The sequence below is a fragment of the Carettochelys insculpta genome, chromosome 2 (genome assembly GCF_033958435.1).
Source record: "Carettochelys insculpta isolate YL-2023 chromosome 2, ASM3395843v1, whole genome shotgun sequence".
In the NCBI taxonomy this organism is placed as follows: domain Eukaryota; kingdom Metazoa; phylum Chordata; order Testudines; family Carettochelyidae; genus Carettochelys; species Carettochelys insculpta.
In genome coordinates this window covers 56886115-56957461 of record NC_134138.1, presented here as the reverse complement: position 1 = coordinate 56957461, position 71347 = coordinate 56886115, and the positions used below count along the sequence as shown (strand labels likewise).

Here is a 71347-nt window from a genome sequence, read left to right as displayed (position 1 = left end):
TACTTACTTGAATATCCTATCAGGAAAGGATATTACTGAAAGTGACAATGCTAGTGAGCAAGAACTTCTACTAAATAAACTAAAGGATAAAACAAGTGACAATAATTCCTATGCATTAATTTGACATAAACACCAGTTTAATAAAGAACCATCCAGATGACAGGAAGGCCAAAAGTCTTACCGATAGGGGTTTTCATTTTGGTTTGCTATGTGGTGAATAAAAAAAGGGCAGGACAGCATCCACAAACTCCAATATTTTTCATAGCTCGGACAATGAAAATATTCACGGGGGGGAGGGGAAATCTATTTCCTGAAGGTTCCCTCCATTTACCTGATACATCCAGCAGCACTCCACCTGCTTCAGTAATGATAATCCCAGCTCCTGCCATATCCCAACAATGAATGCCCATCTCATAATATGCATCAGCTCCACCAGTTGCCACAAGGCACATGTTTACTGCTGCTGTACCAACAGCTCTAACCCTGAAACAGATGCAGATATGTTAACTGAACATAGTTTATAGGAACGTTAACATGTTTAAACTAACCATACAGTGTACACTGGCCTGAGCGAATAAAGCAAAGAAAGGAACTAAGGCTAATGCGAAGGAATGTTGCTGTGAGAATTAAGACAGTCTACATCCATTGTTTTGTCTTCTGCTTAGGTTTTACTCTAATTGTAAATAAATGTGCATGCATGTATTCAGTCCCTGATTTCAGTGGATGAGAGAAAGTAATACAGTGAATTCAAGAGAAATCATTTGCAAAGGTGAAAGCATCAGGTGGGCTAAAATAATTCAAGATAAAAATAACCACTTTTGAATAATGCATACAAATTCTCACTCTGCTGTGAGAATGCTAATAATTTAACTTGTTATCCAACTTGGAAAAGTTACTTAACTTTTCATTTCACAACTGAATCAAAGTTTTCTTGACTGTTGCAAAAACTTAAACGTGAGTCTCACAAAAAAACCCCAAATAACTACACAGTATAAATCAACTCTGAAGAGGATATTTTCAATATTCTTTTGTTTCGTATTCATATTACTCTCATCAGCAATATTGCCCTAGAACAAATTACATGATTATCTATTAATGAACTTGTCAGACATGACATAATTTCCTACGTCAGACAGTTATCAAAAGCTAGACTGAATTGTTATGTAAAACATGGCAGTGCGCAGGTTACAGCAAGAGCCACTATAATCACCTGTGAAGTATCAGAGGGGTAGTGATTTACAACCCATCCTGGACAATGACCCCAACTTTCACAGGCCTTGGGAGGCAGGCCAGTCCTTGCCCCCAGACAACCTGCCAACCTGAAGCAAATTCTCACCAGCAACTATAGACCACACCACAGCAACTCTAACTCAGGAACCTACCCATGCAACAAACCTCAGTGCCAGCTCTGCCCACATATCTACATCAGCAACACCATCACAGGACCTAACCAGGTCAGTCACACCATCACAGGTTCATTCAGCTGCACATCTACCAATGTAATATATGCCATCATGTGCCAGCAGTGCCCCTCTGCTATATACATTGGACAAACTGGACAGTCCCTACAGAAAAGAATAAATGCACGCAAGTTGGATATCAGAAATGGCAATGTACAAAAGCCTGTAGGAGAGCACTTCAATCTCCCAGGACACACAGTAACAGATTTAGAAGTAGCTATCCTACAGCAAAAAAATTTTAAAACCAGACTCCAAAGAGAAACTGCTGAGCTGCATTTCATCTACAAATTTGACACCCTGAGCTCAGGATTAAACAAAGATTGTGAACGGCTAGCTAAATATAAAAGCAGTTTCTCCTCTCTTGGTGTTCACACCTCCAGATCAACTGCTGGTAGTAGGCCTCACCTTCCCTGACTGAGCTAACCTCGTTATCTCCAGCCTTGCTCTGGCCTGCCTATTTATACCTGCCTCTGCAAATTTCCACTACCTGCATCTGATGAAGTGGGTCTTTGCCCATGAAAGCTTATGCTCATACACTTCTGTTAGTCTATAAGGTGCCATAGGACCCATAATCACCTGTGATGATTTTCTAAGGGCACGTAGCCGACAGCTTTCAAATTCAAACTGAACCAACAATACTATTGTGCTTTGAGCAAAGGCAGTCTAACTATTCATTTCACAAAACAAAAAAGCAGCACCTTAAAGACTAACAAAATAATTTATTAGGTGATGAGCTTTCAGGGCAGATCCACTTCTTCAGATATTGAGATAGTGCTGTACTGGAAATAGTGCTGAAAAGGAACTGGCACAATGATTATAAAACTGAAAAAAATTGAAATGAAAACGGACAAATAGGTACATACGACAGAATGGGTGTGTGTGCGAAAATTACTTACTGTAGGTGTCTTTTAAGTGACTTGCATGAGATCATTATGAATATAGTGATCCCATTAGCCTGACTGGAGGGATCAGCCTCCCCACCCAAAATACAGAAGTCAAAGTGCACTCACCTTTCTCTCTTATCATGATAAATATCAATGTTCTGTAACCTTGTCTCTTACGTACAGGTTCTTAGTAAAAGACACATGGTAATTTAAATCAAACTATCATCTGATTAAAAAATACAGCAGAGGAAGCTGCATTTGACAGTTTCCTTCATGAAAATCACGTTGTTTGGTGCAAACTTAGAGGACTAAGTGTAATTAAAAAAATACCTTACCCATGAACAGGAATGCTGAGAAGCCTTTCCAGGTTAGAAAGAATTATTTTTAAAGTCTCTGGTTCACGGTTCGATCCCATTTCCGTTACCAAAAGTGATTTTGTAATATCTGGGAAGAGAAAAATGTGACTTTTTCCCCCCAACTGTTTGACTTACATATAGACAGTAAACATTTGCATATATCATGCACTTTCACTGATTTCTCATTGTAACAATGATTCATCAAACATGTTCACTTTATATTCAATATAGCACAAATGTAACTACAGTAAACCCTCGATTTTACGGACCCCAATTTGGCAGACTTCAGGAACAATGGACATCTGCCAGTGCCCCCACCTCCTCCCTGTTGTTCCCAAAGCCCACTTAATCGGGCTCAGTAAAATCCTAAAGCCCCACCTCTAACTCCCCTTCCTGCCAAAAAGTAAGGGACTTATCGTGTCTGCTACAGCTGAACCCTCCATGGCAGCCTGGACTGCTGCTGGAGCCACCACATGCTCCTCACACCAGGAGTGGGACACGTATGCAGGCAGACAGCACTCACATACACACCTGACCCCTGGTGGGAAGAGCGCATGCTGGGATCCCCCCAGCTGAGAGCCATCAGGAAAGTTCCATCTGCGTGCTGGTGAGGTTGGCAGCTCCAGCCACAGCAGACTCTGATGGCTCTTCCAGCAGTGATGGCTCCTTTCGTGAGTTGCGGGCATTTTTTTGGGATGGTGGGGGATTTAGCGGAGGTGGAGACTGAGGTTGGGGAAGCCTGCATAGGTGGGTGGGCAGTAAACCCCCCAATGGACTTTCGACTGTAACAGACACCCATCTCCCCCATTAGTTCATTAAATGGAGGGTTTACAGTACTTTTAGCTGGCTACTCCAAGGAAGAAAAACTTTGCACAAAAGCACTGTCCAGTCTTGCTTTGGGCATGTGTTCACTAGCTTTACTCGTATTCAAATCTTTAAGGTCTTAATGCAACGAAGTATTTAAACATAGATTTAACTACATGTAGGTTGAAAAAATAGATGAACAGTGGGACAACTGAAGTTAGGTCTACATTCAAAGCCTTTACAGGTTCAGGGCTGAAATAAGATTTACTTTTAGTAGATTTATCACTGTCTTTAAAACAGACTAGTTTTACAAACACAGGCGATAAATCCCAAAATTTATTTTTATTTTGTCACATTCACAAGCATCTTACATGCATCAAAAAAATCAAACATAGGATCCTTCCTCAAAGTACACACACTTTATGGGTGAAATAAGTATACATTTGTGCAAAGATGCACATGGGAATAGCTAGGATGACCATACTTCTCTATGTGAAAAACAAGACACCTGCTAAATTGCTTGGAATTAAGAGAGTTCAATAAGAATCCATGAGAACTATGCAGCACAAACTTTCAAAATAACATTAAGTTGACTGAGCACCCATTTAAAAGTTATACTGCATTATTATAATGAAAATAGGTAAAAATTAAAAATACATACCTACAATTGAGTGGTTATTGCTCTATAAAAGTGTCTGCCTTGTCCTAATTTTGCTGTTCTTCACAGTGTGGGCTGTAGTGTGAGAGAGGGATGCAGGAGGCTGGGGTATGTGAGTGAACAACTGGAAATCAGGGCTGGGTATGCGTGCAGGAGGGCAGGATTCAAGATAGGAGGCTGGAAGTGGGGAGGAGCCCTGGGACTGGGTTCTGGAACAATGTACACCATTTGATACTTTTGCATTTTTCCATTTAATTTTACTGGAGTCAGTGGATTTATAACAGACAAACTCTTAAATTTCAAAGTGAAACAACATATTATTCCATACCTGATACCTTTCAATACCTCATTGTATTCAATACAGCACAGCATACTTTCTAATAGCCATACACACTATACTAAACCCAATGCCCAACCCTTCCAGCCTGCCACCAGTCTGTATACAAACAGATCTGTACTCTCATATCCCACACTGTAAATAGGATTTCCAGAGCTTCTCATTTATAAGCCCCACCCACTGAGAAGTACAGCACCGAAAGTCTTGGAAATCCTCACCCCTCGCCCCGATGCTGCTTCCCACCGTCTCCCACTAAAATCCCTCATCATGGGTTTCTCTCTTCCCAACAGTGACTTGATCACCCATCTAACCACTAGGCAAAGCTGCCCCTCTCCACTCCACCTATGCCCAGGCCACATGCTTCCTTCCTGTTTGTTTCCTAGTTGGTGCCTTTGAGCCACCCCTGCCAAGAAATGGGTCTGCCCCACAAAAGCTCATAATCTAATACATACTATTGTTAGTCTTTAAGGTGCTACAGGACGGCTGTTTGTGTTTTGTGAAGATACAGACTAACAAAGCTACCTCTCTCAGATGCTTCCCACACTCTCTAGACCAGGCCTAGCAATCTCCCTCATTCCCCAGGGCAAGGCCAGATTAAGATAAGGGCTGCAGCCCAATGACTCAAATACCCTTCCCCAAGCAAACGCTAAAAGATGCTTGATGGAAGTTACCGATCTGGAAAATCAACTCGAACTGAAAAGTCAAATAAACAGGATCGATGGTAAAGCTCTTCCAGCTTTTAATTTACCACGCACCAAATAGTAAAGTAACAGGATATTTTTAAAAATAATTATCGATCAGTTTCAGATATCTACAAACCTCAAAGAACTCTATTGTAAAATAATTCTCTCTTCTAAACCATTAACACCTATGCAAAGTGAAGCAGCCAAACTTCCTACCCCGACCCTATTTTCCCATTACCTCACTTATTTCCACTGGAGGGAGTGGGGCTGTAGCTCTTGTCCTTGAGGAACAAGCAGAAAGAATGGAAAGAGGGTTGCCTTCCCAAAGGGAGGTTCCAGCTGCCACACCTTCCTGAGCAATTTAAAAGCGTGGGCTTCCAAGCCCTTTTAAACTGTCAGGGGTACCGAGCACTTACCCTTTTGCCCCCATTGGTTAGTGGACCAGGCTGAGCACACTCCAAACCCTTAGACCCCAGCCTGGAGCTCCCTCCTGCTGCACCCCAAACCCTTTATTCCAGGCTCTAATTCAGAGCTTGCCCTCCTAGACGGAGTGCCTCACCCATCTCACACCCAGCCTGGAGGACCCCCTCCCATATTCTCAACCCATGATTTTTGTGCTCATCTTAGGGGGCCCCAAAAAATCCAACAGCCCTGGCCTCCAGAAGTCCTAATTCAGCCCACCTACGTGATTCACCTTCCTTGTCCTCTTCTTCCTGTCTTTGCTCCCTTCTGAGTCCTGTACCCGATTCTTCATGGGACTCCTCCAAATCCATGATACCCCAACTAGCCCCAGCCTAGGCCCAGCTGCCCTCTACTCCAGAGACTTGCCTGTTTTCGCTGTCTGTGGGCTACCAAGCTAAGTGCAACCCCCTAGCAGCTGTCCCCACTTTCCCACGTGGTTGCCCTCACTCCTCTTCCCTGCCATAGGGGCCTGCCCTTCCCATCCCAATCCTACTACCTGCCCTCAGTGTGTGTGGCGGGGGGAGGGGTAAGGGAGATAACTATTTGAGACATTGCTCAGACTGCCTGAGAAAGAGAGAAGGCTGAGCACACAGCAGCCAGACAGCCTGGCTTTGCCCCTCCTCCACTCCCCATGCCCGACTACCCCAGGGGCTGCTGCTAACAGTTTGTTTAAAAAAAGTAAGAAGTCCTGTGGCACCTTACAGACTAAGACATATTTTGGAGCATAGGCTTCCGTGGGCAAAGACCTGCTTCATCAGATGCATGAGGCCGGGTCTTTGCCCATGAAAGCTTATGCTCCAAAATATGTTAGTCTGTAAGGTGCCACAGGACTTCTCATTGTTTTTGAAGATACAGACTAACACAGCTACCTCTCTGATAGCTTGTTTAAACAATCTGGTTAAAGAGCCTACCTGCCTCCTGCAGCCAGCTCTGTAAAAAGACAGCCCCTGCTACTTAAGGAAATGTCTCTTTAAAATTCAGGTCTCTCCTTTGCAACATGTGTGACAATTAACCTCTTTTTTTAAGCAGGGACTCTCTCAAGCAAAAAGGTCAGTCCTGGCTAAGATGAGATGGACAGATGGAATAACTAAGAGCAACGGCAACATTATACATCAATGCTTTCTGATAACCATATTTTTTAAAAGATGATGTAACAATTTCCTAAAGTAAGCTTCTCAGTACAATTCACCTTCTTGTCCTGATACATGAAGCTTCTGACCATTGCAAAATGCACCTTTTCCTTTCCTGCCAGTGTACATTTTGTCTTCCACACAACTATACACAACTCCAAATTCAATCTGCAAAGGAGAAAAGTTTATTTTCCATGAGTGTGGAAATGACAGTTTGACATAAGGAGAGCTTTGGTTAATATGTTCAGCATTTAATTTTATTTCTCTGTTGGATACTAAGTGAAAAAACAAATATACCTTTTTGTTGACTACAAAGCCAATTGAAACTGCCACAAATGGAAACCTTCAAAAAACAAAATATTTTATTAATTTTAGTGGCTATTACGCTTCCATCCAGTTTTAAAATTCTAGTTGTACTTCACTGGGTTATAACAGAGAAAATATGGAGGATATACTCTACCAATAGTGTTCTTCTGGAATTTCAGTTATTACCTTTTGCCACTAAACAGGCAGAGTGATGCCAGGTATAATGACAAAGGGTTTGCTTGTTAATACTGCATCTTTTGCTTTTGAACTTTCAGGTTGGTATTCACAGCAAAATGAGTCTTTTTTTTTTAGTTCTATTACAATTATATTTACATAACACTAGTCTTTCAAGACATAGCAACTGTAAGTTACAGCTGGCAATCTGAGAGCATTATAGCACCGACAGAAGGGATACTGTATTAATGTTTACCTAGGCTGTTTCTAATCAAATACAAGCAAATAATGCAAAATCTATAATGCGTTCATTGCAGCTCAACGGCAAACAACACACACAATTACTTGAATGGTTCCGAGGTGGGTGGGTGCGTGTAAAACATGAATTCTCGTCTAACGGTTACCCTATTTCAGTAGAAGTCATGGACAAAGGAAACAAATGTACCTGTGCACGAAATTCGTAGTTCCATCAATAGGGTCAATAATCCACGTTGGATTATCGGTCAAAGTACTGCATTCTCCAGCTGCAACTGATTCTTCTCCAATGAAACTAAAAGTAGCCAAAATATTTAAAATGTGAATAATCTAAGAGAATGGAATTTACAATACGGTGATTTGGCAGAGGGTAATGTTTATCATTCTTAGAAAAGAACAGATGGAACCTGAAAATTAAGTAGCAATTAATGTGAAATATAGCTGAAAACAGCTGAACTGCAATTGGCATCTGAGGAAGCTAGCAATGATGGGCTACCTGTTGAGAAGTGATATTTGTGGTACTAGAGCTAAAGAGGCACAATGGTAGAGACAATAATAATGTTTCTGTCCTTTATTATTAGTTTACAAAATTTAGCCTTCTTTTGGACATACCACTGAAGTTTGTCTCATTAGACTATTATAGTTGTCTGGTTTACCATTTTTCCAATATCAAGAGGTCACAGTACCATATCAGGATATAAGAAACTATGAAAAAAAACAGGAAATTCAGGCAAAATTGTTTTATACAAACTGTACTAAACATTAACAATAACTCAGTTGGGGGCCTGCCTTAGAGGAGAAACATCAATTAAAAATATATATAAAATAATTCAAGAAACTTTAAAAACTGGGAATGCTGAGGGATAAAATGAAAAACTCTGATGAGAATATGTACAACACCTGGTCATGTAGGATCAGAAGACCTTTTCCTGTGCCCAAAGTGTACTATGATCACGTACTACGAGTTACAAGTAGCAAATTAGAAGTATTTTGACAGAATTTACAGTATGTGCCACTTAAATATTTAACATCCAATGTTACAGAGTTTTTCATTAACTTCTTGATAATCTCATATTAAATTTCACTGAATAAAAACAGAGGGTCTCCATACTTTGTTCCATCGGCCACCATTTCCTCTTTTCCCATCAAGAGTAATTAAAATATCAGTAGAAGCTGTACCTGTGAGAAGGATATTTTTCCTTTACAGAAGATATAATCATTTTTTCCACTTTTTGGTCAGTGACTGTCACTAGGTCTGCTGGCGAGCTTTTAACCATAATGGATATTTCTTCCTTCAATGCTTCCCGGACTACCTATAAAAATATAAGCGTTTATTAAAAAAAACTTCAGGAAAATAATAGTTATACTAGCTTCCAGGGAAGTGCAAGTCATGGTAATTCTTTTTCTGATTGTTATAATCTGATTCAACAAAAATGTACACGTGCTTAACTTTATGTACTTCAAGGAATCTCATTTAAGAACGGAACACGGGTCAACTCCATTTTGTTGGAACCAGTTTTAAAATTTCTCAGTCTCACAGTATTTTAACACTAACAAAATTCTATAAAGTTGAGATGAACATTAAATGCTAGGACTTGGTAAGTTATTTCCAGGCCAGTCGACGTACATGTGACTGAATCTCTGCCTCAGAGCCAAGAAAATCTTAGTGGGGACTATAAATGAAATGAGGTGAACCTTTGTTAAACAGAGTCTTTACTGAGACAGCTGAAAGGACTTCAGTATTTACTCTGATTCTGAATATGCCTCAACTTGATCTGTATGCATAATTAAGAAGCTACTGCATAGAAGCTGAGGCAGGAAGTGGAGACCTGAACATCCACCCTATCTGTAGGGTCCCCAGAGAGCTGCTGACAATTTTTCTTGCTCTCCTGACTAGTTTGACCACAGACAGGGCAGAGAAGCAAACCACCTAAAGTGAAGGAGGAGGAGCTGCTGCCTCTCAAGGGAGAGAGCCTCAGCTAACTGGTGGTGGTGATGGGTGGAAAGGGAGAAGGAAAGGATGAGAGGCAGCAAATTGTCTGCCCAACAGCTAGAGAGGCACCAGAGTGGAAGCACGATTCCCCTGAGAAAAGATATAGGTCTGGAAAAACCACTCAGCAAACATGCAACCTGAAGGCACGCACGTTGTACAGACAGAAAAGCAGTTCTACAAGGAACAAATGAGATGCTGCCTATTACCAAATTTAAGGAACCAAAAACTATGCGCAGCCAGGAGAGGAAAAACCACAAAGTCATTGCTAAGTACCAGAATGAGGAGTTGCAAAATTTTTTCCCCCCTTAATTAGCCCAGTCAAAGAACATGATGCACCGCTATTTTGAAGTCACTGCCATTCTGCTTTAGAATGCTAATTTATGCTTGCGTTTGGGCAAAGCTAAAAGTAAAATTCTCCTAAAAGACATGCAAGTTTCTCTAGAAAAAACACAGTTTACATACCTCGCCAGCCTTTCTTGCTAAAGCAACTGCATATTCCATGCACTCTTGCCAAGGGTCAGCCATTTTATCCTAAGTACAGTACCTATTTGATAGATATATGAAGTATTGGTGTTAACATGTTGACACTTTTACAAGTCCTCAAACTGTTGACCAACAGCCTGCTACTCTTCCCCTATTTCTGATTTCAGTACCCTCTCTCTGCTGGAATTTATGCTTAAAGATACTTGACAATGAAAGACTGTCATGTCCTTCGCAGTACAGAAATTAATAAAGATTCTAAAGCTTTGATTTGTTCATGCCATTGTTGGGCAATTTAAAGTTTAAATCGTTACTATTAATTTTCCAAAAATTTTTTAAAAAACTAAGCAGGCATGATTGACTCTAAGACACTATTTAGCATAGATGCTGAAAATGGAAAACCATATGCGTGTGCTTGACTTGACATACGGGGGCAATTGATAACTGATCGGGGTACTCACCACCTGTGACGTTAAGCACCCACACAAGTCTTAGCACCATATTTTTACACATTGTCCAATGTTTAGTTCAAGTGAGAATTTTCATTGTAATTTGCTTTGGATGAAAAACTGGCATAGTGCAGTTCATTTCTCAACCAAGCTTGGGTTAAATTGCTTCACACACTGTAAAACCAGAAAGCAAACCCAGTTATTGTCCTATTTAGGAGATGCTTTCTGCACTAAAACCAGCCAAACATGGTTAATATCACATGGAAAAAAAACCTTACAAAATATTATAATTAGTTTAATAAACAGTTGCCTTCACATCGTCACAGTATTATGAGCCTGTATGAAAACACATTACCGGTGCTAGTTGCACAAGCAATGCACCTTACAACCTACTACACAGTGTTTTTAGATAAGTGACAGAGAGATAGCCATGTTAGTCTGTATTCTATTAAAACAAAAAAAAAAGCAGTTATGTACCACTTTAAAGACTAACAAAAATAATTTATTAGGTAATGAATTGTCATGGGACAGACCCACTTTTTCAGATCACAGCCTGAGCAGAACAGACTCAATATATAAAGCACAGAGATCCAAAAATTGTTATCCACGTTGACAAATCTGAAAAATTGTTATCAGATTTGTCAACCATGACAACAATTTTTGAACCTCTGTGCTTTATATATTGAGTCTGTTCCGGTAAGGCTATGAGCTGAAGTGGGTCTGTCCCATGAAAATTCATCACCTAATAAATTATATTAGTCTTTAAAAGTGCTACCGTGACTGCTTTTTTGTTTTTAGATAAGAGTAACTTAAAAGACATAACGCTGGTGCAGGAAGCACTGGATCATGGGATCTGCAGGAAGCACTTGGATTTAAAGAGGAAGCAGGGTCCTCTTACTTCCACACTTATTCTTGAGAAGCTGCTGTAGCCTGATGGAGTCCAGGGCTAGATCCATCACCATTACTCCCGACACGGCCACGAGGGGACTGGCAGGGAGCGAGGGGACGCGTCCTTTCAGTGGCACAGGACCGGGGTGCCGAATTACGCGCCTGCTAGCGAGGCAGTGACTAGCACAGCGCCCGTACTAAGGGGGACTGTAACGTGCCCACAGCCGTGCCGCGCTTCAGCGTCTGCGGGCGGACCCCAGGGGGGCGCCGCGTGAGGGAAACGCCCGCGGAGGGCAGGCCCGGAGCCAGCCCCGGGCACAGGACAACAGCCCCCGGACCCCGCCGGGGCCCCACCCCCCGCTGCGCTGGCCCAGGACTCCGGCCGGCGGCCCCGCGCGCACCCCGGAGCCCGCCCGGCCGCCACCCTGGCAGCACCGGTCCCAGCGGAGGGACATCGCCGCTCTCCACCCCGCTGACGGCTGAGGCGGCGCCGCGGAACCGACCCGCCCGCCCCGACCTGAGCCGGAACCGACCCGCCACAGGCCGAGCGCCCGTAGCCAGCCCCGACGCAGCGCAGCCTCCTGTCGCTACCGAAAACTGGCCGATCCAGCCCCGCTTTACCTCACCCAAGCCGCTACCGCATCCCTGCCGTTACCTGCCCAGCCGCGGCCTACACGGAGCCAGGGCGCATGCGCGAGCCGGCAAATCCCGCCCCAACCGAGAGCGTTAACCCTTCCTTCCCCGAGGCGTCCGCCGGGTGGTCCTTCTGCGCCTGCGCGAGGCGGCCGATGGCCCGGAGGATACGGCTCCCTACCCCAACCACTGAAACGCGGCTTCAAAAACAAGAAGTCCTGTGGCGCCTTATAGACTGCGGCTCGCCGCTGCTTTTCATTGGCCACCGACAGGGGCGGGTGGGGCGCGTGGCAGGCCCAGGCTGCAGTGCGTGGCCGGGGCTTCGCGGCTTGGCTTGTTGTGAACGGGGTGAGCTGGACCGCGGGCGTGTTGTGCTTTGTCGCAGCGGCGACGGACGCACCAGGCTCCGCCGTTTTCGCAGCCTGGGGGGGGCGGGTGTGATGCAGGCGAGGGGCAGGTGCAGGGGTTTTATGCAAGGGGTCTGTGACTGTGCAGCTCTGGGAAGGGCATTTATTCAGCACACACTCTTCTGTTACCGCTGGTTGCAGCCTGGCTACTGTTCTCCCCTCCTGCGGGACTTCCTTCTATTGCTTGAGATTTTGCTAGCTTTCACGGCTGCTTGTGTCGCACATGCCCAGGGCGTTGCTGGATATTGCCACCCCAGCTCAGGGCAATTGCTACTGTGTTCCCCTTCCATGGTGCAGCAATAGCATTTACCTAATGTCTTCCCCCAGCTGTGCTTCTATGTCCAAACCCCTCTCTTTCTTCCTCCTAATGAACAGGGTAGTTCTGTGATGCAGTTCCCTGCCTACAGGGTGCATGACCCAGCAAATCAAACTGCCTCAGCAGGCCTACTTTGCCTTCTGAGAGATAATGTAATTGCTTTGCTACACCAGGACAAGGTTTCAAGGGTTGTCATAGCCGGGGGTGGTAGCAGGGATAAGCTCCCACTATCTATAAAATGCTCCCATGGTGCACATCTCCAACAGCCTCTGACAACCGAAGTCCAGCTTCTGGCCTTCACGTGTGGCTTATTTTCTAAACCCGGTGAAACTGTTTGCACTGACAGGAGAAGGGGCGAATGTGGGTGACTGGTGCCTTAAAACCAGCTGCTTTGGGCAGATGGGGCTTGTCAGACTGGGAAGGCCGCCCACCTTGGAGAAGGAAACTCTGATTTAAAACCTCTGCTGCCTTGCGGCGATACCTAGTCATGGGAAAGGCTTCAGGAGTAAACGCCGTGGAAAAATCCAGAAATGGAGCCCCCTAAGGCAGTTTGAGGTTGTGCTCAATCTCACGCTGGAAGCTCCTGCGATGACATTGGTGCCAAGCTGTACTGGCTTTCGCCGTTCCCTTGGATTACATCAGTGGCATGGAGAGGGGGAACCTGCTGCTGGGCATCAGCTGGTTCTTCAAACTTACTTGCCCAGGCCAGCACCCGGAGAGGACACTTCGGCATCGCTTTCTGTGCGGTGACACAACATGGGAAGCAGCAGTTACCGGTATTAAGCCACTGCACTCAACTGGCATAAAGTGAGGCGCCAGGGGTTGCTTCCAACGGTGGGAGAGGTCTTTGGATCTCCTTGGGCAGCTATCGCCCGCTTCAAGCTGGGCAGCCCCCAGCCAAGTAGGTGCTGCCTCACCATAGTCCACTTGCTCCACTGGGTGTGTGGGGCTTAGGGAATCACCGACAGGTGGATTGTTAACCTTACACCAGACAAAACAAACAAGCAACAAAATAATCTAGCTTTCAGGCTGGGCACATGGAATGTAAGGACCATGACTCCGGGCCTTATAAGACCTACAGAGCATTAGTAACCCCTGGAAGACAGCAGTCATTAATAATGAGCTGAGAAGACTGTGGATGGACATTGTGGCCGTCCAGGAAACAAGGCTATCGTCCTCTGGATGGCTCAGGGAGAAGGACTTTTCCTTTTTCTGGTATGGGAAGCCTCCAGAAGAGACCAGGGAACATGGTGTTGGCTTTGCAATCAGAAACAGCCTAGTTGGCTCAGTCATACCACCAAATGTGGGAATTGAGAGAGTGCTGAAAATCCAGCTTCAAACACCAGTGGGCATGGTCAACATCTTCAGTGTCTATGCGCCTACTTTAACGTCTGGACAGGAAGTTAAGGACAAGTTCTATGATGACCTCAGCATTGCCATCAGTGAGGTACCTTGCCATAAGCCGCTATTCATCGTTGGTGACTTTAACGCCAGAGTTGGCAGCGACCACCACAGCTGGCCATCCCATCTGGGACAGTTTGGAACAGGGAGGATGAATGAAAACAGACAGCGCCTCCTTGAAATCTGCTCCCAACATGACCTCTGTGTAACCAATACCTTCTTCAACGTCAAACCCCAGCACAAAGTTTCGTGGCAACACCCAAGATCGAAACGTTGGCACCAGTATGACCTCGTCCTCACCAAACGCAGCTGTTTAGGTAATGTCAGGGTGACACGTAGCTACCACAGCACAGACTGTGACACTGACCATTTGCTCGTGTGTAGTAAGGTGCACATCCAGCTGCGAAGATTCTTTCGCTCCAAAAAGGAAGGGAGGCTGCGCATTGACACTGGCAAGACTCGTGACCCTTCAAAAGTATGCGAGTTTGTCCAAGCACTTGAAGAGGCCTTGCCCCGCCCAGACGACACTGATGTCAGCAAGAGATGGGAACAACTATCGCAATCTATAATACTGCGATATCGACCTTTGGGAAGAAGACAGTCAAGTCTGCTGGTTGGTTTGAAGCCCACACTGAAGTGCTGACGCCCCGACTGAGAAGAGGAGACAGGCACTGGCTGCATACAGGTCCTCTCCCAGTGAGGTGAACCTGCAGATGCTCTGGTCTGCTTGGAGTCAAGAGCAGCAGGTTGCTCAGCGGTGTGCCAACAATTATTGGCTCCAACTCTGCTCCAAGATTCAGCAGGCTGCGGACACTGGTAACGTGAGGAATGTATGATGGGATCAAGCAGGCCATCGGTCCATCACAAAGAAAGACTGCCCCAGTTAAGTCGGCCACAGGCGAGGTCTTGAAGGACAGAACCAAGCAGATGGAACGCTGGGTGGAACACTACTCACAGTTGTATGCCAGAGAGACCGTAGTTACAGAGAGAGCCCTAAATGCCATCGAGCCTCTGCCCACCATGACTGAACTTGATGCTGAGCCCACCTTGGAGGAACTCAGTGACACTCTAAAAGCACTCCCTTCTGGAAAAGCCCCAGGGAAAGATGGTATTCCCTCAGAAATCCTCAAATGCGCCAATGGTACCCCAGTTTCAGAGCTGCATGGAATACTTTGCCAATGCTGGAGAGAAGGCAGTGTACCGCAAGATATGAGGGATGCTAACATCGTTACGGTCTACAAGAACAAGGGTGACAAAAGTGATTGTAACAACTATCGCGGCATCTCCCTTCTCAGTACCGTGGGGAAGCTATTTGCACGTGTTGTTCTGAAGAGGCTCAGTGTTCTTGTGGAGAGAGTCTACCCTGCGTCTCAGTGTGGGTTCAGAGCTGAATGGTCCACCATAGACAGTTTTCTCTGTTAGGCAACTACAAGAAAAGTGCAGGGAGCAGAACAAACCTCTGTATATTGCCTTCATTGACCTGACCAAGGCATTTGACCTCGTCAGCAGAAAAGGTCTGTTCGCGATTCTGGCTAAGATCGGCTGTCCCCTAACTCTGCTCAGCATTATTAGGGCCTTCCATGAAGGGGACCATCGTATATGACGGATCCACATCCGAACCCTTTGCGATTCTCAGCGGAGCGAAGCAGGGGTGTGTGCTGGCTCCACCACTGTTTGGCATCTTCTTTGCAGTTTTGCTCAAATACGCCTTTGGAACTGCTACAGAGGGCATCTCTCTCCGGACGAGAGAGCAACGGACAGCACGGACAGCAACCTCTTCAAACTGTCGAGGCTTAGAGCGAAGACCAGGGTGCTCACAAAGCATCTAAGGGAGTTCCTTTTTGCTGACGATGCAGCTATTGCTGCTCACACTCAGCAGGAACTGCAGTCACTCATAACTCGCTTTGCGGATGCATGTATGGAATTTGGCCTCACAATCAGCTTAAAGAAGACCCAGGTGATGGGCCAAAATGTGGGTAACGAGCCATCTATCAGCGTGCTAGACTATGCACTGCAAGTTGTCCATGAGTTCATGTACCTAGGCTCAACGATCTCGGACAACTTGTCACTTGATAGTGAGATCAACAAGCGCATTGGAAAAGCTGCCACAACGTTCTCCAGGCTGACGAAGAGAGTATGGGCTAACAATAAGCTCACTGTACACACCAAGGTGCAGGTCTACACAGCCTGTGTTTCGAGCACACTGCTGTACACCAGTGAAACATGGACTTTGCGCTCAAATCAAGAGCAGCGGCTCAACACATTCCACATGTGCTGCCTTAGGTGCATACTCGGTATCTCATGGCAGGACAAGGTCCCCAATAGCGCAGTGCTTGAGAGGGCAGGCACCGCCTCCATGCTCACCCTTCTCAAACAGAGGCGTAAGCGCTGGCTGGGCCATGTCTCACACATGACGGATGGCCGAATACTGAAGGACCTCCTCTTCGGGGAACTGGCGTCTGGAAAGAGGCCGAAAGGGCGACCTAAATTGTGCTACAAGGACACGTGCAAGTGTGACCTCAGCACTCTCTCTATCAGTGTGAACACCTGGCATTCACTTGCCTCAGACAGGCATGCCTGGAAACGGAGCGAAGGAAGCTCGTTATGTATGAAACTACCTTGGTGAAGGAAGCGGAAGACAGGAGAGCCCTCAGGAAGATCCGTGCCCGTGACACCAGAGCGACATCTGCCTACTGCTGCTCACAGTGCGGAAAGGACTGCCGCTCCTGCATTGGATTGCACAGCCACAGAAGACGCTGCTCGAATCAGTCCAACTGGGGTGCAAATCCATGATCCCTCGGGATCGAAGGATGCCTACTATAACACCAGGGCGCCTCAATCTTCACTGCACTATCATCCTTTCTGACCACCAAAAATTACTATGACTCCTGGAGGAGGTGACGAAAGCCTGACCCTGTTTAGATGGGGGTGTGGAAAGCCTGAGCCCCACAGCCCCAGCTTAAGACCTCTGTGAAAGCCTAATTTAACTGAATCAAATGTGCAAATGAATTCCTACTGTAATCTTGTGGTAAAATTCTTTTGTAGAAGACTGGCTACTTGTAAACCCATTATTGAATGTCCAGGGAAGTTTAGTGTTCCCCTGTAAGTCTGTGTATTCCAATTCCTGATGCTGGATTTATGTCCATTTAGTCCTTTGGGCCAGAGACTGTCCAGTTAATCCATTCTACATGGCAAAGGGGCATTGCTGACACACAACGGTATATATCACATTAGTAGATGTGCAGGTATGTGAGCCCCTGATGGTGTAGCTGATTATAGGGGGAGACATCTAAATTCATTTGCACATGTGACATTTAAATTAGGTCTTAACAGATCAACTAATTACAAGGGCAATTTCCCCACTTTTGATATTTGCAGGAAAGACACACATCCTACTTAACTTAATTTGCTTCATCTAGTGGTCCACTACAATAACCCCTTTCTTCCTCCTTCCTGCACCCCCCAATACAAACCTGAGGTTCTGTCTACTCCAGTAATCCAAAGAAGTGGGTCTGTCCCAGGAATGCTCATGACCTAATACATGTGTTAGTCTTCAAGGTGCTACAGGACTGCTTGCAATTTAAATTGTTTCAAAAAGTCCTTTGCAGCTCACAGTGCCTGCTTGGGTTTACATTAGCCACATGTCCTCACTAGCACCATAGCATATAACCCCACAGTAATACACAACCATTTGCCTTTTGAATGCAATGAATTTCTAAGATCCTTAAACTTAATTCAATAAGGATAGCATAGGAAAACATCTGAGGAGATATGGCAGTGAATAAATCTCCATGTCTGAGTGACCAGGTTAGAAAAGTTTACCTTGGCCCTCAACGCATGTTTACCTTTCTACTTTCTAATGCAGACAGGCAGAAGGGCACAGATTCAATTGCATGGTAAAAAGACATCACTGTGTTTGACCCAGTATCACGCTACATCTTTATCAAACTGGCAGTATTGACTGAACAATGAGTAAATAACTTGTTTATAAATCTTATTATGCATAGGGAGACAGACCTTTGGTCTAGTGCGCTCTTTTATATTATCATATCAATAAAATTACAGGAAAATAAAAAGTGTGATTTTTTCCCTGTATATTAATGGTATAGATAACTCGTGCACATGCTTTCAGAATGAACCAGATCTGTAGACATACAAAACTAGGATACACTAACAAGCTATTTAAAGTCAGTTCTGCTCAGACAATCATGGTATTATTTTAGCAAAACATAATTGTGCCAAAGTGGATCTGATCAAAGTCCACTGAAATCAATATACAGACTCGCAATAGTTTCAATTGGAATCTCAGTTAGTAGTTTTAGATTAATTCATCTTAATTATCAGAGGGGTGTCTGGATAAAGGAAGGAGTCATTCGTGAAGTCTTACATTTATAAATCATTTTTCATCAACAAGGGACATGAAATGCTTTATTAAAACTGCCTTATGGATTAATGATGGCACACACACCTTTTGAGCATCTCTTAGGCCGTGTCTATAGGGCAAGTTGTTTTCAAAGTAATGTACTCAGTTTGCACTATGCTACTCCCGAAGTTTGGAAAAAGTAGCTATTCCAAACGTTTCGTTACCCCTCATATGCTGAGGGATACCAGAACCATAATACTGCACTCAAAACGACAGCGCTATTTTGGGCATGGGAAAAAGTCAAGGCATTGCTATTTCAGGATACAAATGTATCTGACTGACTTTACATTGCCATGTATATAGACATAGCCTTAGCGATTGGGTATGATAGCATAGTCCCTTTCTTGCCCCTGGGACCGCTGGCAGGTTGCTGGCCAGCCATGGCAGATCTTCTGTGGCTTGGCCCTCTGCCTGAGTCACAAAGTCCAAATGAACTACCTGCTGGGTACCAAAGAGTTCAATAACAGTATATGCCCTTGTTTGGGTCTTCTCCCTGGCTCCAGGCCATTTACATTTGATCCATTATACAGGCTTAAATATAAGGCCTGTCCCCTTCTTTTCAGCTACTCAGGCCAGTAGTTAAGAAACCACAATCTAGCCTTTAGGATGTGATCTTTTTCCCCACTGCAGTCAGGGGCAAGTTTTCACTGGCTTCAGTAGCTATAGGATTGGGCTACAAATTCCTTATATAATGAACTATACTTATAGGTTCCCTCCATATGTTAGTCTCTTAGAAAAGAAAAGCACATTTTTTTGCCTCCCATCCCTGCAGCACATCTGATTTAACTATCTGAAAGTTTCAATACAGCTATAGGAAATGGTCAAAAGGAGGCAAATTTTCATGCATATTACACAAGATCAAACCAGGAATGACTAATAATGAGCCCAATATTGAGATCTTTTGTCCCTTTCACTGGAGTCCAGTCAGTACAAGATTATATCACAAAAATTACTGAGTTCTTAAGTGATCTGTCCATATCCTATCACATCCTGTATGGAAATGAAGGCTAAGCTGAGGTTCAGGGGAGCTGGAGGATGGAGAGTGCAGTGTCTTGTTGGCACTTGATATGATCTGGCTGGTGCTCCTCCTACTAATGGCAAGGGCCACATTTTTGAGGAAAACCAGGCAGAATTTTACATCCACATTAAACATGCCAATTCTGGACCTGTACACAAAAATGGACTTGTAGACCAACAGTAGCCCAAGTAAGCAAGGCAGACAGTGGGAAAATGGTTCCCTTTGAGGAAGCAGGTGCTGGAGAAGCAAACTGAATTCAGAATCTCTAACCATTGCGACATGTAGGGTTGGACCAAACCCCAGAGGGCTTTTTTTGAGTGAGGGGTGAGGATCAGGTTGGGTTTTCGAGTCTTAAATACAGTCTTCTCTGCCTGATTGAGGTTTTCATATGGTGTCTACTTCAACTTCCAGATTTGGGCAAAACATTATTTATATGGTATTTCCTTCCAGCTTCTGGGCCCAACTCTGTCTGAGAGCTGCCTCCAGTTTCTCACAGCCTCTGCAACACTCCTTGGTTCCTGCCAAGTCCTGCCCTCACTAGATTTGCTCTCAGCTATATATATCTATATGCGTGCCTCTCACAGGCTATGTTTAGACTGTGGTTGCTATTTCAGGATACCAGTGTGTGCCAAAATAGCCACTCTGTGGCTTTTCCCTGTGCTCTAAATAATTCAAGCTTGGTATTCGGGTTCCACTACTCATCGTGAGAGGGATAACAGAACCTTCGAATAGGCCCTTATTTTGAAATAATTTACGCAATTTGGGATGTGCAGATTGCATAAATTATTTGGAACTACAAAGGTAGTCTAACTGTAGCCACAGTCGAAATGTAGTTTGGCATGACTCCTGCTACTGAGAATCCAGACCTTTTTACTAAAGGTGCACAGTTCTCCAGGGACTATGAAGAATATGGAATGGAGGTTGACACTTCAGCCCTCAGCTATGTGGCAATACTTTTCAACCCTTTAATAGTGTCCCATCACAAACAGCCTTGAAGGGGTACCCAGAGTTCAAAGTTAAACAAGCAGCAGCCTTCAAGCAGATCCAGAAAGGGGGTAAATACAGATTTTGCCAGTACACATGCTCATATTTAAAGACCTACAAACCAAGAAAAAAAAACCCATCAAAATGAAAAACTGGGAAAGTGGGAGTTGATTTTTCTTTGAGTTAGGCACCTTACTGCCCTTCGAAAATTTCCTCTTTAATGACTGGCTGCCTACCTATCACAGGACTGTTACCATGAGAAAAAAAATGGATGCTTGAAGGGTGAACAGCATCTATGTTCTTCTGTAGCTTTACCAGCCCACAGAAAAAATATAACCGTCAAAGAGGCCCCCAGTCTTCTGAACTCTGGGTTTCCTGACTTTACACTCCCTAGGTTAGGCATGCCACTCTCACAAGGTAAGGGCTCTTGCTCAACCCAGGTATCCCCTCCAATAATATATAGAGCTTCTCTCTTTAATTAATAGGTCACACCATTAATTTTCATATTCATTTATTGTTCCCATCAAAACTTTGTAAGGTACGAAAAATATTTTAAAATACAAAACCTAAGTTACTTTCACTTGGTTGCATAATGGCAATAGAATAAAATAAATGGAAATATTCATGCCACAAAGGTGATGCTCACTTATCAATCCATTCTCTTTTTAGCAGTATCATCACATCCAAGTTCTGGTAGCTGGTGCATTAGTTAGTTTACTTGCCATAGGCATTCTGTGTCAGTTGAGACTGGAACACTTTTTTCTTTATACATATTTCCAATTGACTAGCATCAAATATTTATTAAATGGGTAAAACAATTGCTTCAAGTAACCACAACTGTTCTGCATTAAAAGACATACACTTATTTTTCAAGAGATAGGGCTTATGTTAACCCAGTTATGTAGGGATGCAGCTCTCACTGAATTGGTGGGAACTGTGCCTGTGTGACTCTAGGCTGAATCAAGCCTGAACCCATTTTAAATGTAAGTTGTGGTTGGATTTTAGCTCAGTGGTTTTTCTGATTATCTTTTTTTCCATCCAGAGCACCAATTAGTTACACTAAATATGAATCTGCATCTTCTACAAACTGATCTTCATTATCAAGGTATTCAAGAATAATATTTCCACCATTATATAATGGACACTCTTGATTGGATAGCCACATAGCCAATGTGTGGTCCAATGGCAAAGCTGCTCCGGAGGCAGTATGACACAGCCTTAATTTCTGTAAGAAACACCCCCCCCGACACACACAAAAAATCAAGTTATTCATATTCATGCCATTAAGGACCAGAAATAAAACTGTAACATTAAATGAAAACTGCAACCACTGATTTACCTTGGCTGTTGATTTGTTGTTGTCATTTTTAAGGTCTGCTAAGCTAGCTGCAAAATCTACTACTTTGCCAATACTCCACTGATTGCAAAAGAACATAGGCTTGCTCTTCTCCTTGCTTCCCTTAGGTAAGAAGACTTGAAAATAAATTCTTTCTGTCTACAATAAAAAAAAGAGAGAGCAACAACACTCAAGAGAAACAATCACAACCATATATGGATCAATTCTGCTGATCTAAAGAGAATTAAGATGACACGTACATTTCCGTTATTGCTATAAATCATTTTATACTGCAGTAGTCTCCAAAGATCCCAATGGAAATTAGAGTCCTATTGTACTGCATGGTTTTACAAATACTATGAAGAGCAAGTCCCTACCCTAACTATTACACAGTAACGGTCGCTTTGAAGAGAAAGAGGGTAATGCTGGCTCACGTATTGCGCTGATGTTTGGCAAAAGTACAGTATGTCACAATATTGTGGGAGACCCAAGCTAGCAAGCAAATAAAGGCTGCTGGTAGTCACATACACTGTGGAGACAAGGTGTTGAGCTCTGATGATACAGAGCAATCAGTGATATTAGAGGGGTCTAGTCAAGTTTCTCAACATTCATCTCATCTCTCCTCCCTGTAGGCACCAAAAGCTTTATGGCCTTTCTCATGACTGAAGTATTTATAAGAATGGGAATTGTTACAATTTTTATTGCCTAAAAGATGCATATTTTAAACACGAAGTAAGGACAGCCTGCTTTTTTCTGGTCTGTTTTCCTGGTTTCATCATCTTCTACTTCATGTTCTATGAACATACTAGGTAGGTTCTCCCTTGCCAGGTGCCAGCTGAGAGCAAGTAAGCAAAATAAAAACAAATTTCTTCTTTTCATTGGTTATGGGCTTCCCCGAGAAAGAGATCATACTCTCCACCTACACCACCACTAAGTCTGAGGGCTTGTCTTTACTGTAGTTAACTCAAATAGGAACCTGAGTGCTGACACTAGCTTGAATTCCTCCACACACAAAAACCTTAAGTTGGCCCAACAAGGCATATAGGCTCAAACAAGCAAAACTCATAACCTACTAACATGACCATCCTGTAGTTGTACATAGGATAGTGCCACTCTACTTCCAATAGTTCTCCAATATTTTCTCACAACTACCATGTGCCTAGAAAGGACAAACACGTTCTCTCACAAGTCACTGGAACAGAATCCACACAGTGGGTCAGCTTAGTGTAATACTAACCATGAGATGTGCTTCCAGAAGTCTGCAGTACCAAAGTGAGTACGATGCCAAGGTAGACATAGCAACTTGACTGCTATTTCATCACCTAGCTACTCTCACTCAAGCTAAGCAAACTAATTAGGACTGTGACCACAATAGCCCCTCCTTTTGGAGGGGGTCAAGTTAATGAGGCACTTCAGCAGATACTAATGAGGTGCTGCCATGAATATGCAGTGCCTCATTAGCACAATGGCAGCTGTGCATGCTTTGAAAGTGCCACTTTCTAAACACACACTGCCAGTGTAGCTGGGGGGCCTTTCAAAACTACCCTGATTTTGAAAGCCCCTTCTGCTGATTTGGGTTCAGAGGTGGTAGCCAGGTTGATTCTGTCTACAGTGGGGGTAAAGGTGAACTAGCTATTTCACACAGGGTACAATGTTTTCCATAGCCTGGAATGGCATAGATCAGGCCTTGTTTTGGCTTGCAATTTGCTCATGGTTAGTGTCACAGAATAATTTGCTGTTTAAATAGCAGACTGCATGTCCACTTTCTCTCTAATGCACAACATAAGAGGCTTTCCTTTCAGACAGACTATACAGGGCCTCATTCTGCACATGCTGAATTTATACACAAGTACTCCACTGAGTTCAATGGAACTACTCTTGTGTGTGAAGTTAAGCAGGCATATAAATGACTATTTTCAGGGGCTAATTCAGAAATAAAAGTAAGTCAGATTACTTTTAAAATATTCTTTTTACTCTAAATCAGAGAGTAAAATTAACAGCAACGTTTTAGAAGAGGTCAGCAATCTTTCTGAGACTGTGTCCTGAAATTTGACCTCTATGTATAGTCCCAGTGTTGGTGATACTTTTTAAAGTCACTAACAGTTCTACTTACAACAGCTTCATTAATAAATAAATATGAAGAGCGTTACTATTTAGGTGGCAGTTGGTAGCATTAGCTGGTCTTTTGATAATCCACAGGTGGCATGGCTTTGAGCATGCCCCCCGCTGCTTGTAGCAGGAGAGGTGGGGGCTGAGCTCCTGCCTCACGTGCCAATGAAAATTGGGTTGCGTGCCCCTCTTGGCACCTGTGCAAGCAGCTGCTGACCCCTGTTCTACAGGTCTGTTTATTTTCTTAAATAAAGGAAAGGGAATAAAGCAGAAATTCAGCGTAAAACTAACCTGTGGCAAGGAGTTATCTCCACACGCCTGCATTTTCAGTTTCATTAGTGCCACCTTTGCTGCTGTTTCACTGTTTTTTGCTCCTTTCCGTCTTTTGCTTCTTACTGCCTCCTCCTTTTTAGAATCTGAGGAATTCAGAATTCATGGTTTCTGAATGTTTCTGCTAGGTGTATTTTCTTTCAGTTTGCTGCAAATGAAACTGCCTCTGTGTCTGCTGTCACAGAGTGTTTGGAAATCAATGCACTGGAGTAATTTGTATCTGCCTATACAGGTGTGCCTACACTGCAACTCGGGCAAGCCTCCTCAACTCATGACAGCAGGGCTCAAGCTAGTGAACTAAAATGGCGGTATGGAATGGCAGCTGGACCTCTCAAGCCCACCAATCCCCTTAAGTTTGAGACATACCCTTTGGGAGTGGATCCCCTTCTCTTCCATGCACCCACAAAACCATCACACAGTTGCTGGTACTCCACGCATTCAGAAGTCTGGCTAGTCTGACTGGAAATAGTAACTGTGCCAGAGGAATATGCCAGGGTGGGATAGAACGGCTGTGTCTACACGACAGCCTAACCTCGAAATAGGCTATTTTGACATGTGGTGCTGTCTAAATGGTACCACATGCTGAAATAAAACGCTATTTCAAGGCATCCCTGTACTCCTCCTTGTAGGAGGAGTACAGGGATATGGGAAAGTCGAGACAATAGGCGCATTTCTTTGGTGAAGGCAGCTATTTCAGAATACTGCTGTATCCTGAAATAGTGCCCACCGTGTAGACATAGCCAAAGAGATTACACCTCCCATATTCATCTGTGTCTGCAGAGTAGCACTAAGGGAACATGAACTACAAGAGCTGAACAGATGCGATGCTTCACTACAGCATTCCAGCCCCTCCACTACACTGATATTATGTGTTGAGGGGACCAATGTCCAGCAGGATTCGTTCTCCTTTTCAGTGTAAGGATAGGTCACAGGGCCACAGAAGTATCCACACTCTGCCCAAACTTTGCTACTACTGGGGGTGCTCAGAGAACTTGCCAGCAGCCTAAAGTTTGCACTGAATCTATATTATTGCCTAATTCTTTACTGACCCACACAACCACAACACTTATCTTTCATCACAACGACACTGCTAATTAGACTTGATTGGCAATAAATCCAGAATGAATCAGCTTTGTCTTCATCCTGTATTGGTATGGGAAAGGCAGCTCTGGGCCACATCTGGTTTTCACGGCATACTTTAGCGACATCTGACATACTGTATCATATCTCCAAATAAAGGAGCAGGACTATACGTAGGCACTCACAGGGGTTAGCTATTCAAGGAACCTTCATTCTTTTGATAAGCTTGGACCTCTAGACTAATACATAAACTCTAACAGGATACTCCAGAAAATAATACAGTAAATATCCTACGGTACTTGCCTATAATATCTTTAACTAGCTTCTGAGTAGCAACCATGCGAGGCTGAGGGGTATCCAGTTTCTCACACTCATGGTCTGACTGATGACGGTGTCTATAAACAACAGAACAGCAAACTCTTGTTAGATGTTCCACGTTAACTGCAGTGCAAAAGTGTTTCAACATTCTACTCACCTTAAGCAAAACTGTTTCTTGCAGAAGGGGCATAAAACTGGTAAAAGCTCTTTTCCATTACAGCCCGTATACGTGCATGGGTAAGGTTTATGTTGATCCGATTTCATGCTCTCATGTCTTATATTCACCTAAACATTATTAAGAAGCATGGGATGGAAATAGACATATGTAATGAAAAGTAATTTGCATCGTTATCCAACTTGCTTCAGTGCATTAGGTCTGACATCACAAAAAAAACAGAAGATTAATTTAGAGTGCTTTCAGGGAGACCTGCAAGCTCTGAACAAAATCAAATGAGTTCTCCACTTGCAGCTATGTGAATTTAACATTCCCAATAGCTATGGGGTTTTAAAGTCTTGGAAAGAAATCACAAATTCCTAACTCACCTCAGAACAGCCATGAGAATCCCGGCTTCTGTGCTGAAGGCTTAGAGTTAAAAGAAAAAGAAAAATCCTTATCACTATCAAAATTTCAAAAAACAACCATAAGCTTATATACATGTTTGATGAACTGTAATGCAGCATAACAAAAAAGCAGTCATGTAGTACTTTAAAGACTAACAAAATAATTTATTAGGTGATGAGCTTTCGTGAGACAGACCACTTAAATTATTTTGTAAGTCTTTAAAGCGCTACATGACTGCTTTTTTGTTTTGATAGAATACATACTAACATGGCTATCTCCCTGTCACTATTGTAATGTAGTATGGCTTTCATCATGATCAAATTTCCATTAATAGCCTCCATTCTCTTCTGAAACTTGTACCTGTCTATAGCATTTTTTTTAAATATCACCAAGGGAATTGGTTTGAAAACTGAAAGTGTGGTATAATTCCTTACAGCATACAAAGGTTGTTTTAAAAAAATTGGCTTCAATTCAGTAAAGTGTTTTCGTTGAAAGGGGCTACTCACATGCTTGAATTAAGGCACAGCTCCACAAAGGAACTTAACTGGATAAAGCCTAGGTCTTGTCCCAACTTAAGCCTCACAGTGATCCCTAAAATCTCACTCAACTTTGGCCTAACCAGCACGTAACATCCCTGGCCACTTAAGTTTCTGCCTCTAGATATGTACACTGCAGCTCCACTCTACAGGTACATCTTCATTGTGTGCTGTGTTGATGGGCAACTATAAATATAGGTCCAATACATTGACTGCTGAGCGCTCTCCTGTCAATTCTGATATTCCACCACAACGAGAAGCAAAGGTGGAGTCGATCAGAGAGCATCAGCTCTTGACTTACTGCGTTGAAGATACAGCGGTAAGTAAACTAAGTATGTTGACTGCAGCTACTTCATTCACCAAGCTGAAGTTCTATAACCTACATTGACAGCCTGTGGTAGTGTGAATTAGGCTTATGTGTCAGGAGCTCATGCCTAATCCCCAGAGCAACCCACAAACAGGGGCAAGAGGGAAGAGCAGCTATTTTGCTTGGATGGCCTATTCAGTAAGCATGCTCTGAACAGATGGACTAGTCTGAGCCACTGTCAAAATCCAGGAGCCGTGCACCTCTCTTACAGCTTTCAGCCCAGCAGCTAAAGTACTTGGCCAGGATGTGCAGCCTTAGTCACCTGAGAAGAGGGTCTGGACTCTGAATCTATCACCTTCCAGATGTGTACTCAGAGACATTCTCAGGCCCTCTCTCTCTGGCCCAATGACTATTTAATTATTTATCCAAAGTAGCACACCTTCAACAGGAGAGACCTAGAAAGATGCCCACTGGAATCTAATTTAATCTGAGTCTTACATCAAACTAGATGGAACATTTATCAATCAAGATTCTCAATAGTGGGAGCAGGAAGGTAAATGAGTTAGTTTCACCATATATTACTAGAAAGCAAGAAGAAGAGTAAGAAGCCTCTGACCACTGAGCTGCTTTATTGGACAGCTTACCTGGGAAAGAAAATAACTACATTTATAATACTCGTTCCAAAAATTTTAAATCTAATATAGGGAGATCTGAGTGAGACAACTCTGTTTTGACCTGGCTGTGTATAAAAATCATCTCCCTGTTGACTTAAGTCAGGGGTACCAAAAACACAAGCTGAAGGCAGTGTACATAAATACTCTATTTATGGAATAAGGCCATGTTTTTATCTAACTGCAAGATGAGGAGAAATTTTGCCCAATGCCAGATTTGTATTTTTAATTATTTATTGCAGGTGTTCTCACAAATGAGGGATATTCCATAAGGCTATCAAGAAAAAATCAAAATGGGTAAATATTCTGGTTAGTGTATTATTTATACGCAAATTAAGAGCAGTCCTTGAGCTAATATATGCTACCCCTGCGGCCATCAGTGACAAAAAGTCTGGGCATTACTGATTTAAGATTTTATGTTGTAAATAGCATTCGAAGTTTGGAACTGTGCAATCATTATTTCTGTCTGGGTGACATATTTTGACAAATGCTACAGATTGATTACACACCATTCCTAAATTACATTAAAAAGTGTGCCCTCACAATTAGAAAAACATGAGGGAAGCTGAAGTGATGACAGGACACCAGGTACTAATAAATATAAAGAAGTTACATAGAATATCAGAAAGAAATGGTTAATCATCTGAAGAAAAACAGTCACTGTGACAGACTGTAACATCCTATCCTGCATTCATTCATAAAAGACACAGAGAAATAAAAGAGGACATTAATAAGAATTTCTGATATTTGTTCCTGAATTTATCTCGTTCTTCATTAACTCAGATGCAACAGCCTCCTGGATTTTTCTGTTCAACTTAAAATACTATAACATTTCCTTTTTGGTAGCTGGATTCAAATTTAAGTGTGTCTAAGATCTTGTATTATATGATACCTTACCAAAAAACTCCTGAACAGCCATCACATACGAACGGAAGAAAATCTGAAACCAAAAGAGAGTTTTTTAATTAGATGAGTAACTATTTAGGTAACAGTTTTTAGTCTAGATATTTCTAAGAAATACACACAAAAATATCTTTCCTACCACAGCATTCAAACCACTTTACATTCAGCCCTTCATTCAGTGACTGCATTAATACTTAAGAACTTGGACCAATTCTTATTTGCTGATTCTACAGACTCAAAATGACTGAAAAAGTTTTTTTTTTAGTAGCCCACTTTAAAATTTGCACAGTATAGTCTAGTTTGCTACTGCTAAAGGTCGAACCTCTAAAAACTGTGACACTCTGCAACCAGCCAGAGCTGGGAGACACATCTGGCAGGGTGGGGCGGAATTGACCTCCCCAGATCTGGCAAGCTCCCTTGTTCTGGACCAGTAAGGTCCAGAGGGTGCCAGATCAGAGAGGTGAAACCTAAAAAGGTAAGAGGCAAAATGAAGTGTGTTCATATACATTCTAAGACAGGCATGTCAAACTAAAAGCCTACTGAGGGCCAGACAAACGAAAACTGATAGCTTTCCGGGCCACCAAAGAAAAGGTACTTGTATTAGAAAATTGTAATTATTTATTACTATAGATTATGTTTAGGTATATTTTATAATACTTCTTCAGGTCTTGTTTGAATATAATACAATAATTTTAACTGAAAATTTAATAATATGAATGTGAATCTTGAGTGTTAGGAGGATATAGAAGTGATCAGAAACAGATGTAGTATGGGAAACTAATTTTAACTTAGAGCTTCAGAGGAAATGAACAGGACAGGTAATATTCACATGATCCATCCCGTCAGCCACTCTGAACTTCTGGCAAACAGAAGGTAAGGACACCATCCCTGCCCATCCTTCAGGAACTTATTTAGTACTTTTTGAAACCCTGTTATAGTGTTGGCCTTCACAACATCCTCAGGCCAAGTTTCACAGGTGGTCTGTAGTAGCTGTCAGCTAGTGGTGGCCTCTCACTGGAGAAAAAAATAATCTAACTGTGAGGAACGACTCAGAAATACAAGTTATTATTATTGATAAATTAACACATTCATTACATATCCAGCAATGCAGATAGAAGACAAACATATGCTTAGATACCAGAGTACAGTTTCCTCTTGACCTATTTGATTTTTTTTTTAAATATTAACTTTTGAGAGAGATGCCTGACCTATTAAATACATGTAATCACTGGAAACAATGTCATAAATCAATTTGTGGACTTTTCAGTCAGGGGCCGCTGACCCATGGAAAAATCAGTCATGGACCACCTGCAAGTAAAACAAGAATAAAAGAAAAAGTAACTCACTGACTTGACTTCCAACAAGCAAGCACGACAACAAAAAAATTCACCTCGCTGACTTGAGTCCCAATGAGTTCACTGGGACAGAAAGGTAAGGGAAACGCTCAGAGACTTACCCTGGGACCTTAACTCTCACCACGGGCTGTATCCAAGTAAGCCAGGGGCTGGATCCTTTCTATGAGCACAGATTCCCCACGTGTCTTATGTCCTATACTGATGTAGTACCCTGTTACAGAGCACTTACAGGATTCCTGTATCATAGTCAGGGCGACCACTTGGACATACTGGTCCTTCTGGGAATGGCCTGGACCTTTACCTGCTGCCTTTAGCCCATCTCCTCCAGCCTCTCCAGATCACACCTGCATTAGCTGCCATGACCTCACATGAATGCTGCACGTGAAGTTATCAGAGAGGTAGCCATGTTAACCTATATCTTTGAGAACACCAAGAGGTTTTGTAGCACCTTATAGACTAACAGATATTTTAGAGCATAAGCTTTAGTGGGCAAAGACCCGCTTCCTCAGATGCATGAGTTGGGGGGTTCAGAGGTATTTAAAGAGTAGGGTCCCAGTAAAAGGGAGGGCCAGAGCTGACAAGGTCTATTCAGTCAGGGTGGGAATGGCTCATTATCAGAAGTATGTATCAAAAGAGGAGAAAACAAGTCAGATCAGAGAGGGGGGATGTGGCCCATTTGCAGAATCTAATGTGGAAATGTTAACATTTCGTGGGACAGACCCACTTCTTCAGACCGAAAGCTCGCCTAATAAATCATTTTGCTAGTCTTTAAAGTGCTACTTGGCTGCTTTTTGTTTTGATAGTGTATAGACTAGCACGGCTTCCTCTTTGTTACCATTGTGAAGTTGTGTGCGTCAAATGTGCCCCCTGCTGGCTGATACTGGTGCCAAAGTCATATCTAGTTTTGCCAGTGCCAGCCATAAGCCAGGGTGGCTGCTTCTCAATCAGGTGAGTAGCCTCCCTAAATTTCACATCCCTGTAACCTTTAGTTGCCTGCAGAGCCAGGATCTGCAAACCTCCCAGTCCCTCATAATGCTTCCCACTATGCTTTCCAAGGTGTGCCTCAGACTTGCGCTACAGAGAAGGTCCCTCTTCCCCTCCCTTCTCCAACACAAGGAGGTGGGCAGCACCCACACACAGCCTAATGGGGAAGAGGCTGGTGGGTGGCCCCCAATAGAGCTGGACGAAACCTTGGCAGGAGTCTCCTAATATTACATTGCACACAATGGAACGGCACTGATTTCAAAGCATCAGACCAGGAGCAATTGGGAAATGGGCTTTTGGTCCCATTAACAGTGGCTCCACACAGATAAGCTCTTTTTTTTCTGGTCTACTAAGCTAAACTGCACAATCCACCTGCTCTAATACCATTCAATCAGACAGGAAATTCTACCAGCTCTTTAAAACACTGTGGCAAATGAAACAACAACTATGCCCAGCAAAGGCACCCTTTCCTTAACGATGCTTCAGATGCCACCCTTTCACTGTAACACATTTTTGACATGTTCCTCCTTTCTCTTCCAGCACATACTGACCGCACACTGGCAACCTGGCTGCAAGGGGTCTCAGTCTCTTGCAAACAGAGACAGGCTATGAGCAAGAGGTGTGCTAGCACAACGCCTCCCGGCGGTTCTCAGAGACACACTGCTCCAGCCCGGGGTCTGTCATCTCGCTGCTACTCATAGAGAGGCCCGGGAAGGGGTGCTGGACACGCGGTTTTCCAGGCAGAGCCCCCAGAGGAGACTCTCCCCCCACCAGGATAATCAGATTACCCTTGAAAGGGACACGCGCCACTCCGTCCGCGCGCTGCACTGCCCCCTCTATGTGGACTCTTGGGCGCACGGGGAACACCGGCCCACGCGGCCACGCCCACTTTCCATTCGGCCCCAGGCAACTGGTGCCTCGCCTCGCGCTGCCTGCCACACCCCTTCACCGCACCGGACTCACAAGCCCCGCCCCTTGAGCTCTGCCACTAGCGGCTCGCGCCACCGCCCAAGCGGAAGTGCTTTCCCGTCCCTGGGCAGAAACCGCGGGCGCCCCCCGGCTTACCCAGCTGGCCGCACTGTTCTACCCCGCAGTGCTGCCCGATCGCTAGCTCCGCCATCGCAGCCGCCTGCGCCTGCGCCACAGGCCGGGGATGCTCAGTCAGTCATTGCGCGGGGAATGCTGGGATATCGGAGGACTCTTTTCCGCGGCTGTCAGAGGGACTGGGTTGCTTGTCCGTGCGTGTGCGTCACCGGCCCTGCGCCGGGGATGGGCTGGACTGGACTGACCTTGTCGCTGTGGGGCGGGGAGAGGGGTGAGCTGCCTAAGCTAGGCCGGGCCAATCCAGTGTGTGCAGGCGCGGCCAGCGTGGGTAGGATATGGTCGGTCTCCAGCGGTTGTGGGCGGAATGGAGTTGAGAGAGGAGTGGGGCTGGGAGGAAGGGGGTAAGGCAGGGCTTTGGGGAGGGATATGGGCTGTTGAGGGTGTAGGGTGTGTGAGGGAGGGGGTGAACTGTCTCTACACTAGGTATAGTAACAGAGAGGAAGCCGTGCTAGTCTATACACTATCAAAACAAAAAGCAGTCAAGCAGCACTTTAAAGACTAGCAAAATGGTTTATTAGGTGAGCTTTCGTGGGACAGACCCACTTCTTCAGACCATAGCCAGACCAGAACAGACTGTGCCTTAAATATTGGGTCTGTTCTGGTCTGGCTATGGTCTGAAGAAGTGGGTCTGTCCCACAAAAGCTCACCTAATAAACTATTTTGCTAGTCTTTAAAGTGCTACTTGACTGCTTTTTGTTTTTACACTAGGTATGTTTTTGTTTTGTGCTGCCTGGTGCAAGCTGGTGCCCTGCCTCACTTATGTGGCAGCAAGGGTATTGTGAGGGTCAAGGGTGCATAAGAGGCTGAGAAACTTCTCATCGGTCTACATTTGTGTGTGAACACCTCACCTTCCCCTACAGTTGCCACCCAGTCAGGGTCTTTCCAGAGCTGTCACATCATGTGGGTAGACCCCCGCAACCTAATAAAAGGATGTGCCTCTTGCTCAGTGCTGACCATGCTGCCAGGCAGCACCGTGTCCTGGCCTGTGTGTGGTGAGGGCTCTAAAGGTGGGAAAGACTTTTGGAGATTTGCTGTCAGCAGGGGAAGTCTCTGGTGGATGAGATATTTGGGGGGACTATTCCAACTGGATCTACAGCTGCAAACCACAGCCCCCCCAAAAAAAATATTTTCAGTGATTTGCTGTCCGTTGCAGACGCCTGCTGCTTTGATATTTCTGTTGAAAATCTTTTTCCTCACATTTCCTATTTTCATGCTTTGACCCCTGCAAAAAATATAAAGTAGGCCAGTTGAGATTCCTATTTCCGTTACAAGTTCAATGTATGAGATTTCACTGCCATCCCCCACGTTGGCAATGTCTGTATAGCGAAGAGGAAAGACAAATATCTTCTTTCCTAGTTATCCTCTTTCTTTTAACTTTGCACGTCTTCATGCAGGGAAGAGTGGGTGGAAGGTCAGTCGAGAATAGTCTGTCCCTGTGTTATTTTCAGGGATCAAATGCAATCATGGGGGGTGGGGACAGTCAGTGGATGGCCAGTTGAGAACATAGCCTATGCACAGAAGCCTTACAGTGCCCTGGAAAGCCAAATACCATCCCCTCAGCAGCTCTCTTTTTCTGAAAACTTTACTCTCATCTCCTTCTTCAAGCTTTTCAGGGCCCCCATATTATTTTCAGGGATCACATGCAATCACCGGAGGGGGTCAGTCAGTGGATGGCCAGTTGAGAATTCAGTTACAGAAGAGATTTTTGTTAACTTTGCCATCTCTGTGGATGCCCTACTTTTCCTTCCTTCTAACAGGAAAAATGGATGTTTGCTGACAACAGGAGGGGAATGAGGAAAATGCAGTGTGGGAAGATGATGTAAAAGACCAGTGAGCATACCCAAAATGCTACAGGGATGAGGGAACTGTGAGATAGGTTCCCACAGTGCACAATTGCAACCACTGATGTTTGCCAGTTGGGTGCGGCAGCAATAAGTCGACTTTGTGAGGAGCAGGTGGGGAGGTGAGGATAGTCAAAATCGAATTTATAAATTCCAGAGTTGCCAAATCAATATTAATAAATTCAGTTGTATCTTGTAATGTAGACACAGCCTCAGTCTTCTTAATGTCTCTTATGGAAGTCTATTTCATGTTTGTAAAATTTTTGTTGCCCTTTTGGCATCTTTCACAATTCTAATACACGTTTTTGAGATGGGGTAACCAGAACTGCATACAGAATTCAAGGTATGGTCTTACCGAGTATTTATAGAGTGGTATTAATATATTATCTGTTTTATTGTTTATCCCCTTGATAATGAGGCCTAACATTCTGTTAGCTTTTTAGTCTGCAGTTGCACACTGAATGCACATCTTCAGAGAACAATCCATGATGACTCTAACATCTTACTTGAGTGGTAACAGCTAATTTAAGCCATCCACATTTCCTTTGTATGGTTTTCCAATGTGCATTACTTTGTATTTATCAACATTAAATTTCATCCAGGTTTTTTTTTTGAGCCATTTGCAACTGCAGACAGTTTTGAACATAACTGTCTTGAGTAATTTTATATTGTTTGCATAGTTTGCCGTCTCACTGGTCATGCTCTTTTTTCAGGATCATTTATGAATATGTTGAACAGCATTAGTTCAGGTACAACTCCTTGGGGAGACCACTATCCGTCTCTCCCCATTGAGAAGACTGATCATTTATTCCTACTCATTGTTTCTGAGCTTTTGACAAGTTACAGATCCACAAAAGAACCTTCCCTCTCAACTCATGACTGCTTATTTTTCTTAAGAGCCTTTGCTAAGAAACCTTGTCAAAGGCATTTTGAAAGTCCAGGTGCCTTATATGCATTGCATCATCTTTGGCCACGTTTCTTGACATAAAGGTGACCATGCAGCAAGCGTAAAAAAATCAGATACATTTTTTTTTGCAGTGGGGGGTTATTACATATACAGTAGACCCTTGAGTTACGTGAGGGTTGCATTCCTGGGCAACCTTGCGTAACTCAAATTTTGCCCAAGTTGGGGGAACTGGGAACCAGGCAACAGCCTAGTTGACTTTTTCCTAACATTATTTATGTTTCTGATATTTCTGTCCTTTGCTGTAATTTCAAACAACATGCTTGTATTGAAGTCAGGTTTACTAGACTTTAACTGACAGGATACTTTCTGGATCCTCTCTAAAAATCAGTATTACAGTTACTTACTCATCTGGTGCAGAGGCTGATTTAAGAGAGAGGTTACATACCACAGCTAGCAGCTCTGCAGTTTCATATTTGGGTTCCTCCAGATCTCTGGCATGAATTGTCTCCAGTCCTAGTGATTTATTATTGTTTAATGTGTCAGTTTATTCCAAAATCTTTATTGATGTCTCAATCTAGGACAGATTCTCATATTTGTCACTTAAGAATGCCAAAACAAAGAATTTATGTAACTTTTTTGCAATGGCCTTGATATGCACCAGATAAAGGGAAGCATCTGAGATACCCCTTTTCTGGATCTTTGCTGACAATAAATCCTAGAGATAAGGCACCAGATTAATCGTGAAATAAACTTTATTCCTCTTAAGACAATTGTAGCATTTCAGCTGTTCCTGTTTCACTCTATTTGGGCAGTACACATGTTGTACTCTTCCTGGGTACCAGGATTTAAAAATTGTTGCCAAACCATGATGATTGAATACCAATTTATGGAGTTACCAAGTGCAAGTCAGTTTGGTAGTTCAAAACGAGTGGTCATATCTCTGGTCGTAAGGGCATGCATCATAAATCCTCATTTTCCATGGAATTTTCATACCCTTTGAGGCTTTGGGTCTCCTGGAAATCAAAAGTGTGGCGCTCAGAGAATTACAAGGTTGAGATTTTGTCTTTACACACGTTTAAATGAGACAGTTTTTCTGTACTTCTCCCTTTATTGTACAGTCCATTAAGACGAACTACTGATCTTCTGCTATATGGTTATCTTAGCAAGAGCTTGTTGATGAGGAGTGAGACTGTGATGTCTAGGATAAATTACACTTTTTAATTGGGTTACCTTTCTTGATCTGAATGAAGAAATCCCATTTACCCACAGGATATGCCATTGTAGGTTTCCCCAAAGTTCTAACTAACCAGACCTCGTTAATCATCACGTGCTGGCTTTTATAGATCCCATTCTTGGGTAACTATTTCTCATCATTCAGTGTACAGGGGTCTAAGTTGCCATGCCCAGGCTTTGTGGATTCCAGTGATGTTCATGATGTCTAAGTCTCTGTGTGGATCAGGATCTGACTAGGAGTGAAGAGGTAATTCAGTTTCCTTGCCTGATCGCTTTTTAGTCTGTCCAGTGAGACTTCTTTTTCCATGAAGTATACATTTAATCCAGTGTTAACTGCATTGTTACCCATAAAAGGCAGCAGTTAAAATTATACTGGTGATACAGGCTGACCATTTCAACAAAGGGCCATTATCAAGTATTATTTGCAAATTTATCCAAATATTTCAGTATTACTTAATCATATAAGTAATCAGACATCAGGCGGCAGTATTTCAATCACTATGAACTTTGTGTGGATTTGAATGCATACTTAAATGGTTAAATCCTCAGAATGCATGGTACAAGACCAATTAGGAAGTCGTCAGATGTTTGATGTTTTAGCAATTAATGCTAATGATAATTTCCTTCAAAGTTAATAGTTCACGTCTCTCCGACAAATTCTACTGTTGCACGATCCCGTTCAATCATCTTTCCTGGTCACTGTTGCCACACTGGGTTTGCATCGTTCCTTGTGCACGGCAGGGGTACTGTATTGTCTCTTTCCTGTGCTTTGAGATTTATTTATCTATGTAAAAAACAGGCATAGTTATTAAAAACATTCATTACAGTCTGAGATTAAAAATGATAATTGTACTAGCTGTTGAGAAACCTTTTTAGAAAGCTTTATTTAGTTAAATTTTAATATTTTAGGATTAGGACTGTGCAGTTGTGTGCTTGTTCACACAAACAAAGCCTACCATATAATGGATGTTATTGGACTACAAAGAATAAAGGTGAATTGGACACTTACCACCTTATGAATACAGTTTTAAAATTCCTTACAAGTAACATTGTGGAAAATTGTGGAAGTCAAACTTATTTTCTGTTAACTTTTGTTTTACCCTTTTGGTCTGAAATTGTGAAAATTGAAATTCTTGTTTAGTAATAATAGAAAGTACCGTGTAGAGAAGAGCATGTGAAGAATATTGTGAATAATAACTGTATTGCATAAAATTCTAATTATGCAAGTTGTGACTGTCAGCAAAGGGATGTTTCAAATCTACAAGGCTCTGTGTATAGCTCATGAGAAAGGAATGGCTAAGAGCACAACATATATAGGCATTGTGCTCTGTGCCAACTCTGCTCCCTAACAGGTCTTTCGTGTAACGTGGTACATGTGACTACAGGGAATGGGCATATAGGTAGTTCCTTATATGGGTTATATGCAGGCATGTTCCAGAATGATGATATCAGGACATCCTGATACTAGCATATTCCTCACAGATGACAGTAATACATGGATCCATTCTACGGATGATGTCAGGATGACAACATGATGAACAGAGATGTTTTGATTGAATCAGCATGTACCAGGAAGCCCCTGGAAACATCAAGGGATGACATCCTGATATGTCTAGAGTGATGCATAACTTATTTGCATTTATGTGTAAAGATGTATCTCAGAGGGACTATCTTTGTTCAGCCTACAGGGCAGTGGAAAGTCCCGCCACTGCCATCATTGCAAAGGACATGTGTTAATGGTCTGGGAAGTCTGCTAGATACTAGGACTATGCTTTGTTGACAATAACCATGGCCAGGTGCCTTTATCCCTTATGTAAGTTTGTGGTCATTCAAGTTGTGGTCACTGAGCAGTTCACTCAAGGTCTGCTTTGCTGGATATGGTGTCACATTTTTCCTACTGCAGTTGACGAGCCTGCACATTGTTAAACTTGGAATTGTGTACATCTACTATGAAAAGTACACAGAGGTATCCAGTGAGGTTGACAGCTGGCATGGATCCCGGGGACAAGGTGGGAGCAGGACCCCACTCTGTGGTCTGGAAGTGGCAGGGCCAAAGGTGGAAGGAGCAGGACCTAGAGCCATCAGCTCTCAGCACTAGCCCAACTTTGGTGTGAGGCACCCCACGCTCCCTCACAGCTGCATGCAGCTGGAGCAGAGCTGCTGTGGCACTTCAAAGGGGCCTGGAGCTCCAGCCACTGCTACTTGGGCAGTGGTGGCCAGAGATCCAGACCCCTTTGAAATGCCAGGCCCTGGGGCAACTGTCCCCTTCCCCCCTGCAGGCCTAGTGAGATCAGCCCTGAGTGCAGTTGACACTCGCTGAACAAGATTTAACTGCAAGCCTCTCCGAAGGCAAACAGTATTCAGCACCCATGGCAGGTATGTAGCGTCCTGGCCTCTCTCGGAGTTAAAGTGAATCTTTAACTGAGGATGATGTCCTGTGATGAAACCTCCAGGGATACAGCCCACTGCCATTGGCTAAAATACTTGCTGCCCACTGCCCTTCTTCCTACTGAGCCACCCTCTCACCTGTTCTTCTTCCTCCCCGCGTCTTACACATCCACTCCCGTTCAGCTCTCCGCCTCCTGCCGCTACCCGCCTGCCAGCCCTCGAGCGCGGGGATCCCGCACCAGCGACGGGAGGGGGCAGCCCCAGTGGGGCGCCAACTGCTTAGGCGCTGCTGCAGCACCCAGGCTTCAAGTCATTGCCCTTACATGCAGGTGTGCAGCTGGGGTCCGGGGTGGGCTAGTGTGGGCCGGGGGCGGCCCCGGTCACAGCTCCAGCTGGGGGGACGAGAGCCCTAGGCAGGGCTCTCACCGTGTAAGTCCCCACTGGGGACCCGCGGAGCAGCTGGGAGCCACTCAGCTTTGGAGCAGCCCGGGCAGCGGCGCTTGCGCGGAGAGAGTCACGGCCGCCGGCTGTCACCGCCTGGGGGCGGAGGGCCCGGGGGGCGGAGTCTCCTGTGACACCTGGCCCAGGTGTGGGCTGCGTGTGCGTCACGTGCTCGCGTCACCTCACTGCCCGGCAGCTTCCGCCTCCTCCCCGCGCTGCTGGGCCAGTCGGGGATGGGTCGGCTGCTGGCGGCTCCCTGAGCCTCCCCCCGCCTTTCGAGCCCGCCGCCCCAGCGCAGCCATGAGCAAGCTCGGCAAGCTGTTCAAGGGGGGCGGCTCCGGGCGCCCCAGGGGGCGCGTGGGCCCCACGCCCCAGGAGGCCTTAGCCCGGCTGCGGGAGACCGAGGAGCTGCTCACCAAGAAGCAGGAGTATCTGGAGAGCCGGATCCAGAGGGAGCTGGCCGCGGCCAAGCAGCACGGCACCAGCAACAAGCGAGGTGAGGCTGGGGCTGGGGGCGCACCCACAACTGGTCACCGCACTGGTCACTGCCCAGCCCGGGAGGAGCGCCCCCTGCGGGGCCCTGCCAAAGCTGCCGCTGTGCACGTGCTGGGAAGTTTGCCGGGGGGGGCGGAACTCAGCCAGCTGCCCTAGGGGCTACTTCCAGGCACCCGTGGCCTTTGCAAGACAGTGCGGTGCAGAGAGGTGCTGTATCCAATATAGCTGCCTGTTGGGCTTGTTTGACTGGAAAACCACGTCTGCGTTGTGCATCAGAACACCAGCTGCAGGTGAATTAGGGTGAATTTTTTTCTTGGGCATGTGTCTATACAGGGCAGCACAGGGATTGTTTCAGTTTAGTGTATCCAATGACATGGCATTTTAAATAAGGTGAATATCCTGTATGAGTTCAAATAGTTCCATGTAGAGACCAATTATATAGCACTATGTATTTCCTTTTTCTATGACATATTTTGGTAGTACAGAGAAAAATAGGCAGTATGGAAGATCTTGTAGAGCAGACAGCTAACATGACCCAATCTATTTTTAAACCTGCATGAAAATGGTGTTTGGGTTTTTTATCGCTTCCTAGAGCTACTCCAGACAAAGTGTATAAATGTTTGTGGGTGCAAAATCACAGGTGGTGTGTGTTCATGTTTGTACACTAGTGCTCTTCTGTTTAGTTTAATAGTTGTGATCATGGGACACGTTATCTTTCCCTTAAATGACTTATTAACCATGGGCCAGATTACGATGTCCTTATGCATATTGTTAGCCCTTTGCACTCTAAATTCTCTTGATACAAGTGGGATGTACTTGTGGTGCAAAGGATTGTCAAGCATAAAAATAGAGTAGCTCGGTCAGGCCTGACGGAGGTAAAGCAAAGCACCAACTGTGCAACAAGGAAAAAGTTCTCCATTGCTGAAGAACCTGAGCACTTCAGCTATTTATAGATTTATTTTTACAGCCCCATGGTGTGGTGACCAAACATTTACGGTGTTCTACAAATGGATTAAATGATAGGAGATCTGTGGTGGAGTTGGGAAATGGCATTTCCCTAAACAGGACCTTAATAACTACACTATCTTTCTCCATTTAGCTGTGTAAAGAAATCAACATTGTGAAAGTGGAATAGTATGGAGAAAAGATCTTGTTCTTACTCAAGTCAGTGGGGAAGTAAAATCTCTTTTAATTTCTGTAAGTGCAGGAGCAGGCCTTCTATTACCTTGATAAATAATTGAATTTCAAGAGCAGGGAAACCTGAGCAACCCTAGAAATTAGCTGATAAGAGTCGCAATAAGATGCTTTTAACTTCAGAAATTTAACCCCTTTAAATCAGAAGTCCATTGTTAACAGTTCAGTCATAAGATTTTTCCTTAACTGTTGGAGACAACACTAGTGCTGAAATTATAATCTTCAGTGCAAATCCACTGCCTTCAAACGGGTCCCCATCCCCAAATACTATAAGGGACAGTAACAGAGTGAGCCGTGCTAGTCTATATACTATCAAAATAAAAAAGCAGTCAAGTAGCACTTTAAAGACTAACAAAATAACTTATTAGGTGAGCTTTCGTGGGACAGACCCACTTCTTCAGACCATAGTGGATCTGTCCCACGAAAGCTCACCTAATAAGTTATTTTGTTAGTCTTTAAAGTGATACTTGACTGCTTTTTTGTTCTGATACTGTAAGGGGACAGTGTTGTATGCTGTGTCCTTGTAGCTGCTTTGGACCCAGGATACTAGAGAGAGAAGGCAGGTGATGAGAGAGACAAGCTTCAGCTTTGACAAGACCTTCTTAGGTTAGAAGTCTAATATACCACTAAAATTGTTCTATGTCAATAGGCATTCTGGTCCCTATTTCAGTAATGGGTTTTCTCTGTCAATCTTTTTACTGGTGAATAAATTAAAGGCCAATGTAATGTAATTTGAATATGCAGAGATAGATATGTGTAGTCTCAAGTGCTGCTTATTAAGGGTAGTTTCTTTTCTGTGCTTTAGGTTTATTGTACTTTAACTCCTGGCTATCTTTAAAGAAAAGATTTTAATGAGAAAGAAAGCTTATGTAAAGAATCATAAGAACAACAGGAAAGTGAGTAAAATCAATAGAGATTTGCTGAAATGCATTATGTCAATGCTGTAAAGTAGTGTTTCTGAACCTTTCCAGACAAATGTATCCTTTTCAAGAGTCTGATTTGTCTTGCATACCTGAAGTTTTGCCTCACTGAAAAAGTACTTACTTTTGTATTTTTTGTCTAATTTTTGTAAGCATCACAGCGCATGGTTAGTAATAACATACTAGTCAATCTACTATGGTATATTTTGCAAAATATTTAGTTGAAAGAAAAATAGGTAATATCTTGTTACACGAACAGAAACAATAAGAAACTGACAAGTTTGATTTTAATTTGCTTGGCAAGGGTGAATACTTGAGGAGGGTGAGGGCATCGAAGACAATTTGTCAGCAATTGCTTGATCTGAGAGGCTGTGTGTATCTTAAAGAGGAGTGTATGAGACAGAAGCAGGATGCACCTGCAGAATTTTGCACATTCCATACAATACTGCCTGAATAGGAAAGACTTCATTAAATTCTAGATACATGAATCTGAGATTAGTGATGCTAACATAATTGAGGTCCCATTCAGGCCTCAGTTTTTCCTGAGATCAAAGAATTCCTGAGAAGACTTTACATAACGTCAGCCAGCCCAATCTGATTTACTAACTATAATAAATTAACTATGCAACTAGGTATTATTAGACTGTCCTTCCTCACTGGTAACTTGAAAATACAACTGTCTAGTTTCTACAAGTTAGTCTGAAATTAGCTACAAATACAGTTGTAAACTACTTCTACCATTCCACCTTAATAGTTCATTGCAGATACACTGATTAGGGGTTTTCTCTCTGGTGAGGACACAAGTGCAGCTTATTGGAATTCTTGGCATTGGTGCTTTCATTACAAGCTTTGTTTCTTTCCATAGCAGCTTTGAAATCTCTTTGAGAACCATGGACAATCGCCTGTTGATATTGAATCTCTTTGCAGACTGACTCTGCCACATCCTTAGCTAGTGCAAATTGACTCAAGTCAATAAAGCTAAACCTGTTGAACCCTGCTGTGGGTCTGGCCTGTTTTCAGCACTCTGAGGCTATGTCTACACTTGGCCCCTAGTTCCCACTCATCCCACTTTACTTACTTTTTTCAATAGGTCCTATTAATGACAGGTGACTCCCCCTTATTCCTCCCTACTCCCTCCCTCCTTACTATATATACAGTAGACCCCATAGATACACCCACTCGACTTGCACGTATCTTGGGCTAATGCCACTCAGAGGAGCGGGAAAATTGACCAGCACTGCTGCACTACTCAGTTTCCCAGCTCCTGTTAGGGGCGACAGTCAATTCAGCTGCTGACCCTGACAGGAGAGGTTTCCCTGCTCCTGTCAGTGGTGTCAGCTGAGATGCCACCACTGAGAGGAGCAGCTGCCAAACCTGACAGGAGCAGAGAAACCACTCTTTTCAGGGGGGACGCCCTGACTCTTGTCACCCCTGAGAGGAGCGGTTTCCCTACTCCTGTCAGGAGCAGTGAGAGTCAGGCTGCTTGCCCTGATAGAAGTGGAGAAACTGACCAGAGTTGCTGCCTTGGTCAGTTTCTTGGCTCTGCAAGGGGAGGCCTGCAGGGAGCCAGGCTGCCCCCTGGTTCCTAGCTCCTCTTCACTAGCTGGAGCCAGGAAACTGACCAGGGCTGTTGCCCTGGTCAATTTCCCCACTCCTGTCAGTGGTGGCAGCTGAAAGACGGCCAGGAGCAGCTGCTGGTCCCATCCTCTCAGGCCAGGCAGCCAAGAGTCAGGCTGCCACCCCTGAGAGGAGCGGGGAAACTGATCAGAGCTGGACAGTTCCCCTTGTTTTGCGAGGGGGGCGGGGACGCAGCCCGGAGCCAGGCTCTGGGCTGCCTGCCACTCACAGGAGATAGGAAACTGACCAGCACTGTTGCACTGATCAGTTTCCTGGCTCCCCTGAGTTGTGTGAAATTTGACTTACGTGCGGTTGTGCAAGAATGCGATCCCCATGTAAGTCGGGGGTCTACTGTATACACAGCCTGTATTCTTATTTTTGCTGCAAATCTGATGAAGCGGGTCTTACTCATGAAAGATCATCACCTAATAAATAAAATTAATAGTCTTTAGGGTGCTACAGGCCTGCTTGCATGTGTGTGTGTTTGGTTGTTCTTTGTGAAGCTGCAGACTAACACGGCTACCCCTCTGACATGGTAAAAGTCTTAATTGACGAAGAATGGGAACAATTAATGAAGATTAGCAGCCTGCCCATTTAGTTGTCACTCTTCTGCTGTACCTTCAGGTACACAGCCTGCTTTCCACAGCCCTAGGCCTCGAAGCCTGGTATTCAGCATAAGTGATTGAAAGGGACAGAGTGAGTCTCTGCCACTCATTGACATGCAGGCAGGTACCTAGCCTCTCCCCCTTAACATCCACCATGGACACATAGGTGGCCACTGTCCCCTCATTTTGCCTCAGTGAGCAGTTTTCTGCTGCCAGCTGCTCCTACCAGATGCTCTGGAGATGCTGTGGAGGAGGCATGTTTTTCCCAGAGATTTCTTTACTCCCCCATTTTTCTTCAGGGGAGGCAAGGAATCTGCAGAAGACATGACTTCCGCACCCCGTGCAGGGCACAGATTTTCCTCAGACTTAAGGCTCAAACCACTCGACACCTGAAAACTGCCTGCCTGCAGAGGTGGTGTGCTTAGCCTGGACCTGCTTGGAGAACAAAGGACCAAGCTGTAACTAGCAGATGATAAAGATCTGGCTTCTGGAAGAGCCTGAGAGTGCTTCATAGGTCTCACTAAATAAGTCTGAGAAAGCCAGAGTCTGGAAGTTGACTAATCCGATTCCGTTTTGAAAATGATATCGGGGTGCCACATCAAGTGCAGGCTGGGCTGCATATGCCCCTGGAAACCATATGTCTCTGCCAGGAATACGCCTCAGTTGGAGTGGCAAAATTAGAGAGAGGCACTTTTGAAAGTGGGGTTTCCTTTCAAATGAACCCCATCTACATGGCTGTTTTGGCTTCTGAGATCCAGCACAAGTATGCAAATGAGGAGTGAGATATCTAAATCTGTCTTATTTGCATGCCCCTTCCAAAAGGGAAGGGCTTTCTGTCACCCATGGGCCTGGCCTACTGAAGGAGTCAAGGAGACTAACAGCTATGGTGTGGCACAGATCTGCTGGCTCTGTGCCACCTAATACAATGGAACCTCAATCATCTGAATGCCAGTTAACTAAACTCTGGTCTCCAAAAGTAGGAAATGTCCCCTGAGGTTTGGATTCAGTCCTTAAAACTTAGGGACTAATTCTGATCAGTAATTTAGCAAGTCCCCTTTACGCTACCAGATATCTCCTGAAAACAATAGAAGTTGAGAGCCTGAACCAGCAAAATTTACAAGTGCCACAAGGGCGAGGCTTCTTACTCTTAAAACTACAGGCTCCTAGATGAATATACCTTTGATCCTTGAACTGTGTTATGTTCACAAGCTTAATGCACAGTATATAAATGAAGTGATTCGTAGCAAAGCAATTATGCTTCAGGCACATCAACCTAGCAGTGCTTCAGAATACAGTAAAGAAATGCTCTTTGTAGCCACTGAGCTGCCTTAACAAGGAGCCACCAATCTGCATCCCTGTGGCTCTTACGGGGCATACGCCAGCAGGGCCTGGATGACGGAGGGTGGAGTAGCTGTGGCTTTGAGCCCCAGCAGAAGGGGTGGGGTAAGGTAAGTCATCCTTCAATGCTACCCGGGCCATGTTGGGCCTCCCCCTAGCCAATCCTCGGCGCTGCTGGGACCACACCGCATGAGGCTCCAGTGGAGATTTACAAGGGACTGGACCCTGGGGCAACTACCTCATTTACCGCCACAGTTGGCAGCCCCATGCACCACTCAGTGCCACTTCACAAAGGTACTGTGCTATAGTGATAGGTCTGCCTGGCAGGTGGGCATGATGGAGTAAAAACTATTTTGAATAAGGCTGTGGAGGGAACCCACTCAATTAACTGAAAAATGAATTGCCATTAAAAACAAGTCTTGATCCATTCCAATTTTAATCATGCTGTTAAACAATAGAATACCAATTAAAATTATTAAATATTTTTTACATTTCAAAATATATGATTTAGTTTACAATACAGAAAAAAACATGTATAGAGCTCACTTTTATAATTGCTCTTTGCAAAAATGATAAAAGAAATAGTATTTTTTCAGTTTACCTTATACAGATGGGCTCCGGCCACACTACCGTCCCTTTGGAAGAGGTGTGTTAATGAGGGAGTTTGGCAGATACTAATGAGAGGCTAACGTGAATATACAGTGTCTCATTAGCATAACTGCAGCTGTGCGCGATTTGAAAGTGCCGCTTTCGACAGAACCTCCTGACTTCAAAAGCCCCTTCTTCCTATTTGGCTTTGGGAAGAAGGGGCTTTCAAAGTCAGGGGACCCTTTTGAAAGGCCCTGTCTACATGGGCATCACGCATTCCAAAAGCAGCACTTTCAAATTGCATGTGGCTGCCCTTATGCTAATGAGGTGCTGCATATTCATGTAAGCACCTCATTAGCATCTTCCAAACTCCCTTATTAACATGCCCTTTCCAAAAGGGAGGGGTATTGTGGCCACAGCAATACTGTAATGCCATCTCTATAGTGAAAGTGCAATCAACAAATTTAGATTTTGTTACATAACTGCATTCATAAAACACTGTAAAATTTGAGCACCTACAAGTCCACTCAGTCCTGCTGATTGATCAGCCAATCACTTAGATAAATGTTTTATCTCCTGTAAACAGAAGTGTCACCTGAAAGTGAGAACATTCACCTTGCACGTATGTAGTTGGCTTTGCAAGGCATTTCTATGCCAGTATGATAGACATTCATGTTTGTTTATGCTTTAGCCCCCATTCCAGAAGATATGTGTGCAATACTTATTATAAAAATAGAATGCGTTGATTAAATTTGTGATTGAATTCCTTGGGGCAGAATTTTGTTTCCTGCTCTGTTTTACCCACATCATGCCGTACACTTCATATTGTAGCCATGTCAAATAATGACCCAGTATGTTGTTCATTTTAAGAACACTTGCACTGCAAATTTGACAAAATGCAAAAAAGTTACCAATATGAACTTTCTGTAGATAGCTACAGCACTTCACTGAAGGCTTACGAGTTTGAAGTGCCTTCCAAAATCTGAGAGGGGTAAGGTATGGAGCATGCATAAAAACACAGCACTCATATATGGAAACTACAAAACCCAAACCCGGAAAAGGAAAACCAACCTTCTGCTGTGGCATATGATGAAAATGAGCATGTGTTGGTCCACACTGCTTTGGATCGTTATCAAGCAGAACCTGTTGTCAGCAGGCACACGTCCTCTGGAATGACAAGTCCTGTGGCACCTTATAGACTAACAGATATTTTGGAGCATAAGCTTTCATGGGCAAAGACCAATAGTGGGTCTTTGTCCACAAAAGCTTATGCTCCAAAATATCTGTTAGTCTGTAAGGTGCCACAGGACTTCTTGTTGTTCTCAAAGATACAAACTAACACTCTGATACTTGTCCTCTGGAATGGTGGTTGAAGCGTGAAGGCACATACGACTCTATCACATGTAAATATCTGGAGATGGTGGCTGTAAAGGTGTCATGCAAATGCTTGTACTTTTTCAGATAAAGTTGAATGCTTCTTGTTTACAATATTATCTCCTGCAAATGTAAACAAACTTGTTTTAGGAACTGGCTACACACGAAGAAGGGGACTGAGAGTGAATTTTCTAGGCTCTAAAATTATCTGTTTTATTTTTGAATGCAGTTTTTTTGTACATAACTCTATATTTGTAAGATCAGCTTTCAAGGAACTGCACTGCAATACTTATATTAGGCGAGTTGAAAAATGTTTTCTTTTGCAAATATTTGTTTTGTAAAACAATAAAAATATAAAGTGAGCACTGTACATCTCATATTGACAATTATACATGTCCAAAATAGTTAAATAGAAAAAGCATTTCTTTAACAGCTTGATTGTTTGATTAATATACCCAATTTTAAGAGCTTTAAAAGCTGCACAGATTTTGTATGTTGAGGTGGTTTTGTTTGTATCGTTAATTTTTGTCTAAATCTAATTAAATACAGTGTCTTGACCAAATTCTTTGCATGTGTAAAGTTTTCAAAATGGAGGGAGGTAAATAGAGGTGCCCCTGCCCCCGCAGCCCATGGTCTTCAGTGGGTCCAGTCCTATTCATCATATTTATCAATGATTGGGGGAAGAAGAGATAATGGTGAGTTGGCAAAATTTACAGATAGGTAAATCCCAGGCAGCCTGCGAAGGATCTCTTAAAACTGGGTGACTGGGCAACGCAATGGCAGAAGAAATATAATGTTGATTAAATGCAAAGTAATGCATATGGAAAACATAATCCCATCTATACATAAAATGATGTGGACTAAATTAGCTACAGGTTGAACCTCTCTGGTTCAGCAACATCTGTCATCAGACATGATTTTAGTTAGCTGGATATCCACTTATTAAGGGTGTGTCCAAGTTTCCTGTGATCCCGTAAAGTTTGTTTGCAGTCCCACACCCTGTGCTCTCTGTGTTTACAATGGTTAATCTAGCTCTAACTTACTCCTAAATACTTTCTAAGCAGTAGAAGTATTGGTAAAACTGCTAAGCAGTATTGACCTCCCGTGGCTTGGTAAATTTGTTTGGCCCCAGTCAGATCCCAAGGTTGCCAGAATAGAGAGGTTTCACTTGTATTCCCAGTCAAGAAAGAGACCTTGGAGTAGTTGTGGATAGTTTCTCTGAAGACATCAGCTCCACGTGAAGCCGCAGTCAAAAAACAAGCATCATATTAGGAACTATTGGGAAAGGGATGGATAAGAAAATATATTGCCTCTATATAAATCCATGGTACATCCACATCTTGGATACTGTGTGCGGATATTGTTGCCCCATCTCAAAACTGATGTATTGGAATTAGACAAGGCTCAGAAAAATGGCAACACAAATGATTAGGGAAATAGAACAGCTTCCTTATGAGGAGAGGGAAGTAGAACTGGGATTTTTCAGCATGAAAAAGAGAGATGATTAAGGAGCGACATGATTGAGGTATATAAAATCATGACTGGTGTAGAGACAGTAAAGAAGGAAGTGTTACTTACTTCTTATAACACACGAACTAGGGATCATGACCAAAATATGTAAATAGGCAGCAGGTTTAAAACAAACAAAAAGAAATATTTCTTTCACACAACACAGTCAACCTATGAAACTCCTTGCCAGAGGATGTTCCTAACGCCAGGACTGTAAGTGGGTATTTATTTTTATTTAAATAACTAGATAAATTAAGATAGGTCCAGCAAAGAATATTACTTATGATGGCCGGGAGTGATCTCCCTCTCCCCTGTTTGCCAGAAGCTGTGGATTAATCACTTGTTACCTGTTCATTCCCTCTGGAGCAAGTGGCATTGGCCACTGTCGGCAGACGGAATACTGGGCTAGATAGACCTTTGGGCTGATCCACTAAGGGTTTGCTTATATAAATGGCAGAACTATTGAAGTCTGTAGAGCTGTTCTGTTTTATGCCAGCTGAGTACATAGTCTTAAGTGTTGTTTCACAAGCCTGAAAGGGAAATTGTACTATGTATGGAAAACATTTATGTAAATGGATTGAGAAGTTGTGTAGTTTGACATACTGCTCAGAGCAACTGTGTATCCTTTTAAGAATTGTTACTTTCTACCTGCATGTTCTCAGAGAATTATGGCATTTGACACTATGCACTTTTCTGTAGTTTGGAAGATTTATAATTCTCCATTGTGGTGGCAGTGGTGGTGGACAGAGTAACAAAAGCACAGGGCTCTTTATCGCTCTGCTTCATCTCGCCTTGCTTTGGTCTTCATGATATGGCACAGAAAATGCTTATCTAAACTATTACTTATACCTTTGCCACTCCCAGCGGAGCTGCACTGGAGGAAAATTGGAGATCCGTATTTTCGCATTGTAGACGTGTTGGTTGCTTGGGCCACCTCACCCTTTTTTTAATATGTGCATACGTGCAAGCACAACAATTTAGCAATCCATTTCATTCTAGTCTAGGCGTAAACCCAAACAAAACCACACTGGCTTTTGGACACTGTTGGAGTAATGATGGTCTAAGGGCTATGGCACTAGCCCACAGTGTTTTGCTACAGGCTTCTAGTGTAACCCTGGGCAAGTTGCTTAGCTTCTGTGCCTCAATTTCCCATCTGTAAAATGAGGGTGGTAATGGAACTGGGAGAACAATTGCACTCCAAACTTTAGTTTGGAAAAATTCAGATTCAGTGATACTGAAACCTTCTGGGAATTCACGTCAATTTCATCAAAAATTTGATTTGACCAGAAAGTGCAGGTAGTGTTAAAACATTTCACTCTAAGTTTGGTCCAAGATCTTTATTACCTGTCAACTGAAAAATCCATTATTCACATAGCTCTAGGTAAGAGCACTTCCCTGCTCCACAAGGGAGCAGTGAGAATAAATGCTATCAAGACTGTAAGGCTCTCTAATTAGTGCAGTAATGGAGACAACCCTATGAGTAGTATAGCTAGACAGACCCAAGTCATCCCTGATGCATCAGGAGATTCTCTGCTGTGTTAGGCTCGCACACAAGTATCGTGCTCCTGATTTTTTTGAGTGCTGCTGTGTTCGGACAACTGCCTCCTTCTCCCCTGGGAGCTGCAGGTTCTCCGAATTTCTAGGCACAAACTAATGCTAATATAGAAGCTTGCTGTTTCCTTAAGAAAACATAGTTCTGCTGCTGATTAAATTGGTGTTACATTTTTTTCCTCAGATTATGCTCTGATTCTTCCTCCCTGGCTCTGTGCTTTTTCTGAAATCTTTGGCATGGAAAACATCTTATTTCAGTCTCATTCTGTGAAGTAAGTTTCTCCTCTGCTCACTTTCTTTGCTTTTTGATGTAATTGTATCCGTTCATTTCTTTTGAACTCACTTGTTTGTTCTGTAGTATTTCTGAGATGAATTTCAAATACAGTTCTACCATGTACTTGTAATATTGTTAGAAGTGCTTAAGGATTCATATGTATATGCAAAAAAATTAACGCAGTTGAATATTGAGACTTGGAAGCTACAAAATTTAGAAATTCAAATCTGAGCTTCACAGTGTATCTGTAACCTGCTTGCTTCTATGTATTATGATACTGCCTCTTATATGTGAGCACGTAATGCTAGGCAGTGTGACAACTATCATGTGATATTCTGTTCACAAATATGAGTTAATCAAGTGGAGGCATGGAAATGTTGTATATCTCGTATAATACGGGGGAGTGAATGAATAAATGGATATGTTACAAAGTGGTGCATTTCGTAAGTGATAGTGGGAAAGGAAAGTTTAGTTAATAAAGATAGCAAGGCAGGCAGCTAAATATGTGGAAAATCAAAGAATACTCTCCTATGGTTTTTACATAGGAGTCCACATCCAACTTCAACTCAGAACATTCTGGATTTTAAAAATAACTGCTCTGTGTTGAGAGCTAAGTAACAGGCTGTATAAACAGCCACTAATACTAACACCATTTTTTAGTTTCACAACTCAAAAATGCCTTTTTTCACTCTTATTAATTTACATTCCCTTGCAACTGACATTTTCCCCAAAGTCATACTGTTCTGCCCCATGGCACCAAATGTACATTTATATAATGAAAAATATTTTATGCAGAGCGGTTGAAAGCACTCTGTCACTGGCTGACAGAGGTCATGCAGGAGGTTAGTACACCGGGGTGGGGAATTCCTGGCCCGTGATCAGGATCTGGACTGCAGTTTGTATCTGGGCCCTCAGGCTCATTTCTCTCCTCCCTAGCATTTGGCCCATGGCAGGATGGAGGGAGCAGTGCCCCAATCCTTGTTGGCCAGATCAGGAAAGCTGTGGTCCAGATTCAGACTGCGAGCTTTGCTAGGGCCTGGGGGGTCAGAGGCTGGGGCGCAGAAAGCAGCTCTGGTTCTCTGCTGCTGCTTGCTACTGTTCTCTCGGGTGGGGGAAGCAGTGGCAGCCTGCCTGGAGCCTTCATGCCACTGCTCTGATTGGCTGGAATTCTGGCCAATCAGAGCACCAGAGGGTGGGGCCTGGGAAGTGGGAGGGGGGTGGCGCAGAGCCATGTGCATCCAGGGGTGCTGTAAAGGTAAGCTGCAATCCCATGCTCCCAGACAGCTTCTGTTCCCCTCTCCATCCTCACACCCACCCTGCCTCCTCCCTCTAAGACTCTGCACCGCAAACCCTGCACCCCTTCCTGCCAGGACTCCCACCGGCACTCTGCTTCTGTCCCCGCCCTTCCAGGCCCCACACCCAAACCCTCCTTGACGCTTATTCTCACAGACCCATACCCTCACCCCACTCCTGCACCCTTCACCCTCTCCCTGACCCCACACCGTAGACTGTATATAGCTGGGGACCACATCAGTGAAATGTTTTTCATTATGTATTTATTTATTTATTTATTTATTTGCTTCTCGCTCCTGTGGGGGGAGGGCCCCATAGATTTGTCTACAGGTCAGTGGTTCCTGACCCGAAAAAGGTTCCCCACCCCTGTAGCACACCTTTCTGGCCCTTGAAACAGTGAATCCATTAAGTAGCCTTTGAAAAGGGTTGACTGAGTGAATTGAAGCAGCAGGGGGAAGCGCTTCTCACTTTGGGAGTAGAGGGCAGTAAAACAGCATGGAGAACGCATGTGTGTATGCCTGCGAGGAGGTAGGAGGACAGGGTGGAATTCTGGACAAGGTGGAAAAGAGGTGTATTTAGGTGGCAGAAATTCTGGTTCTGACTAGCAAGGGTTTTTTTAACATGATGTAAGCTGAGTTCTGGGCCAGCCCATCTGTACTCACTGGGGCAGCCCAGCAAAACTGGGAGCATCTTGAACTGAACATTCCAGTTATGGGGATGTTTGAGTGGTGGGATGTGGTAACTGCAATTTCTTCCTCCCAAAACACTTTGCTGTAGGTACTGCAAGATACTTCCCATTTCAGAATCTGCTCAAACACTTGTTCTTGGACAGCTGATGAGGCACAGTGCAAGGCATTCTGCAACACAGCACCCTGTCCTTCAGCATGCTGTCACGCATGGGGTCTTTGTTCTGCACCGGTGTAAGGGGCCTGCAGAAGGTGCTGCAGTGTCTAATTTGAGCTCAGCATTATTGCAGACAAACTGCCTGAATGAGGCAGGGTGGATATCCTTTTCAGTCAGGCATTTGGTGGCTGGGTATATCGCCAGGGACATGCAGCGCTACTTTTAGCTACTGGCCCTGCATCCCCTTCAAAAATGAGACCTGAGAGAGAAGGAAGAAAGAAGAGTGCGCCAGGGTGCAGGAGTATCACTTGGTCCATAATGCACAAAGAGTTAACTCCATTCCTTTCCAGGCACAAGTGCCTATAAAGAACAGTGGGGGGCTGCTGGCTGTTTTCTGACCCACGGCAGGACTATTGCCATACCCAAGGCTCTTTCAGGCTGGTTCCTCAACAGAAAGCATGCCAAGCTATACCAGGCCAAGCTCTTCCCTGAGTTGTGCATGCTACAGGGGTCTCACTCTGCCTCTCTCTGCTCCAGGGCATCTCAGGAACCAACCTGGGCAACCAAGGCTAGTGAGTGGGCCACATGAGTAGCCCTCATTCATCTCAGACTGCAAGATTGAAGTCATGCATGTGTACTAAAGAGGACCCTAAGAATAAGACTAAATACATTCCATTTGATTCTCCTTCTTTACTATGCCTTTTCAAGACAAAGTGATCCATTATTAGGGGCAAATGAGATTCCCGGCAAAAGTAACACAAAGAAGCAGAGGGTGTGTGCGGCTCTCACAATGTTGTGTACAATCAGCATGCTCCTCACACAAGCCCTTGCTTAAAATGTCACTGCTCATTTTGCCAGGGGCTGCTTGACCCTCCACTCTATTGCAGGCCCCACCTCCAGTCCACTTCTTCCCTCAAACACCCATTCAGCCTTTTCCTTGTACTCTCCCCCAGTATGCCATGTCCCTTCACCTCCCTCTCCCTCCCAGCACTTCCCACTCTGTGAAATGGCTGGTTTATCCTGGTCAAAGTCTGGGAGGGAGGGCAACAAGCAGGAGCAAGGTGTGAATCAGCTGATTTACAGCTCTACAGAAGTGGGGTCAGAGAGGGGCATAGTAGCCCGAAGGCCCCCAGCACATGAAGTGGGTATGTGGGGTGGGGGAGGAGTAGAGGGAGTGTGTGGGGTCCACATCCAGATCCCCTATCAGCCACATCCAGCCCACGGGCTGCAGATTGCCCATCACTGCTTTAAGCCCTTCAGAGGACAAGCTGACCCCTTCTCAGCTAGGTCTGATTAACTCCCCTGCCAAAGCCAGATCTTCAAGGAGCAGACCAACCTGCTACAAGCTGCTGGAGAGACAGAAGTGAGAGAATAGTTGTGGAATGGCAGCAGTCTACAGCAGCATGTCTCAAACTTTGTGAGACTTTGGAACACCAAACAATAATAGTTTTTGATGTAGAACACGCATGAAAATTTTCTTCAAAAAAAAAATTGTCAGAACGAACCTCTCCCCACCATCCCAAAAATACACAGCAAAAACAGAATGAAGTAATTTAACCAGGTATAATAATGAGGTAGTAACCTTGTGTCTGGTTTTAATAACAGAAAACATATATGAGCCACATGTTGGTGCTAATTGCTACATCACTCTGGCACACCTGCGAGTTGTGCTGTGGAAGCTTGTTTAAGAAACACTGGTCTATGCCCAGGGCCTCCTGCACGCCAGCACAGACCACCTGCTCTTGTGTTTTTTGCTTACGTCTTATGGGATCTTTGTGGTGCTCCTTGAACTTTCCTGTTTGTTGCTGTACGGTAAAGTCCCCATGTTGAATTAAATTATTCACAAGCAGCTGGCTGCTCGAGGCCGCCGCTTCACAGGGCTCCGGCAGGGAGCACCGGCGGCCACCGCTTCCCTGGGGCTACAAGCCCCCACCCTCCACATTCACAAGGGTTCTGAACCTGGAACCCTCATGAACGTTGAGACCCTATTGTATTATTTCTGGCAAGTAATGGAAATAGTAGGGAGCAGCTGAAATCTGCTGATGGCCTTCATGTCAGGATCCCCCACACAATTTGGTCCCCAAAACATTTTTGAGAAATAGATACGTTTAAAGCATGTTAATCCCCAGATAAATCTGCCTCCTCCCTCTTAGTTAACTGACCTGTTTGGCTAGGTGACTCAGGGTTTCTGTTGTTCCTGCCACTGCCCAGCTCTGCAGTGTTTCCGGGAGCAGCACTCAGACACAATCAGTGATGTAATTCTTTCTTCTTTTTCTTTGCGTTCCCTGTTTCTTCTTTCTTGTTTTCAGTCCTCTTTTCCTTTCCTTGCTGTTTTTTCACCCGTTTTCTGATATTCCCCCTCTTCTTTCCTGTTTTCTCCTGCTTTATGCCTTGACATCTCAGGCTATGTCTACAGTACAAGAGAAATTCAAATTTAAGGCAGTTAGCTTGATATAACCACGTGACTGTCTTCACTGTAAGTACCATTGGCTCGATTTAGGGAGCACTAATACTGGTATCATATCACTGTTGGTACCTCCTGGATGAAGCATCAATTTCGAATTCAGAAGTTCAGTTAAAGGCCAGTGTGGAAGCACCATGTATTAAAATTGAATTCATTAGCCTCCAGAGGTATCCCATAGGTAACCCACAATGCCCCCCAGTGCTCCGCTCTGGCCACTTCCATCTCTGCTGCTTTCAAGGTGCACAGGAATTAGGTAACAGGAAGACCATGAATTTGAAATTGGGACCAGGAAGCATGTGGCTGTGGGCTCATGTTTGTATGAGAGCCTGAGGAATGTCTTTTTCTGTCTTTGCTATTTCCATGGTGAGTGCACGTACCCATTACAAATAGCCTCATTACGGAGTTCATGGCTCTGTCTCTGCACTTGGTGGTGTTTTTTTGGCTCTGCTGACTGGCACCAGCCACTGCCCTGCCACACCACATAGCAGCAAGTCTGGGGTGGGGGGGGTCATATTTGCATAAGAGGCTGAGAAACTGCTCAGTGGTTTACATTTGTGCATATGAACGTCCCTCCCCCACAGGCGCCATCCATTCGGGGTCTTTCCCGCGCTCAACCATATCACATGGCTAGCTCCAACCCAATGAAAGGACGTGCCTGTCATTCGGTGCTGCCCATTATGTTAGGCAGCACCATGTCCTGGCTTGCACACAGTTGGGGGTCCAAAGGAAGGAAAGATTTTCAGGGCCTTTCTGCCACATGGGGGGACTACTTCAACTGGCCCCCACCAAAAATATTTTTGTGGCCTTTCTGCTGCTGGGGCAGAACTCTCCCCCTATGCCTAAGATTTTCAGGAGCTTGAAGCTGCTGGGGGCAACTCTTCCCCAGACGCTAAGATTTTCAGGGCCTTTGTTCTGTGCCAGGGGACTACTTCAACTGAAACCCCCTGCTGCCCCTACCCCCACCTCAACAAGGACCCCAGGGGACTAGCTGCTGCTGGTGGGAAGTCTCCCCCTAGCAGCTAAGATTTTTGGGCTGTTGCTGCCATACCCCGTGTTGGCAATGTCTGTGTAGTGAAGAGGGAAGACAAAAATCTTTTTTCCTAGCCGTTTCTATCCTCTGCACCCCTTCACTCAGAGAAGAGTGGGTGGAGGCCACTTGAGAATACAGACTGTGCACAGAAACTGTATAGTGGACTGGAAAGCCAAATACCCTCCCCTCAGCAACTCTCTTTTTCAAAAGCTTTACTATCAGCTCTTTCTTCAAGCTTTTCATTGCCCCATATTATTTTCAGGGATTGGATGCAAACGTGGGAGGGATAGTCAGTGGATGGCCAGTTGAGAAGACACACACCTGCTGATTTTTTTTATAAAATCCTTGCTAATTCAGTTACAGAAAAAGCGATTTGTTAACTTGATCTCTGTGGACACCCTACTTTTCCTTCCTTCCTACCTAAAGGAAAAATGGATGTTTGCTTCACATGGGAGGGGATTGAGGGCAATGCAACATGGGAAGATGTCAAAGACCAACAAACTTACCAGGAATGCTACTGATAATGGGGCTGATGGAACTGTGGAATAGGTTCCCACAATGCACTGCTGCAACAGTTTGCCAATGGAGTGTGGCAGCAATAGGTCAACTTTGTGAGGAGCATGTGGGGAGGTGAGAGAGTCAACATCGAATTTATAAATTCCAAAGTTTATAAAATTGATTGCAATAAGTTCAAATTTATTACTTAGTGTAGACACAGCCTGAGTGCCACCTGCTGTGGAGGAAGAAGCTGCCTCTGGGCTCCAGACAATGCTGCTGCTTTGCTTCAGGAGGCGCCGGCCCATTTCCACAGAGTGTGCTTGTGCAATAGCAGAACAGGCAGGCAGATCACTGAGTAGAGTGTTTGGTGAAGTGGTTTCCATTTTCCCTTTGTTTTTGTGCCAGTGCTTAGGGATAACAGCTTCAGATAGTCTCCTGAATGGTACCTTGTTCTGTTTACACTGTTCACTGTCATTGACTCACATGTGTACATTTCAGTCTGAAGAGAGTTAACGGTGTCCCGTCTCATTGCACAATAGCTGCCTTACAAGCCCTGAAGAGAAAAAAGAAGTATGAGAAACAACTGAACCAAATTGATGGAACGCTCTCCACTATTGAGTTCCAGCGGGAAGCATTGGAAAACTCCCACACCAACACAGAAGTGCTCAAGAATATGGGCTACGCTGCACAAGCAATGAAAAAAGTGCATGAAAATATGTGAGTACATTCTGTCTGCTTCCACAGGCAGGAGTTCAGTGTTGTAAAACTTGCCCTCTAACAAGTTAGAGGGGTTAAAGGTTTTAGTTTCACTAAGACACCTGATTGTGGTTTTCTTAATGTTTAGTGTTTGGGGAATGCTCCTGATAGTATAATGACATGTTTGGAATTAAAAACAGCCATCCCAACAGCAAACTGGACAGCTTGCCAGACTTCTTAATGCAGTGCACAGGGATGTTGTTAGGTCTGAATGCCTTCGGGGGTGGGGGGAATACTGAGAGCAGAAAGTCCAACAGAATTGCACTTAGAGACTAAGAGGAGCAATATGGACTCGTTTCTCCTAACTGGCTGTGTAATTTAGATTTTTAAAGGTGTCCTAATTCAGCACCAATTCAACAGGCTTTAAGCACCTGAGCAGGTCTGCTAAAGTAAAATTATTTCTGTTCAATAAGTGTTCTTACAATGCATTAAGGGAGAGGACTAGCATCTGCCGTGTGCAACTTGTCAACTTCTCACACACTTAAAGATAGGCATGTGCTTAATGCCTTGCGGAATTGGCACCCTACGCTGGAGACTTTGAATAGTCAGAATTTGTATTAATAAAAGGATGAGAAGCTCTTCAGATTAGGTTTTCCCAAGGAAGATGTGGTCTAAAATGTGGATTTTAAAAGCGATTTAAATACTATTTCTCCAGGGACCTAAACAAAATTGATTCTTTGATGGATGATATCACTGAACAGCAAGCAGTTGCCCAGGAGATCTCAGAAGCTATTTCAAACCGAGTTGGGTTTGGAGACGAGTTTGATGAGGTTAGTATTGCAATAAAATCGAGGATAAAAGATGTACCAGCCTAATACTGAGGTTATTTAATTGAACTGTGATTTGTTTTAAGCCTTTTTCCCATTCAAGTTGTGACTATAAAATTGCTTGAACACATTTAGGCCATGTCTACACTAGCCCCAAACTTTCAAATGGCCATTTCGAAGTTTACTAATGAAGCGCCTGAAATGCATATTCAGCTCTTCATTAGCATGCGGGCGGCTGCAGCACTTCGAAGTAGGCGGGGTCCTTTCGAAAAGGAGCCCCGTCGGGATGAGCCGCGCGGCGGCAAGGCGCGTCAATTTCGAAGTGCCGCGGCCGCCCGCATGCTAATGAAGCGCTGAATATGCATTTCAGGTGCTTCATTAGTAAACTTCGAAATGGCCATTTGCGTGGCCATTTTGAAGTTTGGGGCTAGTGTAGACGTAGCCTTAGATATTAAGAGAAATTTTGATCTCACAAACTTGCTCTCCATGTTCTTACTATGTATATTCATACATAACTGAAATGGTGAGTTTTGTAGTGCTCCAAATAGACACACATTTGACTGGACATGTGTCTGGACCGCTGCACACTAGCATTTGTATGACACATTGTGCTGTTTGCAAAATTTAAGCACTCAAGACTTGACTTGGAAAGGTATTTAGGCACCTAAAGAGACGGAAACATAACCTAATAGGATAGTCAAAAGTGCCTGAGTAGATTATGTGCCCAACTTTCTAATTGACACCACTGGGAGTTAGGTACAGAATTTGATCAGGTCCCTATGAAAATCCCAATAGGGAGCTATTTGCATCTTTCTGCAACTAATCTTTTTGTAAATCTAGACCTTTAAGGCTTTATCCAGTACCCACTGAAGTTGGCAGGATGCCTCTTGTTGACTTTGGGCACCTAATTAAGCTCTTAATCATTTCTAAACCAAGTTTTTTTTTTTCAAATGTTCAAAAGACAGATTCCTACTGAGGGCCTAAGGGCGTGATCCTGCAAAGTAATAAAACATTGAAACCAAAGCACTCTAGACCCCTCAGAATTGGGCTCAAAATTCATGTCAAGTTTGAAGATTTTTATATGTTGATTTTTGAAATGATGAACACTAAGAATTGTTTTAACAGTGTCCAAAGTGATAAAAATAACTCTAGTCACCTTTCTGAACCCTGCTGAAAATAAGCTATATAGTGTTTTAGTCCTACAGATGTACCTATAGGCATATACAATATTTCAAATGCTTACTACATGCTTGTAAAAGATTCATTTTTCTTTGCTTACTTCCTCAATATTTGGTGACTTGTTGAAGAACAATATTTTTCTGTGTTTTGTTTTCCCATTGACTTCTGTTTAAGTGAAATGACGGAATGTAAACTCTTTTTTTCCTTTTCTCCCCTCTCTTTTAAGAAGTCTTTAAACCACTACTGCAGATTTCTCTGAAGGATATGCTATGCTTCCAACAGACCTTAAGGTGTGGATGTAGAAATTGGAGATGGGGGCAAGGGGAGCAGTTTTGTGGCCTGTATTATGCAGGAGGTCAGATTAGATTATTATTCCTCCTTTCTGGTCATATTAATGCCTGAAGGGAATGTTTGACAAAATATTAGTCCATCAACATGTCTATTTTGTCAAAACTTTTCAAAAAAAAAAAAAAGGCCAATTTTGAGAAATATACTCTTTCCATTTTATTGTGAAATGTAAGCTAATTTCTAATATGTATATTTAAATCAGTAAAAAATGAAAAAAGAAATGTTTCTTCTGAACTTTTCTGATTTGAGGAGGGGAGAAGTTTAATTCATGAAAATTTGAGAATTTAACTTCTTTCATAATTTGGGATGGGAATTTTTTTTTTTTTAAAGAAATCTCTAAAATGAACACTGCCTACCCAGCTATACTTAAAAATCTATGTGCTGGTGGAAAGTCTTTTGTGATTACTTCTAGCTTCTACCTTGGTGATTAGGAAACCATAAATATGTGGAAAGAACCCTTTTCAAACCTACTAGAATATTTTCAGTTGTTGCTCTCATACATTGTTTGACTAATTTTAAAACAATTGAAATGGCAGTGGCACATGAATGTTACATCCAGCTGCCTGTCTTTTGAGATGCTCCTTTTGAGGAGTAACTCTTTGGCTGCATAAAAATAGTGTATGCATTTTAAAAATATTCTTAGTATTGCAAAAGCAGATTGGACCAGCAATCTACGTCAGCTTCTGTATTTAAGAAACAAACATAGTATGTGTTTTAAGAATGCCTAACGGGTTAGGAGGAGAGCCAAAATTTTAATATTGCCCTGGGAAACTGGAGACTCGTGAACTTGGGGAGACATCACACTTCACCCAAGAGCAATATGCTTTGTAGAAGGAGTATGGCAAAGACAGGCCCCTGGATATAATGCATTCATCTTTTAAAATAGGAAGAGAGAAATCATTTGTCAAAAATGGAAATCCACTTAAATATAGGCTTCCAGAGTTGCAAGAAATGTCTTAAAGGGCAAGGTTTTTAGGCTCTGGCAAATACAAGTGCTGAGTTGCTGTAAGTGCTTTTTAATTTCACGTTCCTTTCCCTTGTTCTGACTTTTAGTTAAGGCTTGTTATTGTTTGTAGAGCACAAATGTCCATTTAGTTAGATCCCATTTTGTGTTTTTTTTGGGTGGATATTTAAAACTCTTACTCCATTTATTAAGTTACAAGAGATTGTTAAATCCAGAACTTAAGAGTGGACCTTTTGCAAAACCCAAAACACCACTGGGTTTTCCCACCCTCTCTTGTTAAATTAAATCTGTTAGTTCAGTGGCATCAGGTGAGCTATACTTAGTAGAGATGAGTAAGCTGTGCTTTCTTCTAGGGGAAAAAAGGTGGCAGAACTTGAGGGCCAAACCATCTTTGGTGCCCCCCTCACCCACTGGGGCCCAAGCTGCCGCGCCCCCCCCCCCCCCCGTGGCTTAACCACCCCCAGTGGCTTAACCCCACCCTGGCAGGGCTTGAGCCACTCCCCTGGGCATCTTAACTGCCCCCCAGTGGAGCCCGCCATGTTCCCCAGAGCTGGTACCTCTGCCCCCCTCCAACTGAATGTTTTCCTGATTCCCAGAGCCTGGTTTCTCCAGCTCCCCCGCCAACTAAATGCCCTCCCTGTTCCCCAAAGCCGTGTGCCCCCTCCCCCCGTGAATGCCTTCCCCCATTCCACAGAGCCAGGTACCTCCAGCACCCCCTCAAATGCCCTCCCTGATCCCCAGAGCCAGATACTTCTAGCCCTTCCACCAAGTGAATGCCGTCGACTTACATCCCTGCTACCGCAGGGGCCACGCCAACTACAGCTGTGTTGGGGCTGTGTCGTGCTGTGGCACTGGGGCTGTTCCAGGACCATGCTGGGCCGCAGGTGCTGAGGCAGCAGGAACTGTGTGGTCCCCAGCATGGAGCTGCAGGTGCCATGCTGGGACTGAAAGACCCACGTGGCTCCCAGCTGAAGCCGCGCATGCACAGAATGGGCGGGAGGGGCACATTAAAAAATGGTGGCCCAGGAAAAATGGTGCTGGAACACCCTTCTGCGGCATTCTGGCAGGAAAAAAAGCCTAGTAGATAAGTATTAAAGCTGTTATACAAGACACTGGTAAGACCTCTCTGGAATACTGTGTGGAATTATGATTACTCATGTGCAAGAAAGATGAATTGAAACTGTGTGGGGCAAAGAAATAATACTAGGATGAACAGAGGAACGGAGGGTGCTCTGAGTACCTGTGCACTTAGAGAGAGACAAAAAGAAACCCTGCAGCAGCAAGTTTCAGATACTCAGTTAACTGATTCCACCTTGTGCTATGAGGCATGTGGCTAAAGACAACACTGTAGACATTCCTACTTTTTCAGAGCCAGGACTTCAGCCAGAGTGGGGACATCTACACTGCATTTTCTAGCTTCTATGAACCTGAGTTAATTGGTCCAGGTTCTGAGACTTGCCATTTTTTTCCCAGAGTAAACAAGCCATAACACAGCATGTCTCATTAAGCCTAATGAAACAAAGGCTGAGAGAGTCTATTACATAAACAGATCACTGATAAACATTAGAGTGGTGAAGAATTAAAATGAAGGACTATGTTGGCTCAAGGACAAATGGATATGAACTGGCCATGAATTGGTTAACTGGTAAGCATACTGGTAGCAGCCCCAGCTGTGGAGAGGTTGGACAGTGGGAAGGGCTGGTGGGACGTGGTCATGTTGGGGCCAGGTGGCAGGACCTAAGGTAAAACCATTAACCCAGTGAAGTACTCTCTTTTAACTGATTAACTCTTTTAATCGATTAACCCTTTTAACGTCACTACCATGAATAAATTTGCTTGGAAACTAGAAGAAGGTTTCTAGCCATCACAAGGAGAGTGCTCCTGGAAAAACAGGAATAGTGGGGCAAACAACCGGCCTGGTTTAAAGATAGCACTTGGTATATTTATGAACTGGAATATATGAGAGAGCAGCCTGAGCTAGCTGGAGACTGGACACAATGAACCAAGAGTCCCTTCCTGTCCAGTGATCCTAATGGTACTCGGATTGATGATTGTGATTTGAGGTGCCTTTGATGTTAAATGAACCCATTGCTTGAAATACAACTTTGCAAATGATGTCTCGCTTACATTCAGGATGAGTTGATGGCAGAACTGGAGGAACTGGAGCAAGAAGAATTGAATAAGAAAATGACAGATATCAGATTACCAAGTGTCCCATCCACATCACTGCCTTCCCGCCCTGGTAAGCAGCCTACCATTTGTGGTTTTCTGTAATAAGCCATGTCCTGAGAGAGACGAGAGGGAGTGAAAGCTCAAATGAAGCATTTAACTTGCTTTAACTCTTTTAATGTAGACCTCTTACCCACTTGTTCTGCCTGTTCCCGTGAAGTAAGGGAGGTGTTCAGTTTGGTTCATGGAAACATTTAGGACCAAAATCTATGCAGGTTTAAATGAATGCAGTGGCACTTGTTTGGCCTTTATCGTATGTGTGTAGGTATTTTCTAGTGTATCATATAGGTAGGAAGCCAGAAATGGGAAGTAATTTGCAATGCAGCCATTTGTTCCTTTTGAAAAGAGGAAGCTGACCTGGAATCAGTAACACAGCTCCTTCTCCTGAGCCTGACAGTGGATTGTAATTTGCCATTGACATTATGTTTACCAGCTAAGGAGTGAAAAGCTAATATAAATTTAAGACAGTAGCATTGTTCCTTTTCTTATAGGCCATACTCACTCCCTGAACAATCTCATTTTGAAATTAAGCAGTAGCTAATAACTAGGCACACCGCCCTTCTTTTCCTGGAGTCCTGAATCATTTATTCTGAGTTTTAACTTTTATCCACTCATTTTTCACCTTTTCTATTCTCCAGCTGAGAGAATGACCTTGCGTGAGCTAGCATCAGAGCATACAAATCTGGTCCAGAAGAGTGACAGTGAGGCACAAGCTGCTGTTGGCCTGTTGTTCTGATTGAAGGACGGGTGTAGCATGACTGACTGCCTTAGTCTTAGCACTGTTTTCCTCTTCAGTATATTTCAGCTGACAACACTTAAGACTTGTGGGAAGAAAGTAAGATGTTCCTATCAGGGCAAAGGCCTCATCTGCATATGCAAATTGCACTAGTTTAATTTCAAACTGTTTAAGAAACAAAGTAGTTAGTCCAGTGCTACTTTCTTGGGAGGAAAGTGGGGGGCACCTGTTTCAGTTCAAAATGTTTTGATTAGCTTTGCTCATGTTAGTACATGTACCAAGGCAAGCTAACCCCATATAAGGCAAGTTTGAATCAAGTAATGTGTTAACTGCTATATGGACAAATCAGGGTAGTAGTAGTAGTAATTCCTACTTGTTATGTAGTGCTTTTAACGTGTCTCAGAAGGAGCTGCCAAAAAGGGAAGGATCATTATTCACATTTTTATATATGGGGAAACTGAGGCACAAAAATGACATGTCCACGATCACACAGCTGAGTGGCACAGTTAGGGATAGAGCCCTACGTCCTCTAAATCCCAATACAGTGCTCAAGCCACTAGAAAGCCAAGCTAAACTGGTGAGACTGTGTGTAGACTGGGCGAAGACTAGGCAGGTGGTGCTTACATAGCATTGCAGCGCACAGCACCATCCGAAGAGGAGGAGCAGTGTTTGATTGTCTTCTCCATCAGTTGAGAGGTCTGCTGTGACCATCTTGGTGAGGTGCACAGAACACCTCACTTTTCAAAGTGTTCTGCTCCATGTTACCCCTCAATAACTGCATTTAGGGCTCAAAATATCTCCCACTGAAGTTAAGAAATTTGAATCGGACCCGTAATGGCCAGGGCTGTAAGTGACCTGCTTGTGGGAGCATAACGGACGTGCATTCAATCTGTCTAATCTCTGTTTTACTATATTTAGCTCACTATTTCATCAATTGCTTTGAAGTACCTCTAGCCGGACTCGCATTACACAAATCCTGCTGCCAGTGAATAAAATGGCTCTGCTACTTTAGTCACTGATTATTATTGTTCTCTCACTGTAGCAACCTCCAGGAAGAAAGCAGAAGATGATGATGATATGAAGCAGCTAGCGGCTTGGGCTTCGTAACATCAGACCACAGTGTTGACAACTAGAAGTTTCTTACGATACTGGTGTAAAGAACTGTAGTAATATTTTATATACTTAGCAAGTCAGACCCAATTTGATCACTTGTTTTTACTGTTAGTGTCAAATTACTTTACTTTGATACTATTTTTAAATGGTTTTTTAAAAGAGATTTCAGAACTTGGCCAGTGTCATGTCATTTTTCCAGTGAAGAAGCCAGTTGGAATTCTTGGTAAGAAGCATTTTACTGGATAGTGTCTGGCACTAGCATTTTTACGAGCCACTAAGGCCCCATGTACACACACGACCAAATTAGCTGCTGGTGTGCATATGTGAAATGTACTCAAGGCTTACAAGTTTGGCTCAGAGCATTTGAAAACTAGTAGAACAATTTCCATAAGCGGCAGTGCACACGGACCTGTTGGGGTACAGAGAGCATGCAGGAGAGCACCTTGCAGTAACAAGGTTGGAAACTGTTCGCTGCTTTGGGCAGAATCTTGTGTGAAAGGCTTTGGGTTTAAGTGTTTGTCAATCGCCATATACATCTATATAATTAATTATACTCAAGGTTTAGAAGCAGTTCAGACTTTTTCAGTGAAAATACAGTTTGGCTTTCCAGTGTGACTAGGAAAAAACTAGAGTGTAGAATTAGTTTAAATCTAGGTCCCTGCTGGTTTAAGATTGCTTCAGCTAACGTCGTTAAAGATCCAGGGGAGATGTGGCCTTGCTACTACTAATGTGCCTACCAACTTACGTTTTTCAAGATGAGTCTTAATTTCACACCACAGATTGTTAAAAGAAGTAATAAGGGTACTTGTAACATTATGATTGCAAAATAACATTGAATTCCAAGCTTTCCGTTCCTGTACCAGCACCTGAATGGAAATTATTATTGAATTGTTAATGTTTGAAATTTTCTTCGTTCTCTCTCATCTTCGAATGTCAGTGATTTAGCTGTGATATTTATGTACTGTATTGCACAGTTGATTATTTTTAGTCTAAAGGGACAAATGTCATTTTTGAGTGTTGAGGTACTGTATATGCAGAGAAATCAGAACAAGCAAAATTAAACATGCTTCTGTGAAAGTGAATGTTGATAGATAAGACCTTCAGACTGGGTAACTCATTGCCATCTGCAGTGACATATTGGAACACTTACATTGTGGGGTTTTCTAGAATATTGGAAATCAAAGGAGTACTTTGTTTTAAAGATTATAATTGATAATCAGGCTCGCCAGGAAACAGTGGGTGACAGACGTTCTTTAGCCTTATAGGAGCAGAAGATTAACCACTTAAGACACTGTGCCAAGCTCTTTGGCCTCACGCCAGCAGGTGACTTCAGTCATCATTCTCATGTACTTCACATTAAGCACATGCTAACATTTATGTTACTGGATAAAGGCCAGAGTGCTCAGCATCGTGGCAGATTGAGCCATATGAGTGGAATAGATTAGGAAATTTGCAAGTGTGATGGGCTGGATTCACCTATTTGAACACGAGTACAGAACCATTGTAATATCATTGGAGCTACTTCTGATCTGTGCAGGTATGAAAGGAGAATCAGGTCTGTGTGCTAGGCCGAGCAGCCCAGTGTCTGTTGTCTTTCCAGTATCTCCTAGCTCAGGAGCTGAGCTTTCCATGCAATTGGTTTTCTGTTTCTAGCGCAGGAGAAAGAGAGCTGGGACTTTGCAGGCCTCTATTTCCCAACCGTGTGTTTTAAATTTAAATTTCCTTTAAAAGATGGTTTGGAAACTAATAAAGTAACCGAACAAAATGTCATGCAATTATAATGCGTTCTGAAATGCAAGACAAAATACTGACAAGAAGCTGCTGGGGTTAGGTGGTTTATTAAAATAACTAATTTTCTGAGTTAGTCAGAATCTGTTTTCTATGAATTTGGTGACAGTTACACTTACGTTTTTGAGATTAAGCAAGCTCCTTTACATCAGTGCAGCTAAACTGGGGACAAATCAGGTACTGGGAAGGGACTGCTTTGGCACATGACTGGCTGTGTGTTTGCATAGATCTGATCACTCTGCACACATTTGGCATTTCTGTGGAGAAGTAAGGCGGTGCCAATATGTTTTACATGCTTAGTTTGGAAAGACTGGCCTCAAATACCTGTTTTTGCAGAATTATTGTCCAATACTTGCTCAAGCATTTTGACTAGGTTAAGTGCTAACACTAAATACAATGTTAATTTTATTCTGACTTTTACAAGTAATATATAGAGATTTGTGTTGCTATTTAATTTCTCTTGAAAATAAAGACACTGCCCCAGCACTCAAAAGCTTTCTGTGTCTAGTTGTATACAACACTCCTCCCTATGGTATGTTTAGAAGTGTCTAGATATCAACAAGGAGCAGCTTTTATCACTGTAGGCAGAGAGCCAGCATCCTTGTGACACAATGAAAAGGGCTTTTCCCCCCATGCACCATACTTCTCAGTCTCCAGAAATCTCCAGCAAACCTTCAAAGGTTCAGGAGTGCACATTGCTTTAAGTTAGCCAAGTGCAGGGCCATCCATAGCCACGTCAACAGCACACATTCTAAAGGAGACAAATGGAGGCCACCACAAATAGCTGAACAAGGATGTGTGGGAAAGAGATGTTCAAAGACGTGTATAAATCATCCCATTTCAGACTACCCATGACTTCAGCTCCCCTCTGAAACTGCAAACCTGCTGCCTCTGTGCAGGAACATTTCCCAAGAACAGCTTCCAAGGACAGGGGAAAGTGAAGAGGCCAGTCAGTATCTTGAGCAAGCTGGTAGTACAAACTGCAGAACTCCAGCTATTTTTTTAGCTTATGTCTAGTCCCGTGAAGTACAACGCACCTTCAGTTCCTCTTAATCTCAGTGGGAGCTGCCGCTGTTCAGTGCTGCATCAGTGCTGAGCCTGTGCTGTAGAATCTGGTTCTTAAAGAATAAAGCCTCCAAAGGCCTTGGGACTGTAATGTAGCCATCCAGCTGCGAAGTCCTGCAGGCCTAACGAGGACTGCTGTGACTCAGTGAAGCTGAGATTTGGGTGGTCAGATCCCTGCTCCAGGGGAAAGAAGCTTCCTTGTTGTAACAGTCCTGTCCAAAGCAGTCGGAGCATAGCACTGACTGGCCAGAACTTGAGTAAGCATTTTGATATTTAAGACTTGGGACATTCAGTTGAAAGGCTCTTTGATCACAGGGCCAGATGCTCACGTGCCCCAGTCAAAGTTCTAGGAGCTATACCTACAACTGAGCATTCACATGTAGATTCAGATGCAATCGAAATCTGCCTCTATTTGAACATTTGCCTCTCTCTCCTGTGCCAAGGGATATCAGTGCATGAGATAAGAATTAACAGCTGGAGGTTCGTGAATGATACAGTTATTGAGGAAGATGAGAAGCTAGCAAAAACAGTGCAGGTGCTAAACGAGGAAGGGAAGCAGTATTGACTGATTACGAACCTCGATAAAACAATGGTATTTGGAGATTAAGAAATAAGAAGGAAGATCAGTGAGAATGGGATTGAACTAGAGAGTGTAGAGAAGCTCACATAACTGGAGAGCAACATAATGTGATCTAGACTGTAAGAAGGAAATAGTGACTAGAATAGTGAAAGCGAGTGCATTTGAAGACTATTATAAGATCGGGAAAAGCAAAGCAATTACTTAGGAACAAAGCTGAGCATCTTGAAAACGTGCATTCAGCAGCATGTTGTACGGATGTGAGACATGAATGATAACGAAAGATTCGAAGAGAAGGATATTGGCATTCGAAAGGAGTAGTTATAGAAATATCCTGAGAATAGGACAGATGCCGAAGGTCACCAAAGAGGAATTATATAGGAAGATACAGCCAAAAGAGAACCTATTTCAGAGCCTATAAATGGAAGTTACAGCTATTTGGTCATATCTGCAGAATGAATGATGAGCAAAATATCAAGACCCTGGTGTTTGGCATAATAGATGGTTTGAATAGGAGAGGCAGACCCCACAGAGAATGGGTAGATGATATAGCAGAATGGTGAGGACCTAGTCTGCAGAAACTAAGCCACTCTGCACTGGACAGGGAAAGATGGAAGGAAATCCTGAGGGAGGCATTGGACATCAACAGACCCTGAGCCCATGGTTGATGATGTGCCAAGACAGTGTTTTGTTTATTATGGAAGCAGAAGGACTCTCTAAAGTCAACATGTTACTGTTAAGAGTGTTCTCCATTAACATGGGTATCACAAACAGGCATTTAGAAGAGTGAGATTCACTGCAGCTGACCCTGATCTGTAAAACCTCCTTTCTGAACCGTTTCATTTAGGAATGCCCCCCAGGGCTTTGACCCTTTTGTCTGGGTATTTTCAAAGAAAGGAAATAGTTTTTGTAAAAACAATTGAATGTTAACTTTTTGCTATTTGTGTAAATTTAAAAAAAATAAATATTTTGGTGTCAACTTCTGTTGAGCAATTGTCTTACCTAACGTGTTTGTCCTGTGTTTTAATTTGGATGCAGTACAGTTATCAGAGGTGCAAAAATCTGTTGGAGTTTAAGGCTTGTTTAAAGTTTTGTGAACAGTTTTGGGGTGTGTGGGAGGACCCTCATAACTAGTCTTGAATTCAAAAACTTTTCTAAAGGTGATTGGGTTAAAATACATATCCTAGTTAAAGTGAGGGCTGGGCCATCCTCCTGGAGTATTACTATTCCAACTGTCCCATCTGGGACCTTCTGCCCTGCAAAGAGATTTCCCCTGAATTAGAATGAGTTCCTGTAAAGCAGATCCTCCTTTTCTGGTGTTTTAAGGAAGATGTGGAGTGTTCTTTAGTTCAACTTTGTGCCCTTTTTGGGTTTTTAATGACTGAAAAACGGGAGCCTGGAAGGAGGGGACAGATGAACATTTCCTCTTTTTCAAAATGTTTGTCTTGTTTTACCTTCAGACATATGTCAGCTCAGGTGTCACTTGAAGATGCCTTCAAATATATATATTTTGCCTTTCAGTTTCACCTGAAAAGTGCAGACCTTTCAAATCTACACCAAACATTAGACATTTGAGTTAAATAGGGATTAACACAGAGTTTTAGACAATCCAATGTAGAATCTCAGGGGGAGGATACCAAGCTGGGAGATTTAGATAACATGGTGCTTGAAGGCATTCTTGGTTACTTTTGAAAAATTAAAGATTACTCAAACCCTCAGATTTATAATTTCTTGACTTCCTTCACTTTGCAACTCTAATGCTTTTTCAACATAGCTGTTGGTAGCCCAGGCTTGGGGTGTATATGTCTGTATGCTATGCATATTTTTAACAAGAATTTTTCTCTCTCTCTCTCTCCCCTTTCCCCACTTCCCTCTAAACAAAGCTCATACTTGCTTGTATCTGAGCTGAGCATTTGAATTCAGGTTATTTGGGTGGGTTCCAAATGAAACAAACCCATGTCTCCCCATTCCTATCTCTCACTGAGGATTGTAATTCTACTGCTGCAGGCAGAGCTTTCTTAGGAGCAGATCTACATCATTACAATTTGCCCTCTCTGGTCATCTTCTTTCCTAGCCCTACTCAATGAATGAAATGCTGGATTCCCCACTTACCTACAAGTTTCAAGCATGCATGGAGATGCTTAGTCATTTTACCACGAACTTGAGTCACTCAAGCTTTCTTAAGACAGGGACGGGCACCAACCAAGGGTTTGTGGTAAGGATAATCTACGCTGGACTCACTGACATTATATGGCGAATACATCAGTGAATGTTAGGGTTTCGGGCTGAGTAATGGGGCAACCAAGAAAAGTTGTTAGTTTCTAACACACAGCTGCAACAATGAAAACCAGGAGGCATCCTGATGATATGCTCAGAGACTGTAGGTGTCAAGACAAAGTTTGTAAAGCTGACATAGGTATTAAAGAGAAAATTGGTGGGACTGAAGCTAATTCACTTTTGGAAATGGGATTTAAGCACTTCTGGAAATTTTCTCTTTATTAAAAGCCAGGGAAAAGTTGGGAGGCATTTTCTGAAGAGCTTTTTAATATCTTGGCCCTCATTTTATACACTTAAATATTTTCTTAAATCAACTTAAATTGTGACATGTTACAGTTACAAATTTTTATATCATTTGTTCACTCAGTTAGTTGCCAAAGGGTGGGGAATGAAATTAGTTTAATTTATGAAGCTAATTAAGAGGTTAAAAGTTGCAGAGTAATTTTGTATTTGAAAAAAACACACCTGCAACCTTAAGAGTAATAAATGAGCAGTTCTGCTAATGCCTTTCCTTACTTGGAATCAAAGGAAAAAACCTGGACTCTGCTATTCTGTCTCCACCGATAGAAGGTCATTTGGGAGCTGTGTGAAGTTTGGAGTTGCACAGATCCCTAAACTCAGTACCTTTTCCTGAAAAGATTGAATGATACACTTTTAAAATGGACTCTAAATCTTGAAGTATTTCATGACGCCCTATGGTGTAGTGTCAGGTTTGACTCTAACCAAAGAAACATTGTGGTATGCAATCATTAGCTTAATTAATAGTGAGCCTATCTAGGTCAGTCAGGATTTATCAGCTATGGCATTGGGTGGTTTGAAATGACCAACAAATTAATTAAATTTCCAACATCTCTGTCAACATAAAGCTGCAAAGCAGGCTGGTCTTGTAAGATGAACCAAAATCAGCTGCTCAGGCTTTGGAGGGAAAGGAGTTTATTGACCATTAGATGGAGCTCTGTGTTCAGTTTAGGAAAGGTAACAGACATGGGGACAGAAATCCACTTAGCAGTCTCCTGTTTTCAGCTAGACCTTTACTTCAATCTCACTAA

At 43.6% G+C, this 71347-nt stretch overlaps 3 protein-coding genes across 6 annotated transcripts in view; 1 reads left to right on the top strand and 2 right to left on the bottom strand.

Annotated features, from left to right (window-relative positions):
* Nucleotides 1-12006, bottom strand: part of IMPA1 (inositol monophosphatase 1) — a 15127-nt gene extending 3121 nt beyond the window's left edge. The window contains exons 1-8 of one of the 3 annotated variants that reach the window (XM_074987026.1): nt 11941-12006; nt 9965-10046; nt 8689-8822; nt 7700-7804; nt 7072-7117; nt 6834-6942; nt 2680-2788; nt 332-483 (exon numbers count right to left, since the gene is read on the bottom strand). In XM_074987026.1, coding sequence (XP_074843127.1) covers nt 332-483; nt 2680-2788; nt 6834-6942; nt 7072-7117; nt 7700-7804; nt 8689-8822; nt 9965-10027 — 718 coding nt within the window. In that variant the 5' untranslated portion in view covers nt 10028-10046; nt 11941-12006. The remainder of the gene's footprint in view (nt 1-331; nt 484-2679; nt 2789-6833; nt 6943-7071; nt 7118-7699; nt 7805-8688; nt 8823-9964; nt 10047-11940) is intronic. The other 2 variants (XM_074987029.1, XM_074987028.1) reach the window with 2 other exon arrangements.
* An 8981-nt stretch (nt 12007-20987) lies between these two features.
* ZFAND1 (zinc finger AN1-type containing 1) lies at nt 20988-32186 on the bottom strand. 2 transcript variants are annotated; one of them, XM_074985714.1, is made up of 9 exons: nt 32058-32186; nt 29862-29961; nt 28648-28690; nt 26218-26257; nt 25832-25959; nt 25660-25751; nt 24238-24362; nt 21841-21996; nt 20989-21726 (listed from the first exon to the last, which is right to left on the bottom strand). In XM_074985714.1, the coding sequence occupies exons 2-9, from the start codon at nt 29872-29874 to the stop codon at nt 21556-21558; spliced, it is 768 nt and encodes a 255-aa protein (XP_074841815.1). In that variant the 5' UTR covers nt 29875-29961; nt 32058-32186; the 3' UTR covers nt 20989-21555. The 2 variants fall into 2 exon arrangements, with proteins under 2 accessions (XP_074841814.1, XP_074841815.1); XM_074985713.1 differs by lacking the exon at nt 29862-29961 and having other exon boundaries at nt 20988-21726; nt 32058-32127.
* Nucleotides 32187-39093: 6907 nt separating this feature from the next.
* Nucleotides 39094-69000, top strand: CHMP4C (charged multivesicular body protein 4C). The gene is made up of 5 exons (XM_074987025.1): nt 39094-39402; nt 57039-57216; nt 57911-58025; nt 62647-62755; nt 64521-69000. The coding sequence occupies exons 1-5, from the start codon at nt 39207-39209 to the stop codon at nt 64583-64585; spliced, it is 663 nt and encodes a 220-aa protein (XP_074843126.1). The 5' UTR covers nt 39094-39206; the 3' UTR covers nt 64586-69000.
* The last annotated feature ends 2347 nt before the right edge of the window (nt 69001-71347 follow it).

Bases quoted from the DNA above. Each gene is read 5' to 3' on its own strand.
- ZFAND1 (XM_074985713.1), bottom strand. From the start codon at position 32,112: ATGGCGGAGCTAGCGATCGGGCAGCACTGCGGGGTAGAACAGTGCGGC. The intron at 25,960-26,217 runs GTGAGTTAGGAA...AATAATGTTTAG, and splicing joins ATTCTCATGGCTGTTCTGAG to GTGAATATAAGACATGAGAG. The intron at 21,727-21,840 runs GTAAATCAGTGG...TGTTTCTTACAG, and splicing joins ACAACAAATCAACAGCCAAG to AAATTAAGGCTGTGTCATAC.
- CHMP4C (XM_074987025.1), top strand. From the start codon at position 39,207: ATGAGCAAGCTCGGCAAGCTGTTCAAGGGGGGCGGCTCCGGGCGCCCC. The intron at 57,217-57,910 runs GTGAGTACATTC...CTATTTCTCCAG, and splicing joins AAAAAAGTGCATGAAAATAT to GGACCTAAACAAAATTGATT. The intron at 58,026-62,646 runs GTTAGTATTGCA...GCTTACATTCAG, and splicing joins TTGGAGACGAGTTTGATGAG to GATGAGTTGATGGCAGAACT.